General features: G+C 38.4%; 1 protein-coding gene across 1 annotated transcript; it reads left to right on the forward strand.

The window, feature by feature from the left end:
* The first annotated feature begins 12,413 nt into the window (after positions 1–12,413).
* LOC128736162 (uncharacterized) lies at positions 12,414–59,164 on the forward strand. Its single transcript, XM_053830642.1, has 22 exons — positions 12,414–12,730; positions 27,377–27,600; positions 27,704–27,897; positions 37,614–37,859; positions 37,920–38,091; positions 38,153–38,812; positions 38,880–39,716; positions 39,780–40,492; positions 40,554–40,716; positions 40,777–40,971; positions 41,046–41,591; positions 42,311–42,314; positions 51,028–51,239; positions 51,350–51,543; positions 55,202–55,447; positions 55,508–55,679; positions 55,740–56,399; positions 56,463–57,302; positions 57,367–58,079; positions 58,139–58,301; positions 58,363–58,557; positions 58,622–59,164. Exons 2-22 carry the CDS (start codon positions 27,406–27,408, stop codon positions 59,162–59,164), a joined length of 7,863 nt encoding a protein of 2,620 aa, XP_053686617.1. The 5' UTR covers positions 12,414–12,730; positions 27,377–27,405.
* The last annotated feature ends 5,492 nt before the right edge of the window (positions 59,165–64,656 follow it).

Raw genomic sequence — 64,656 nt, forward strand, 5'->3', positions numbered from 1 at the left:
TTTTTTTATAAAATCAATTATCTGTGGGCTCTACAGCCTGAAAAACTCGAAAATTGAGTGTACGAGTTGAGTTAACGCTTCTAGCACGAAATAGAAATGGAAGTTCAAACAGTGCAATTTCCGAAGCTCGGCCAAAAAAAAATTCTTTCGTTTTTGTCTTTTTGTTCGTAGTTTTTTGCATGAAAAATAACAACGTAAAAGCAAGAATAGATTTGGTTTTCACGTTTAAACTTTAAGTAAAAATACCCAAAATCTACATTTTTTTGCTCGATTAAAAAAATTCTCTTTGTTTTCAACCCCCCCCCCTTTTTGTGGCCCAACACCGGAGGGACAAAAACTTTTTTAAATATTTGTAATGGCCTTAGATGAATAAAATGTTCAGCAAAGTAAAAGAACATTCATAAATTTTGAGTAGTTTTGCTACAGAAATAAAAATCCTATTTCTGATGGTTGATAGGTTGGAGCAATTTAGAATTTTTTGGTCGGGGTGACCCTAAAAAATCCGTTTTTTCTTAATATCTCCTTTCGTGTTTATTTCTCACAAATCATGCCTTCTAAGCACTTTTACATCCATTGAAAACGTATATTTTGTTTAAAGGAATCAAGTCGCTATCTTCTACAGTTCTGAAGCAAAATATGCTGTTTACAAATGTCTAAAACAATATGCTTTTTTCAAAGGCAATAACATAGAAACTGCTCAAAAGCAGCAAATCAAATTTTGTAAAGCTGTTTTAGTAATATATTGGCCATCGAAATTAATTAAGATCGCATCGGTTCAGGTCGGCCCTTTGCTAGACCGTATTGAATAATAAAGTAAAAATTACCGTCTTAACAGTTACAGTGCGACATATGCTTCTTGATCGGCGCGTCTTGCGGAGGGAAAACCAGGCTCGATTTCCAGCATGAATGCGTCTTTGGACCTCTTTAATCATATTATTGTCGGCGGTAATCTTCTTCTTCTTTCTTTAGTGGCAACGGTCCATTGCCGATCCTACGCCGAACGAATTATGGTCCTCCAGTACCGTCGGTCCTGGGCTGCCGTTCTCCAATCCCCACGAACACCAGCTGAACGAGCATCGTCTTCGACAGCACACACCCACCGGGTGCGGAGTCTGCCTCGGAGTCTACGGCCTCTTCTGGTTCTCTGCTGAAAATAGTTTTGGCTACTCTTTCATCGGGCATTCTGGCCACGTGTCCAGCCCACCGCAGCCTGCCACATTGCACTACCTTCACTATATCAGCATATTTGTATACTTGGTACAGCTCGTGATTCATGCGTCTGCGCCACACTCCATTTTCCATTTTGCCACCAAGTATAGATCGCAGAATTTTACGCTCAAAACCCCCAAGCACTCGCCGATCAGCTTCTTTTAGCGTCCATGATTCGTGTCCGTAAAGGGCCACCGGGAGGATTAGTGTTCTGTAGAGCGCCAGTTTTGTGCGAATTTGCAAACTACGGGACTTCAGCTGGCTACGTAATTCGTAGAAAGCCCGATTCGCGGCTGCAACTCGTCGTTTCACTTCGCGGCTTACATCGTTATCACATGTCACGAGTGTACCAAGGCATATAAATTCCTCCACTACTTCATATCGTTCCCTATCTAACTCCACCTCACTTACCACTTGAGCTCCCACGTTCCCTACCAGCAACCATGTACTTCGTTTTGGCGGTATTAATGGTAAGTCCCAATCTCGCAGCTTCCCTTTTAAAGGGCCTGAAGGCCTCTTCCACTGCTCTGCGGTTGATTCCGATGATATCGACGTCATCCGCAAAACCAAGAAGCATGTGAGATTTCGTGATGATAGTTCCATTCCTTTCCACGTTTGCTCTTCGTAATGCACCTTCCAAGGCAATGTTGAATAGCAGGTTAGAGAGTGCGTCCCCTTGCTTCAGTCCATCCAACGTCACGAAAGCAGCTGAGGTCTCACCCGCTATTCTAACGCATGATTTGGATCCATCCAGCGTCGCACGAATCAGCGAAACTAGTTTCGTCGGAAAACCATGTTCTAGCATTATCTGCCACAGCTCATTTCGTTTAACTGAATCGTACGCCGCTTTAAAGTCTACAAACAGATGGTGTGTCTGCAAGTTGTACTCCCGGAACTTGTCTAGCAACTGACGTGGGGTAAATATCTGATCCGTCGTGGAGCGACCCTCACGAAAACCAGCTTGGTACTCGCCGACGAAGGACTCCGCTAACGGTCTCAGTCTGCAGAACAGGATACGGGAAAGCACTCCATTCGATGTCCCTTTTTGAAAATTGGGCAAATGAGGCCATCCAACCACTCCTCCGGCATCGGCGGTAATCACAGATCCCAAATATACGAACTCATCAACCACTTCCAGTTCATCGCCGTCAATAGTCACTATCCGTGAAAGGTAAACGTTGCTTTCTCTGAAGCCTCTTTCTACCATATGCTTGGTTTTCGATGCATTGATTTGTAACCCTATCCTCCTAGCCTCCATTTTTAGTCTGGCGTAGATTGCCTCCACCATTCCAAGGTTTCTGGTAATGATGTTGAGGTCCTCTGCGAAGGTTTCTATGCCCGCTCGTTGGATCACACAAGGACTCGAGAGTGTCCCGGAAACGCGCACGTAGCGCATCACTCGCTCCAGGGTAGCTTTGATCAGCCGCGTCAGTTTGCCTCGTCAGTTTGTACTCGTGCATTATCTGTCAAAGCTGTTCGCGTTTAATTGTATCGTATGCTGCTCTGAAATCCACGAAAATTTGATGCGTGGGCACATTGTACTCTCGACATTTGGGAGGATTTGCTGGAGAGTAAAAATTTGATCCGCAGGAGCACGGGCTCCTATAAAGTCCGCCTGATACTGTCTTACGAATTCTCTTGCTATTGGGGATAGACAAAGTAACAAAATCTAGGGAAGCACCTTGTAGGGGGCGTTGACCAGCGTGGTGCCGCGATAATTACACCATTCTAGTCGATCGCCGTTTTTGTAGATGGGATAGACCACACCTCTGGTAGTTTCTCCTGAAATTATCCAGTGAAGTGCCATTGCAACGGTTCTTGGCTATTTTTAAAGAGTTCTACCAGAAGTTGGTCCTTTCCGGCGGCTCTATTATTCTTCAGCTGATTGGTTTCTCGCCGGATCTCTTCGAGATCGGGAGGCGGCACATATTTGTAGGCACTCCCAGGTTAACATCCGTTGCGTATTTACTTACTTACTTATGACTCCATGTCCGCTGGTCAGGCAGAACAAAGGGATGAAATCAGAGATCTCCACTGCTGACGGTTACCCGCTATGGCTTTTGCCTGTCTCCAGGACAGGTTCTCGTCTACAGCCCGAATGTCGTTGCCTAAGCTGCGTCGTCATGAGCCTCTGCGTCTGCCTCTTCTACACTGTCCTTGTCCAGAGTGTTTCTCTGCAGACCTCGTTCGCTCCTTTTCTCAAGGTGTGTCCGACCTACTTGCACCTACGTTCACAAATTTCTCTGACTATCGGCCGTTGATGACATCGAAGATGGAGTTCCTCATTGGATATCCAGTTGGCAGGCCACCATGCACGATATGTCGCAGGCACCGGTTAATGAATACCTGCAGTTTTTGCGTTGTGTACGCTGAGACGCACCTCGGCATTCGCAGGAATACAGCAGTACGGATTTAACGTTTGAATTAAAGATTCAGGTTTTCGTACGTAGAGTGGTCTGGTTTGAGCGCCAACTGTTTTGCAGACCTGCAAAGGCACCCCTGGCCTTCTTGATCCGTGTGGCTATATCAGTCTTGGTACCGTCATCGGGCATTGTCTGGCTACCAATATATTGAAAGGCGTCTACCTGCTCAACTTGTTGTCCCGCTACTGTGAAGTTGGTGGAATTGTCAGTGCTTACTACCATAGACTTAGTTTTTGCAACATTGACTGTCAGACCTGCTGCCTGGGAGCTTTCGGAGAGGTCATCTAACTTGCTCTGCATATCACGTCATAGTGCGAGCAAGACAATGGGCCGTATGAATAAAACAGTTTACTTTGCTTTTCTCGTGTAAATCTTATGGGAGAGTTTGCTATAACTCTTATTCATACGGCCTAATGTCGTCGGCTAGGTCGAAGTCATTTAGCTGCTCCATCGTTAGATAATTCCAAGGCATTCCTCGATTTGGTCTACTGTCAATTGCTCCAACTCCAAAACGATGAGAAACCGAAACGGTGATAGAATGCAGCCCTGTCTCACGCCAGCAGAAACCCTTATGGGGTCGGACTAGACGCCGTCGTGCAAAACCTTGCTCGAGAACGCCTCGTACTGAGCCTCAATGAGATGGACTAGCTTATCTGGAACTTCTCTACGCCTAAGTGCACCCCAGATATGTTCGTGGTTGAGTCGGTCGAACGCCTTTTCGAAGTCAACAAACACCAGCAGAAGAGAGGCCTGGTATTCGTTAATCTGCTCCAATATAATGCGGAGCGTTGTGATATGATCTACACATGATCGGCCAGCACGGAATCCAGCTTGCTTGGTTGAGGATTACCTGCCGATGTTTCTGATTTGCCAGGCTCCACATACGTTTTATTTCACTTCAAGTTGTGTATCCATTTTTGATTCCCTGTAATAATATGGTACAAAACTTCATGTTGTCGGTTGTTTCAATGCTATTTGAATGTTTTACAACCATATATAATCATTATTGGAACCGGATGAAAATCGCAGCATCGTTTAGAATCCAGGCTAGAGTTACGTCAATGGTTGGAAAAACAATTGGAAAAAGGTTGCTTGCAAAATATAAGCTAAAACATGGGGAATCTAAACAAAAACTATAATAAATCATTAATAATTATTATCATTGTTTTCAATTATATTCAAATTTAAATTTAAAAATCACAGTAAAATGATTTATTTACGATTTATAACTGTGCACTGCAACACAATTGTTTAGCGTAGTACTTTTATGAAATTAAAAGTAATTGAATGTGTAGCAACAAATAATTGCAAATCGCGGCAAGCACTTCTTATCAGATCAAAGTCACTGTGATTGTCTTTCTGCTTATGAACCTCTACACTCACTTTCGATCATCAGTGCTGCTGCTGGTGATGCTGTTCCGCGCGCCTGCGCCTAGTGTGAGCTGTGTTGATACGTCCTATACATGCAAACTGACCGGTTTCTGATTAGTCTAGCGATGCTCGAAGATCGTCATCACTTTTGCATTGTTTACACCTCACCGATCTGATATTTGTATATAAAGCAAAATTATTAAGTAACTATTTCCCATCATTATAAAGCCGAAGCTCTCCACCGCGTACCACCGCACCACGACCAGTCGGTCGTAAGTTCTGATCAATAAGGCGTTTAGTGTTCAGTCAGTCAATCCATTGCCTGCTCTTATTTAGCTATCCGCTTGTGGCACCCTCCGCTCAATCGCTGGCACAATCTGAAAGGATGATTCAAATTACACTTGTCGATTAAATCTGAGCTTTTTTTTCTCCCAATTGAACCAAATTTAGAGCAAGTGAAGGTAATATTTTTTCAACGTTGTTCGCAGGCACTTATCGGTACTTTCGGAATAAATTCACCACTCAAATTGTTGATTGTTGGTAAAATATATATTACCAACACAAATTACAGAGATTACTACGCCTAAACTAGTTTTCTATACTTGGTGCACCACCTCTGAGTACACCAATGAGTACAAAATGTATTCAGATACGAGACCCAAAGGTACCAAAATCATTTATTTTGGGTTGCGCAACCAGAAGTACCGAAAAATGCTAGGAGCTTACAAGACAACAATGAGAACTCTCTAGATACAGTGGGATTTCGAATTTGGCACATCTCGATTTTGGCAACAAAAGTATCCATTTTTGGCAACACAAAATATTTTACTTCCAAAAATATGCTTAAATATCAGTCAGTTTCCGCATACATACTTTAAATAACGAAAAAATATTACCCAAAGTGTGTTCATGAAAAAAAGTTTGCGGTTATATAATGTTTCGAACAATAATATTTTTATTGCCGTAGGGCTACGTCTTACCGCAGGTCGCCAAAAACTTACTTGCACCGCACGGATAGCTCTTGGCGGATATTGTAAACATAAAATGGTTGCAATCGTTGATTAATAACATTTAATCAATTTCTAACGCACCTACATTCAATTTTTTCTTATCAAAAAAGGGTCTCGATTTTGGCACGGTTTCGATTTTGGCAACATAGGCGACGCGCATTGTTGCCAAATTCGAAATCCTACTGTATTTGCTACTATATTGGAAAAAATATGATTTTTTACCTTTTTAAGTACAGCACAATTGATAAAACCCTTGTTGACTAAAAAACTAATCTAATGTAATAATGTTGTTTCCAAATCCTGATCTATGGTATGGTTAGGAGCTACAAACAAACCGTTACCGGAAATTCCTACTTGTCATCGCACAACCTCAAGTTAATTTCCATCCAAGTGTGACAGTGAAGTTTCCACTATCACTCGGCCAAGGAAATTCCATTAATTAATCGAACTGTTTATTACTATATAGAAGGGCACGCTTTGTCATAGAGATTAATGTTTTGCTATTAACAGGTCTGAAACAAAGTTGAAGTTTCCAAGATATACCGTTGACTCTACTCAACGGTAACATGTGTCATATGAGTAATTCTTGTGCTGTGGTAATGTTTTTTTAACCGCAAAATGCCGTTGGTGGTGGAAATCAATAACTGAAAAACAGATTAGTTGTCCAGTGAATTGATATACAACTTATATAATGCGTTAACTGCTATACCGCACTGCTATACGATTCTGTGCTGAATATCGCATGTATGTCAGCTATAATCATTATATACGACTGAAAATCAACTCGGGTGGACTTTATAAACCTTTAGTTACGATTCCGAATTTGTACGATACGATAATTTTCGGCGGTTAATGTACGATTAGGTGCTAGTTGGGTCGTAAGACACATAGTAGGATATTTTCTGCCATTCTGTGAGTTTTAAGGCCTCTTTCACACACCCACGGCACTACGGTTAATCCTTTCTACAGCACAGTGGTCTTCGTTCATCACGGAACCGGGATTGCTCATGCTGTATCAATCAGTCATCTCCATTCAACTCGGTTTTGGAACTCTCGTTGCCATTTTGCCAATGTCTTAGAAGCCGCAAGTCATCTTCAACCTGGTCAAGATGCCTCAAACCGTTCATCGTATCAGTGGGGTTATTGAAGAGGATGATTTTTACTCCCCAGGTAACCAATAAGTCATAATATAAGCAGCATCACTGCACAGTGTTCCAAAAGGACGAAAAGCGGAACTTTTTTCCTAGTTTCTTTTGCTTTCATTTTATCATTTATGGTCTTCATCTTCAGCACTTTTGTTCGTATGAATATTCCCCTTAATCTAAAACTGTCAAAAGTTAGTCATTGCTTACTATTACGAAAATAAAAAAAAAAAACTTTTTAGTGTTAGGAAATATAAACCTAGTTTCTTCGGAAATATTGTAAATAATGTAAAAACAAGCAACTTTGCTGAAAAAATAAAATTTCTATCTCTATCGAGTGCTGAACTATAGAGCATATTCTTTAAAACTTCTTTAAAAATTGGTTTTTCATACTTAGCTATTATTAGTTGTATTTTACAAGAATGCAATGTTCTAGCTAATTATCGAAGCACTCAAAATACACGTTTTTGCAGAAGATCGCGAATCTCTTAGACCTTTACTTGCTAAGTTATCGCATATTCAAGCTATAAATTTCTTTAACTTCACGAGCCCATGGGGTAAAACGAGGCAACCGGATTTATGAAATCAGCGCTTCATGTTAAAGCTTAAGTCGAGTACCATAAACTTGTATGAGTTCCATTTATCCCCAACCATCCAAATGAGAGTACGGCAAGCATACGTTTTATGTGCTTTGCATTCGCTATAGGCTCGACACTCGTCCATTCTTTTGTGTTAGTAGATAGACACATGGTTTTTTCGGCAAAGTTATAGAAAATATAAAGGCAAACAACTTTGTTAAAGAAATTACATTTCTATCTCTATCGAGTGCAGAGCTATAGAGTATTTTCCTTAGAAATTTTTTAAAAATTAGTTTTTCATAGCTTATGTTGGATGCATTTTACAAGCATACATGGTTCAAAGCGATTATTGAAGGACTCAAAATACACGTTTTTTCAGAAGACTGCAAATCTTTAGAACCTTTCCTTATAAAGTTATCGCTTTTGGCTCGTGAAGTTAAGGAAAAATACAGTTTAAATAAGCGATAACTTGGTAAGGAAAGATCTTAGAGATTTGCAACCTTCTGCAAAAACAACACTCGATAAAGACAGAAATTTTATTTCTTCAGCAAAGTTGCTTGTTTTTACATTATTTACAACTTTGTCGAAGAAACTATATCTATATTTCCTAATACAATTTTTTTTTTCATATAGTAAGCGATGACTAGCTTCTGACAGTGTTAGATTAAAGGGGATATTTATATGAACAAAGGTGCTGAAGATCATAAATGATAAAATGAAAAAAAAGACATTAGGAAAAAAGTTCCACTGTTCGCCCTTTTGGACTACTGTGCACTGGCGTTTTATACTGCACTTTGCTGTATATAGCATAGCATAGCATAGCATAGCCAACCATACACATCAAGGGTGGCTGATATGATGTACCCGTAAGTACACCATACACCTGGCCATGTCCTTACGATTGTAAAAATGGGTACGTTAGTTGACCACCTACTTTAAGAGGATGCGCAAAAACTCACGCAATCTTCATAGGTGTTCTTGTACCCAGTAATATACGATATGAATAAAATATTAAAAATAAAATGAAATGGAGCATATATGGGAAAAATAGAACAATCTCACCATCAATACTTCGAATGAAAAATAATTACGTCAGTTTCCATCATCTAATATCCAATAATTAATTTAGTTTTTCTTTACGATATCCATGTGCATTATTTAAGCTTGTTACGGTTAGAGTCTTAATTGTACAATAGGAGATGCTTGATGAACTAAAACGAAACAAATAATTAAAATAACATATTACACTTACCTACTACCAAAACCAAGGCCGTGTGGCTCAGCCGTCTGCATCTGGGAACCACGTGACATCGCACCTCCTAGCTTAGCTACTCAATAGAGTATTACCGGGTATGGCCACGTGGAGGCGCTAGGTAGGAGCTTGGGCTGGCAAAAGTTATGTTGGTCGCTTTCTCGTTTGCCTTCCCCATTTCATACCCTTATACTGCACTTTGCTGTATATCAGCCTTTTTACTACTGTCATAGCTGTTGTAAACTGGCATCCACAATCCTATTCAAATTCTTCTTGTCGGCAACCAGCTGCAAATAAGCATTGCCAGCACTTTAAGAGGGTTAGCAGTAAAGTAGCCGCATATTTTGCCTAAATAGTTTTTAAGATGCATTAAAGGCGACTTAAATGCTTATAAGATAAGGTGACTTAAATGCTTATAAGATTGCATTTAAATCACATCTACCACTTCTCATTCGCCGCCGTCAGCGATTACCGTCCGGTGGACACGCGTATTCGTCTCGTTCGAGTATTTACTTTTTATGTGTTTGGTCTCCCAGCCATTTAGTTTTAGCTCAGTCAGCTTTTAATCCAGTGTAGATTTGTCCGCCATTAAAAAGTTTGTGGCTAAAATGTTGATGACATTTTAAGAGTTGCGTACTCTTGTTAAAAATCGTGCTTTTCGTTTCTCTTCAAGTTCGAAAGACTTCGCAGCTAACTATTAGTGTACTGTACAATTGCGATTCCATTGACAATAACAGTTCATCCCAGTCGAGAGTCGAACATATAATGACTGGCTTATTGGACCAGTGTTGTACCTCAAAGCCAAAGCCAGTATTTCCAAATCCAATACAATATGAATATCAGATTTCTACTTAAGATTTAATATGGCTCAAGCTCCAATGAAGCTCACTTAGTACTTCACTACGAATCATTGGGCTGCGTGACAAGATCTAGGAGACAACTGCAGTCAGTTCCCCTTTTTGTAAATGGAGAATTGTGATCAAGGTTCCCTTCTCGTCTTTGTACAAGTTTTTAGAGCTCTGCAGATAGTTCGTCTTTGCCGGCGGCTCTCTTAGTTCTAACAACTTTGTTTATCATTAAAGCACCAAAGGATTACAAGCTGGAGTAATGTCAGGAATATCTGCTGGCGATTCCTAATCCAATTGCCATTCCGCTTCCTTCTATTCTATTCTGGCAACGATTAAAGTGCCCATCGTCAACCGCAGAACTGCATTAATATTCTCTTTTGCGGTAACAAATTGACAATGTATAATTGGTCGCCGATACTAAAGTAATTTTTCGTTCCAGGCAAATATAAAATCGGAAAATTACCCAAGATTTGCTCGAACTCCTTTTTCTTTCCTTCTCCTTTTCCTTCTTTTTCGGATGCTGGTATTCTTCGTAATAACCGGGCACTCTGATTCTTACTTTTTTTCTTACGCGAGCTTAGCATCGTTTGCCTTCGTGCCTCACTGGTTGCAAAATTCTTTTTAAATAGTCTTGCATTCGACGGCATTTTTGGATTTGAGGGTTACGTCGAAGTTTTTTAGTCGCGATTATTAATAGCAGTGTAATTCACCTTGACCAGTACCCGTTTAAAAGCCTTCTAACTTAGAACTGTCATAAACGAACTATTTCCTTTTCGTATACTCGTTCAAATGTGGTTTTTATGTGGACGCTTAAATGCTTCTACATTTCAATTATTTTTAGAGGGCAGAATGTATTGTAATAGTAGAATTAAATAGAGATGTCCCTCCTTTATTTATATTCAAGATTATACAAAGACGGTCCGAGTTGGCTTCGAGGTACGACACTGGTCTAACAAATCAGTCGTCCGTCGTATGTTCTAATCTCGGTAGGAAGAGACTTTTAGAGTTAATAGGAACGTAGCATTAGCCCCGCAGTTGTTCTGTACTCTAACAGCTGGCTGCGAAGTCTGTTGAACAAACACAGAAGGTCAAGTTTCGAAAAAGCAATGTGCTTACAAAATCGCGCAAGGATACTCTTCAAATTATTTAATCTTGATCAATCGCGGGTAACACACGGAGGTCAAACCATGCTATGTTCTGCTACACCATTTTCTGATGTTCTCCATCAATCCCATAATGTCTGATATTTAAAATTTCATCGCCTAGGGTTTTGGTTTCCATCTTCGAAAGTTAAACTATTCAAAAGAACAGCAACATCTTGGCTTGGGTATGAACGTCTTTAAGACTTCATCCATCTTTATCGACAAAGACTTCGCTGCCGGTTATTAGAGTACAGGACAATTACCGGGATAGTGTAACGATTTTATTAACTCTACCAGCAGCACTGGCCCAACCGAGATTCGAACATACAACGCTGGCTTGTTAGACCAACATCGTAACTCAAAGCACTAAAGGCAATCTTACGTAATTCTCGACAACATGAACAAAGCATCTCTCCAACTGTCCCAAAGTGAGCAGGAATCTTTTGCAGTATAGCATCGGTTTTCATTCATGTGAATGGTCTTCATTTTCGATGTAGTTATCAGGTTCGTGCTTAGCCTCGATATTTGTGCAATTTAATTGTAACGAGTGAATTCTCATGTGATTCTGGGATTCATATCATCAGTATTATCAGCATCTCGATCTGGAGTCGAGGTAAGGTGCTGGCCGTCATTGCAAACCGCAATTATCTATTATTAATAAACTTATAAATATATATGGGATAACACCACTACTGTATTATTTGCTTTTATTTTAAACATAGAAATGTTTCCTGTGCTGTTTCACACTCTTAATTGCTGTTATCTTGTTACTAGTAAAACCGGCAGCTGAGATAAGCCGGTACCGAAAAAACAAGGTTAGTGAACTTATTTACTAGCAGTACAAGATCAGGAAAACTACAATTAGTGAATCATGGTGGTTGGTAAACTGTAACGGCGCTTTTCTGCTAGTAGCTTAGTAACCCCCGGGCGGTGAATCCCCGCTCTTCTGCAGAAACTCACCGCAAAATCGGTAGTTTCCAGTGTGGTACTCATTTGGAATTATAAATTGTCTTCTCTTCCATGCATAAGTTTACGTTTCCTCGAGTGGGCGAAAGGTGCGATGGGAATTCCACCGTTTGAACAAACCCAGGTGAGGTAGTCTTCTTGTTCGCTTGCTTGCGAGAAAATCACGCACGGGAAGTGAGTGAGAAGTGCGTCCGACGACTCTGGCGCGAAACTTGATCAGCTTGTAGCAGGTTCGTTTGTTTCGCGCCATGTTCTGTGCTAGCCGTTTCAAGTAAATCATTTCTCGCGTGCTGTTGAATGAAAACTGATACTACTGCTGGCTGGCTGCCGTGCGGCGATGATGATGGTGATGATGATGCTGCGCGGGAATAACAAACGCCTGGAGCTGTAGAGTGCGAGAATTCTCGTTCGGAGCGTTAGTCAATCGGGGATCGTCGCGCGAAACGGATGCAGAATTGAGAGTCACTGCTAGAAGGCGAAGCTATTTGAACAAAAAAACGTGTTGGTACCGAAGTGCTGTAAAGATTAAACTGCTTAAATCCAGATAAGTTATAGTGCTACAACATCCAGTGATATATCATCATAAGAACAGTGACCTTATGAACATGCAGTTAAGATGTAATTGAAAGAAACTGCAACGCAGAAAAAATAAGTATATTCAAACTGTGATTATCATAGCAGAAGCTGTCGGTGGCAATAACCAAAAAATATACTGACGTTTCAAGAGCATACCTCTGTTGTGAACCTTAAAAATCGAAGAGGAAATCTCGTTATCGGATCGTTAATAAGGTACCTAAAATGTACTAATATTAAATGGCATATCTATTGCAAAGACAATCATAGTAAAACTCTGACGCAGAGGAAAACACATATTTAAAAAGGTGTGTAATTTATGAATAGAATGATGTTTACTTGCACCATCTAGTTAAAGAGAAAAAAGTAAACTCTGAACGGTATGAGCAAATAGCAACAGGTGGAGCATCGTAAAAATTTTGGAGCACAGATTGAAGAACTAAAACGAAAGTGAAAAACAATGTGGATTCAAATTCAAATTCCTTTTGACTTTTATTAGGACAGATGGATGTGTTGAAAGTAATTTCAAGATGACACTCTGATTGACCTTCAAGTGTCTACATTTGAAAAATAATCTTCTCATAGAGTTTTGCAATATTACTGATGATTATGTTTAACGGGAAATTTCGTCGAAAAGCCCAATTTTGGAAGCAGTTTTTAGGCCCAAATCAGGGGTTCTTTTTTAAAAATGTATTTTCATGAACAGAATTTTTGTTTTAAACTAAAAAAACAGTATTAGTCAGGACTTAACCCTCTAACGGGTAAGACCGTCTGTAGACGGCCTTCGCTTTTGGAGCTCCAGAGCCACATACGAAATTTGCCTAGAATTGACAATATGAAAAATATGTTCAGAAAAGATTTCCTGACATTTTGATATTAGTATCACAACATTCTGACTATGCGTTCAAAAGTTATCATCTTCCAAAAACAAGAATTCTGAAAAATTCCGAAAAAATTATGGTGCGAATATTCCCTTTTTTACTTTTGTGTTGTTAGCAATTTGCTAAGAAAATAACTTCCAATAAAATGAAGTGTAAAGCGCACTTGAAGTGATTTTCCTATTTAAAATCCCGAAAATCAATTTGAACTAAAGGTGTTTATCGTTCTACAGCTTAATTTCATTCATTATGGCATTGAAATAATATTTATTCATCATAATTAGTACTGTACGGATTTTGATTCAGTTTTACTAGTTGAATCTAAATCCGTACACCTGTGCAGTATCCTTAGTGATCCAACTCTATTCTATGTTTTGCCAAACAAAATGGAAATAACTAAAACTAAATATATGTCGATAAACTGGAAGATGGCAATTACGATAATACATGGTGGATAATCCCTTAATAAAAGCATCGAGATTAGAGTGTCCCAAAATAGCACTATGTCAGAAAACCCGGGGGCTCACCCCTCAAATGATAGCTTAGGGTGTCACAACAAAACTTTTATATGACGTCAACATTGGTTGCCGCGATTTAGGGGTCGCACATTTGAGTTTTATGGAAAAATGGCATTTTTCAGGAGTAAATTCAAAAAAATATTTTTAGAAATGTTATAATAGATGAAACAAGGTACCTAACTATTTTTTTCACAATCATTGGGACCTAATACATCCATAAAAAAGTTATGGTGGCATGTCTGGAGTCATATTTGGTTACAAAAATTTATTGAATTTGGCAAAAATTTAAAATTTTCGAAATTTCATTTAATTAAACATCAAAACAGGGTATCAAACAGTGTCTTAGAGCAACGTAGCTATACTGTAAAGATGGGAAATTTTATGACGAACAACTTTACCGAAGAAAGTAAGGATGTATCTTTAAATCTCGCTGAGATATTCACCGTTTTCTGAAGGCGGAACAAATCACATTTCTGTAATTTTCAAATTTTAGCAGTTTCAGGTGCAAGAGGTAAATGAAAAAACTTGAACTGTTTACTCTAAACGTCACTTACGTTTTTGATAAGAGGAAACATGCACCTTCCAAAAAATTTGGCACCATTTAGGCTCAAGTATCACTTCTAAAAAGGGCGTATTTATTTTAATAGGTGCTATGTTTGAGAAATTGTATCTCCTGAAACTAGGTTTGCTCCATAATGAAGCCTAAGCGTGAGTTTTTGAAAAATGAATTTTAAACATGAAAAAATAAAGACTGAAAAAAAATTCACTATGCTCCAAAGTCAGGAAAAATGTAAAATTAAAATATTCAGGAAATGGTAACCTCGATTTATTTTTGGAAAAATAGTGGTGATTTGATACATTTTGAGACTTTTTCTGAAATGGAGCAACATTTATCAAAGGATTTTGTAGAACAACGACTTTTATGAATATTTTGTTACCTAAGATTTTTATTATATTTCTTATTACTATTCTTATATTTCTCGTTATACATATATGTAATTTGAATTTTAGAACAACTTCATATGTGCTTGACAACACGTGTTGTCGTAATTAGCTTCTAAACGTTCACGTTCACTTGTGTTGTAATTAGCTTCTAAATGCAGCCGTATTTAGGATATTTAAAAAAAAGTTTAAAATATTTTATATTTTTATTATAAACGTGCCGTTTTCATATGTTATCCGCGTTATATTACCATGTTAGCAACTAGAATTAATATTTGCCTGAATACACCTTGCTGATTCTACCATCTACTGATAGTACAAAAAGGGTCAAAAAAAATTTCAGTGTTTATTTTTTCAGTTTGAAAAATCAATTTTCTACAACTCACGCTTAGGAATCATTTTGCAGCAACCCTAGTTTCGAGAGATACAATTTTTCAAACATAGTACCTATTAAAATAAATACGCCCTTTTTTAAAGTGATTCTTGAGCCTAAATGGTGCCAAATTCTGTGGAAGGTGCATATTTCTTCCTATCCAACACGTAAGTAACGTTTGAAAGACATACTTCAAGTTTTATCATTCTCCTTTTTGACGTGGAACTACTAAAATTTGAAAATTACGAAAATATGTTTGGTCCCGCCTTCAGAAAAACGTGAATACCTCAGCGAGATTTGAAGATACGTCCATACTTTCTTCGGCAAAGTTGTTCGTCATAAAATTTCCCATCTATACAGTATAGATACGTTACTCTGAGATAGTGTTCGATACCCTGTTTTGACGTTTATTTAAATGAAATTTCGAAAATTTTAAATTTTTGACAAATTCCATAAATTTTTGCAACCAAATATGACTCCAGACATGCCACCATAATTTTTTTATGAATGTATGAGATCCCAATGATTGTGAAAAAAATAGTTAGGTACCTTGTTTCATCTATTATAACATTTCTAAAAATATTATTTTGAATTTACTCCTGAAAAATGCCATTTTTTCATAAAACTCAAATGTGCGACCCCTAAATCGCGGCAACCAATGTTGACGTCATATAAAAGTTTTATTGTGACACCCAAAGCTATCATTTGAGGGGTGAGCCCCCGGATTTTCTGACATAGTGCTATTTTGGGACACTCTAATCGAGATAGTTTAAGTTCCAGTCACTACGATAAGAGCTACTATATTGTATTGGTACTCTCGAAATACCGGAGTCTTTTCTGCAATTTTTCAGCTTTCCGTATAATTTGCAACAAAAATCAAGAAAAAATGTTATATATTGTTTATAAGTGAAGTTAATTTACTCTAAAATGTCAAAAAAGTTTGTTTCTAAGCCTAATATTTCCTGAGGCATAAGGAAAAGAATGTAAGAACATTTAACACAAACGAGGTTTTGTTACAAGTGGGATGGATTTGGATAGAGGCAATATTTAATCAGTACCAAACCTGATATTTTAACTTTCCGACCGAAAATGAACAATTACCCATAATTTGGCTTAAAAACAAAAAGATTGATTCCTTGTAGTGTTCCTACTGTGCGTGTGAACGACTCTTAGATGAGCAGCACTAAAATACAATGCGTCAACTATCGAGAAAAGTATATTTTTTGAAGCAATCAGTCAAATAAAGAAAAACAAATTAGCCACAAACTTTAAACTCATTTCGATCAAGCTTACACGGATTTAGATTCAAAATTATGCGGACCTTGATTGATTTTTAACATGGTGTACGGATTTTGAGTCACAGGTGTACGGATTTTGAATCAGGCATAAAAAAGTGTATGGATTTTGAATCAAGAGATGCACATTTTGATCTCGTTTTTTATAACTAGGATTATTTTAGCTTCCTGTTATTCCAAATAACGTTAAAATGAGCATTATACTGTCAAAAGAAAACATGACGAATTGCTTATTACAATATCATAATTTTATATTGACCATTTAAAATTGTCTAGCTCTTAGGTGTACGGATTTCGATACGGCACGGTATATCAGAATTCAACAATATGGACAAAATGCCAACACTCAAAGTAAACGGTGGATATCTTAATTATGGGATATCTCCTTTACATTGTTGGATAGGCTGCTTCGAATGTATGGTCCATATTGCATATTGACCAGATTTTAGAGGCTGGAGGAAATCTCGAGGATACAGCGATAGTAATGACGGAAATTCAGCTCGAAGATCTTATGCCAATCCTGGTATTAGTTCTGAAATCACGGGTATTGATATGAAATTAATTAAAAGGTTGAAAAATTTTCTTATAGCAAGTTCTTGAACACATTATTTTAGAAAAATTTGAAACTTTTTGTTTGTATACCAAAAACTTTTACGTCAGGGTATAGTCCTCATATAATACGACCACTGCAATGCAAAGAATTTGAATTCGCGGTCATAAATGAATCTAGACAACTATATTGCTGATAGGACGAATGACAGAAGAAGCACAAAAATAAGTTTTTTTGTTTAATTATAGTCACTTTAACAACCCGGGTCATTCGTGACTTCTGCGGGGTTGAGCATTGAACCACTGTCGTCGGTGTGCGAGGCGTGAATGCTAGCCACTGCACCGGTATTGACCCTCACGAAAATAAGGTTATTGCCTTATAAAACAATATTTTACATGCAAAAATAAGTGTGAAAATACAAATCGTGATAGAATTATTCGTCTTCTTATTTCTCCGGATAAACCTTATAGCTTCTTCGAAACGGAAAAATGTAATTAGAAAAATCTTTCTGAGAACGCTATATTACTATTGAAGACGAAACGTGAAACTAGTGATTCTGCAGAAGGAGAAGAAGAAGAAGAAAAAAAGAAGATGGAGATAAAATAGATTAAGAAAACTAATAAGGGGAAAGGTTTTAATTTTTGATTAATATTAACTTATATGGATTTTGTGTTGATTATTAAAGCTCATACTTGCTTTGAATTGTTTTATATAATGTTTTATCCTATCCTGTCCTGGCGACAGGTAAAAGCCATGGCGGGTAACCGTCAGCAGTGGAGATCTCTAATTTCATCCCTTTGTTCTGCCGGACCGGCGGACATGGACACATAAGTAAGTTTATCCTATAAAAATCCATCTGCAATAGTTTTCCAAATGACCCTCATTTCTTCTACGTCATTATACTTAAAAAATACTTGAAAATAGTTGAAAATTCTCCCTAACACAAAATATATACGTTCTAATGCAAAATAAACCTGAAAATCGGGCTCAGCACCCCCAAATTACTTAAGAACCACATATTATCCTTGATTTAAAGAGATTTTTTTGCTTGGCCAGCGTTTGTATGGAGTCGCCCCACTGTGTTGCGGTTCACAGCTGTTTTATTGTTATTTAGGTAACATTTATTATAACCTTTTCATTAATTTAGACATAGTTATGGTTACATGACACAAATTGGAATTATTTTCAGTTAGTGTCCTCAGAATGAGATGAATTTTTTGCCTTGAGCAGGTGATCTGGTTCCGCCATTGGCGAATTTCATTGGACCGTTCTAAGTACACCATGGGAATCAGTGATGAGGTTGTTTCTCAACGGATTTCCATTCTCTTTTCAGTATTCAACTGAAAATTGATTCTACTATTTGAAAAAAAAACTTAAATTTTTAGACCATAACAAGATGCAAACGATGTTTCTGGGGGTGGCGAAAACTGCAGCACAGGGGCGACAAAAGTTGGATCGGGGATCGAAAACTGGTGCCTCAACACGCATCACAAATTTAACGTATGCAACGACTTTGTTCTTAATATTTATACTGAAAACAGACCAAATTTTTTTTATTGTATTGTATACTGAACACTACTAGATTATAGAAATTTCCATTTCAAGAATCTCCGCTTCCGAACCTGCCACATACAAATTATAAAAGCTTTTGCCAAGCTACTACCAACAAAACAAAAAAAAGTTTGGTCCAATACGTTGTGTAGTTTCCGAGAAAAAGCTACATAAAGTTTGAAAATCGTGGTGTTCCAGGAGCGGCGTTTTATTCCGCCGACGTTGTTCCACGCTGCACTGGAATGCCTATGTGTATGATCGTTTTTCGACCACTTCCCGTGGTCGGATCATTACAAAATTAGTATCAAAATAAGCGGAAAAGATTGCAAAATTAAAATCTGAAATAAAAAAATTATGATTTTTTCAAAAATTTTAGTCGTTCATGTCCCCTTAACATTCTCAGGGCATTATTTTTTCGTCATTCAAAGCATGTACGCGGAAACTGATTGATATTTAAGCATATTTTTAGAAGTGAAATATCTTGTGTTGACAAAAACGAATACTTTTGTTGCCAAAATCGAGGCATGCTAAAATCGAACCTTGCCAGAATTGAACCATGCCAAATTCGAAACCCAACTGTATTGTTTTTTGACGGCTAAATTCCATTGAATAACAATTCTTAAGATATGGTTTATGATTATAGTTCTTCAGATGTTCTTCATCGGATTTAAATCCGGGCTGCAGGATGATCACTGAAATAGTTCTATTTTCCCGGTACCAAACTATGAGTTTATAGCCAAATTAGTGTGAATACTAGTGTTGTCTTGCTGGAGCCTAGAACACCATTTTTTTAGATCGGTATTTCGCTTAGAATGCAACTAATGCAACAAGATCTTGCAAGATGTCACTGTTTTGCATGCTTCAAAACTCGGTCCAAATCGTTAATAATTTTTCTCCCATATTGCGAGTGAGTGAAGAAGTACTCTGGATCCTTTTGTAAATATTCCGTAAATCTATCGGTGTCGTCGAAATTGAACTTGTTTCCATCACACAAAATGGAAAAATAAACATCAAAATAATTCAAAAATTGAAAGGTACAATTTCAAAAATAAAATGAAATTCAAAGATGCAAAGACATTACCGTGTCCCACTTCCATGTCATGTTGAGTTAGTTTGCTTGTGCAATCTTACGGACTATTTCCTTGAATATGATATATTCAATATAGTCTTGGTCTTTGTTAGTGATAAAGGGTGTTCCACATCAAATTGCATAACGGAAAAAGCGCTGTAGAAAATTACCTAGTTGACCGATCCTTTTCAAACTTACATACAATAAAATATAACCCATTAGTAAGCTTTTGGCATACTTATTTCATTCAGCTTCAATGCCATAACCGTATGCTCGCACCTTACGCTTAACTTCAGTCATAAGGTGCTGTACAACATCTGGCTGCTGCTTCTTCTGTATGGAAATCCACTTTTTCTTCATGTCTTCCACAGCTTAGTTCTCCTCGGGATGCTTCCGTAGTGCTTGCTTCATAATAGCCCAGTATTTTTCGATGGGCCTTAGTTCCCGTGCGTTGGGGGGTTCATGTGGGTTGTCTTCGTACGTTGGCTTCGTACCACTCCAGACCATCCTTCGAATAGTGCCACGAAGTTTGATCCAGTCAAGCGATCGTGTTGCTTCAACAGAGGAAGCAGACGCTTCTGTAGACACTCCTTGAGGTAGATCTACCCGTTTACAGTCCCGGTAGTCACGAACGGTGCACTCCGTTTGCCACATGAGCATGGCGCTTGCCAAATCATGTATTTCATGGCAAACTTTGAAAGTTTCTACTTCCTTACTTCTTCCAGAACATCAAACTTGTGCTGATGGGCGGTGAAGAACAGTAACCCCGGAAGCTGAACGAAAGACTTGGACAGATTCAACTTTTTGGCCACATCCCTGACCGAAACATTGGGATCCCACTTAAACGCTTTCACGACACGCTTGTGAATGTGATCCTAATCACTAATGGAACATCCATTCTGACCGTATTTCTCCTTCTATTCGATGCTCAGAGTTTCGTAGTAACGTTTAATCACATGACTCACCGTTGATTGCACGATTCCGAGTTGTATTCCGATGTCCAGATGAGAGAGTTGAGGATTTTCCAGGTGCTTGCGCAAAATCAATTCTCGACGTTCGTTATTTTTTCCAATTTCCGAAAAACTGACTACGATAAAAATACAGTGTTAACAATCTCTAGACTACTTCTATTCAAATTTTCAAGAGAAGCTACCCAATGGGTAATTTTCTACAGCGCTTTTCCCGTGATGCAATTTCATGTGGGACACCCTTTATTCTTATTATTTTACACGGAAATTTAAAATTATGCAATTTCGTTCAAGTCATGCATGAATGACTCTCACAACAAGATGCAGTGTCTTAATTATCGGTTCGCAGCAGAGGGTTATGTTGCTGTCAAATTCGTTACATGTGTGCGTTAGCGCAGATGGTGCTTACTGTTTGGTCCATGACGTTTGTACTGTCACGGACCAAACGGTTTATGATTGAGTTCGAGCCAGGGAACTGACAACTCTATTCCTTTCTACAGAAACTCAATTTCAAACATGCAGCGCAGTTGTGGTTTGCGTTGCTTTAATCCCAGTAATGCATTTATCTCCTTTCTAGTATAAAATAAACAAACTTATTGGAAGCTACATGTATTGGCAGGAGTATCAGATCGATAAGAAAAAAATTGCATGAGCTGCACTTGAAATCATGGTTACCTGCCACAGTGACAGTTCTTGCTCGGTTCGCGCTGACAGTTTGATGCACAAAAACAAATACAGCTGTCTCCTCTCTCTCAGGCACATTTGTATCACACTGTGCAAATAAACCTAAGTAAACCCCGATAGACAGGTTCCAGATGTTTTTCATAGTACTAACATGGTGTTTACTTTAAATGGTGTTTCTTTTTGGGCAAACCTGTCAATTGCAAGAAAAATTATACTGTTCCAAAGTGCACAATCGGTCATAATAGTTCCGCTATTTTAGCCTAAATTCTTTCGGCATCTTATTGCTTAGTATATAACGTAAAAGTGCGCCGAAGTTACTGAAACGATTCAATCTGAAATTAAATTTTTATGAGCACTTGCGCAGTTTTGAATGTAAAGTTTTTCTTGCAATCAGCACAAAGTTGACATTGCTTAGGTCAATATTGTGTATAAAGTTGTCTCCTGCAGTGTAGTGATCAGCATTCACTCCTCTCACGCCGAGGACCTGGGTTCAAATCCCAACCCCGCAAAAGTTACGAATGATCCAAGCTGTTAAAATCACTATATTCAAAACTCCGGGGGGGGGGGGCTCCGTAGCCGCAAGGTTATCGAATCTGCTTTGACAAGCGAGTGGTCGTGGGTTCGAATCTTAGTAGAATCAAACCATTCCTTGTCAAGTGACTTTAGCATGGGTTAATTCTCAGGCCCCTCATTTACCCTACCTTCATGCTGAATGCTATATTTACCCTCTGAAGCCTCTTGACAGTGCAAATGTCCCTCCTATAGTTAAGTGTACTGGTCAGAGGTACGAATGAGTCCTCGCCAGGGACGGCTATAATATGGGATAGTACTGGCAGCGAGTAATAAGGGGGTAAAGTAGATCAAGTTTTGAAGGAAGGGTAAACCCTAATACACACAAGCACGCATAAATTTTAATAAGCATATCGCTCATTCAATAGCGATTATAGCAAAAAGAAATGCCGTGCAGGTTATACAGCAAACACCCATTCGGTATCACTATAGATCAACTATGCTGGTCGCAGTGAAGAGTCCACACATGGGAAAAAAAATATTCAAAACAAAACAAAAAATCATGCTCAATCATCTTAAAAACCAATTGTGGTCCGCGAAGGCGTGATTAAAATGGACCGTCATCAGCCACATCAAAACCATATTTCGGATTGTAATTTGTTGAAAAGTTTCGGTGCCGCCCGCAGTGCAATACGAAAAATTCGCCTTCGGCAAGGTTTCACGTCCTACCGAGTCAGTAAGCAAACAAATGTGTGCCACTGTGGTCATTATCCGTATTCGAAAGCTTTCCGATCAAGTGCTGACCAATTTTGACGGAAGCATTCTTAAGGATGAGGAGACGCACGTGAAGGCGGACGGCGAGCAAATACCATGGCTTAAAAATCCGGCACTTATCATTGCCGGAGATGTTCCTGAAAAAACTATTGACACGCAAACTAATGATCAGGCGGGGCACGTGCAGTTGTGGTCAGAAAACTTAGGTGTTCCTCAAGTATAAGATGAAGAAATCGGGTCTTTATGAAAAGGAGTACCTCCAGAAGTGAATTTTGCCATTCATTCAATTCAATGATCATCCCATTATGTTTTGGCTAGATCATGCAAGCTGTCACTGCGGTAAGAATTTACAGTAATGATATAAAGCGAAGTTTTGAACCAAAAGACCTTTAGACCTATAACCTGCCTATAGAGTTCTGATGAAAATAAAATAAAATACAACCAAAATAGAACTCTAAAAGTCTAGCTCTACCCCACCAGCGAATAATCACGAAACGAATCAAAAGCAATGCTTATTCCAGATTATGACGAATGTAGAACCAATAAGTTCAGGCACTGAAATCAGCTTCGATTCCCGGATCTGTCTAAGCAAGTCAACCGCTTCTTTTTCCATCTAATTATCTCGGTTAATGTGGAAAGAAGCGTAAGCTGTAAATATAACCATGGTAGATTATTGACTTAGCGTCAAAAATAAATCGAATATAATATAACGCTTCACGTGACTGTAGCACATGTTCCGAGATAATACTATGACAACGCTCTTTGTCTTTGTTTTTCTCTGTTTTTATTGATACCCTCAAATAAAACTAATTTTTGTTTGCAAGTCATTTAAATCTAAATATGCTTTGGTTTTCGATGCGTGTTGTGCCATTTTCAGTGCCTGATTCGGTCAATTGGCAGATTTTGAGAGTTGCAAGTTTTTCTCAAATTTACTATCACATCACAGATCACATTCACGCTACTTCCGTATCGGAGAAGGTTACTCTTGACGATGACATATCTGTAACACAAGAAAATCGAAAATTCCGCCAAACAGGCTTAACTTCGTGTTAAATATTATTGCAGGTATATTATTATTATCTATAAAAACCATGGCCAATGAATTTATCAAAGTTCACGCGACGTGTGCCGGCACGTGTTTTTTGTTTTTGCATTCGTCATGTGTTAAGCATCCTAGTTCCAAGTTACACAGCATTCGTCATGCCGCCGTAGAGCAAGGTAGGTATTATACTATGAAACGTCGCTCGGTTTGAGGAACAGAATTTCCGTACCGTTCTGTTGTTCTCAGCTGATTAAAACATTGTTTATTTATCATTCAACTATGCAAAGTAGGTCTCTTCTCAGTTGGGTTGTTATCATATTTATTGATTCTGCTATCTATTAGGTTAATAACCGTAAAAATCTCTAAACACACACTAGATGATACTGAATAGAAGATTTGAAGATATATATTTTGTCAATACATATTTTGCGCAATTTTTCCTGAAAGCAACACAGTCTCCATTTTCATTACTGAAATCGTTAGATAACACTAATAGTCTTATCTATCTTAGATTCATAGACTGACATGGATCAAAACGGACGTTTCAATATCATTACACAGATATGGATCGAAACGGACTTTTCAATATCATTACACAACTTCAGAGTTTCAATTATGATTCTGATAGAAATTTAAATTTTAACAAGTAATAGTCCACAAGAAATTGTAGCTCGAGCGGCACGTTTCTCACAATTGTGTGGAGAATCGCAAACGTGGACAGTGGTCAAAATCGACCTTTTATGAACTTTTTGTCGTCGCTTTTTTTAAGGCGTAAAGTGTGACTTTTCTTATGTAAAAAATCACGAGAAATCGATTGGCGGCCATTTGCCCCAATTTTCCAAATTTGATGGGGATAAGCAATTTTGCCCCATTCACCACTATTTTCTAATAGTTTTAGAAGAATCATGTACAAACTCTATCTAATTTGGAATTCTATGGTAAGGAAAGAAGGTATATGAACAGTTTTATTTTAATGCAACATAATCTAGAAGTCTATTTTGTCCCATTTTACTCAAGGTTTTTGTACTACAGGCAAAACTACTTTTCCCAGAGATTGAGATTTTCAAGAAGGCATGCTTGTTGTGCAGGTTGAAAAAATCTGAAGATCGGACGACGTTCAAGTTTTTCACAAAAATGTCGTGTTATCTTTTAAGAGCGTTATAAACATTGACGGAACAAGCGCTTATTTCTAGGGGGGCTATAGCCCACAGCATTTTTTTCGACCATTCTATTCGGTCGGCCAGCTCCATTTTTCTAGGGGGGCTAAATCTCTCCCAGGGAGGTCTTAGCCCCCCTGTTCCACCAATGGTTATAAATAGTTTTAGCCTGTAGAATACGAAGAGTATTTGGCTGGGATCAAAAAAGAAACTTCTAGATAGAGTCAGTAGGATTGTTGCACTAGCCCTGTAACTGTCCTGTACTCTAATAGCCGGCTGTGAAGTCTGTCGATAAAGAAGGGTTAAGTCATAGAAAAGACGTTTAAGCCCAAGGCTTTGCTTTGCAGAGAAGAAACTTCAATGAGAAACATAATTTAATAGATTCCAAATCACAAAAACACGATTCTTATTCGAACTTGGTTACTATTACTAGCTGATAATTGGTAGTGAATTTCTTATACGATAGAATGAGGAACTAAAACTACAGTTTTTTGGTGTATTAAATAAGCTGAGCTTCAACCTTTCAAGAGATCAATTTTATAGAATGCGAATCTTCGAAACATTTGCTCTGCAATCATAAAGTAATAATAGAGCGTAAAATGAGGTAATAGAGACTTCCGTGATTAATCTGCTCTGCGCCACGAATTGAAATAATTGGTTATGTAAACCACAGTATGGCTGATTGATATCTATCACACTATAGTTAACCACTTCCTGATGAAGTGGATGCCAAGATTAAAACGTAGTATATCATACTAGAATGGAATAAATCACAACAACTTTAACTCAATGTACGGCCAGAGTCAGGTAATAGACTTTAAAAGTTAAAAAAAGGCTTTAAAAAAGTTATAAAATATTCGGAGAATAGCGGCTAAGGAGTTATACTCCACCCGCCATATTCGCCCGATTTGTTGCCGTTTGACTAGCTACTAGCATAGATTTCGATCGATGCAAGCATGCGATGCGAAGCATTTTTTCCAACGCGGAATACTTTTATTACAAAGAAGTTGAAAAAAATAGCACCAGAATAAAATTTTACTTCACTAATCCAAAAAAATTTAAAAAAATCCTTTGTTAATTTATGCTTACTTAAATTAGTGTTACTAAGAGACATCTACCTGCAACAGGTAGATGAATTATCCCATTACCGATCAGCTGGTTAGCAGGATTTTCCATCATTTGCCAATGAAACAGCACTCGACAGGCACATTGAATTGATATTTTGTACAGCATGTCGGTTCCACCTTCACAACTACGGAGAGTACCTACACGTGGTTAAGGGTTCATATGCATGTCACTATAAACCGCAAGCGCCGTCGGTATGAGCATCGACAATTGTCGCGGCATTTCCTGCTCTGATGATTGTGCGGATAACATCTGATAACTTGCAATTGATTTATCTACTTCGCTTGTTCCCGCATCTCTTAGATTGATTTGCATTTTAAACTTGGTAAAGGGTGCCGGTTGGGCGACTGGAAAAATTACTTGACTACCTATTGTTTGATCACCGAAGTGAATCGAATCTAATTAGAAGACTTCCCTCGGTTGGAGGGTCAGTAGCATGTTGCCGTTAGTAAACAATTAAGCCAATATGACGCGCTAATCATATCAGGTGTTAATTGCGTTGAATTTTCACTTGAAGTGTAGTTACTATAGGCTTAGAGTAATCAATTTGAACGCCATTTAAATTTTATTTTAATTGGAAATTCGATTAGTGGAAATGAATTAGGGTAAGGAACCGATTAATCAGGGGTCGTTTGTTTTAATCAGTTGTAAATAAATGAGTTTAAAGTACAGTATTTTGTTCATATTTTCAGCAGAATTTTTTGATTAAAACATCATCTTGAATAACTTAACCATAGAAGTAAGGCATACAAACTGTGTTTTGGACAGTTGCGTCATTTGACGTTGTGGTCGCAAACTTATAACAGTGATAATTTAAGTGAAAAAAGTTAACAATATATAAGTAAAATTCAGGATTGCTTAAGATAGCACCTACGTGCTTAAAATGCGTTCCGGCGGATTAAAAATAGTTTCAGCGCCTCAATTTTTCTTGTAAAAATCAGCAATTTAGCTTAATAATAGTGATTTTTAGTGGTAGCCGCTTGAAGAACTAAAGTTAACAAGAAGATTGGCATGCTGATATCCCCAACTTAGTCAACCTATCGTTTATAATGAGGTAAAACAATCAATGATCCGCTTAGATTGCTTAAAATATGTACCCTTTTCTAACAGTTTGTGCCCTACTGAGTAATACTTTAAAGCAAGAGCGTAAAATAAAGAACGAAAAATAATAAAATAAGGCATATAGAAACAGTTTGATTCACTATCCTTACTTATTGATCACTGAATCACCCAGTCACAGTAGTCAAATGAAATTTATCATAGAATATGTGAGTCTTGTCACAAATTGAATCTAATACCTATCACGTTACATTAGTATCTAGTTATAACCATTTTTCCTATCATAAATTATTCTGCTTTAGTAAACCACAACGGTTTCGTAACTGCTTTAACAATTATTCTTTTGCACATTACTATACACTTCCAGTTGATTGATCCTGAACGGCAGCACTCAAAATGACAAACAAAAACTATCCTCAATGCAATGGGTCGCAGCAATCGGTGAATCTCAAGAATGGCATCAGCAACGATGCGATGTCCCTGTCCAGCTACAAAGGCTCCAAGGACATTCTGAACGTAAAGTTCAGTAAAGCACCAGAGAAAGCTCTCGGTGCCCGCAGCGACTACAAATCCGTTTCGTACTGCAAACTGGTAAGATCGTTATCCTAGATGGAATATACACCATCTGCTGCATAGTAGCGGCAGTAACGGAGATGCCCGAATGCATGCATGTTTCTTTGTATCCATTTTGCAGTTTCGATTTGCAACGTGGGGCGAAGTATGTGCTACCATTGTTGGAATCCTGTTGGCCTCGGTCGCGTCGCTTGGACTGCCGTACGGTGTCATTCTGTACGGAGAGTACACAACGCTGCTGGTGGATCGGACCATCGGAATAGGGAAATCTACCGACACGTCCATTCTGTCGTTATTTGGCGGGGGAAGACTACTGTAAGTAAAATTATCATGGCGTTTTAGTAGTGATAGAAAGTGATGATGGCATGTGTGTTAGATTCTGGAAGGGAAATCGTTATTATTATGTAAACACTAGCGTGCCAAGCCAGAAACAATAAAGGTGAGCAACGCGACCTTTCAAAAGATTTTTTGGCCTATAGAAACGGATTTATATATTTTCGACATGCGTTACGCGTACGCTATTTTGAACTTTTACGGCAAAATCAAATGGAAAATGTCCAAAATAAATTAGGCGTCGTAACGCTTCACAGGCGTTGTACAGTATAAAACGACCCAAGTGAAGGATGGTTAAAACAGTTTTACTTGAAATTGAGATTGAATCCCGATCAGACAAACATAACAAAATTATAACAAATCATGATATTCTGTTATGACGGTATTTCTAACATAATTTGATATAATTTTGGTCTCGTTAGTAGTTAAAATAACAAAAATTCTATCAGAACTTCTTAGCAGCAGTAGCAGAAATGTAACAAAATTTGTTATGTTTTGAACAAAATTATATCAAAATTTGTTATGATATTTGTAACAGGTTTTGTTATAATTTTGTTAAAATATAACAAAAACTTCTTTGCCTTTATCTGCTATATCGACATTTTATTTCGGCTAAATTGCCAAAAATAGTACAACTATTTATCAGGAACATTCACAAATAGCACAGAAAAAACTTTCATACATTTGAAAAATCGTTCCGGTCGCGGCCGGGATTGAACTCACGACACATCGCACAGAATGCAACAGTCTTAACCTCTGTGTTAGAACTACTCTTGAATGAAGGTAGATTAAATGCTTATATGATTTGGCCGATAGCTCATTCGGGGTTGTCAGTTTTTGCTTCGAGCTGTCTATAAATAGAAAATAAGCGTTCAATCCAAAGCCAATCAAGAAGACAAAGAAATTGAATCATGATATGTTGCGCCACTTTAACCGTTATGTGTGCGACAAAAAAAAAGCACCTTTAGCAGGGCGAGAAGGGTACGCGGGTACCCAAAATTGATATTGTTATAACATCAACAATTTTAAACCGATTTTGATGAAATAGGTGTCATTTGATTCGTTAATTTATCTAGTTTTGAATTATCTGGCCGTTTGGCCGTTAAAAGACATACGGGGCCCGAAAATCCGGAATTCCGACAGAGTGTCCGCTGTGAGGTAGAGAACTGTTTGTATTGCAGGAAAATCTGTCATGCGGATATAAAAACGCTAAAAATTCATACAATGAACTATTTCATATAATGAGATGAATCAGGTTGGCCATTCCGGAGTAGGTTCCTGTGGGGTCATGGGTGGCCAGTCTAGGATTGGAGGTAAAACCTAGCAGTATGGGTTTCAAAGTTCTTGGAATTAATTCGGTAGGTGATATTTTTTACATTTCGATGTATTTTGATTGGTTATTTCGAAAATGGTTTCTACGGGGTCACAGATGATACCGCATGATTTAAGATAATCAGAACAGTTCAAAACGTAGAACCATCCGTTATACATTTGGAACCAGTTCCGAAATTATTAATCAGTACTAAACTGGCCATATCAGTTCAAAACATTTAAAAGATCCGCTAAACCAATTCTAATATGGGATTAGGCACCCAACTGGTCATCTGTAACCCTACAGGAACCAAATTCTGGAATGGCCAATGCGAAGTCACCAATTTATATAAGATAAAAAAAGGATCCAAAATGTCAAGTTCAAAACTAATGGCTTTGCTGAAAGCTGATATTCTTCCAAAACAAGCGGCTTCCCACGTTTTACCGGACGTTGCTCCGGAATTACCGATTCCCAGGAACTACATGTCAAATGATGGCCAAATGCTTAAACTAATCAAAACTAGATAAATGTACGAATCAAATGCCACTGGTTTCATCCAAATCGGTTCAAGATAGTCAAAGTTATGAACATAGCAAATCATGGGTACCCGGGTACCCTTGTCGCCCTCCTACGTAATAAAAAAATTCAAGTGCCTCCCATTGCTAATCCCCTTTATGGATATGCACCAAAAAACCCTTAATTAATTAAGATCAACGAGTTTTACGGTGTCGAAAAATTTCAATGACGTATGTTTTAAATTGAATGAGTTATAACTATTTTAAAACTGAAAAGGTACCCGGGTACCCTGTTGCACACATAACGGTTAAGAATGTTGCACGAATTGCCATTAAATATGGCCGGTGTTAGATCAGACTGGACCAAGTCGCAAATTCAAAAAATGAGTTAATGATAGCTAGCGATCAACAATTTTCTAAGCTGCATTTTACTTTAATCAGACTATCATAAATATTGCAAACAGCCATAGTTATCAGATGATTTCGAACGATTGATAGGTATTAAACATACAGAGCAACAAACTTTGATCACGTTTTTCTAGAAGAGTTTTGTCGCTTGGTTCGGTTTGACTTAACGACGACCATATATGATCGGTGTTAAGTCAAACCGAACCAACTGAGTGATTTCGAGAAAAACACGTTCAAAGTTTGCTGCTGCTGTGTAGTTTAAGTTGCTGCTGTTAGCTATCAATCATTCGAAATCATTTAATATCTTTGGCTGTTTGCAACATTTATGTAATCTGATTAGAGTAAAATATAGCTTAGGAAATTATCAATCGTTTGCTGTCATTAACTTATTTTTTTAAATTTTGCGACTTGGTCCGGTCTGATTTAACACCTACCATATAAGAAAATAATGCCAGGCTTCATTCTTGGTTTTTTGCTCAGTAGATGCTCAATTGACTACAGCGCCTCAACTAAAAAGAATTCGAAAAAGTAGTGTAAAGGGCGTTTGTAGAGCTTATTATTATCTATATTATTGTTGAAGAAAGTATAGTTCTATCTTTTTTATTTACGGCGCTATGCGATTGCTACCCCGATTGCTACAAATGAGTACTCTTTTTGCTACCAACGGGGTAGCAGCCACATAGCGCCATCAATACAAACGATAGAACTATACTTTCTTCAACAATAATGTAGATAATAATTAGCTCCACAATCGCCCTTTACACTAGTTTTTCGAATTCGGTTTAGTTGAGGCGTTGTAGTCAAATGAGCATCTACTGAGCAAAAAACCGAGAATAAAGCCTGAATAATGCAATGACTCCTATGTTTCAGTTTTCGAGTCTGTAAACTTTTCTGTTCATTTTAGCAAGATTCAGCCGCAGAAAAGATTAAAAACAACCATGAAATTAATTATTTAAATGATGTGAACGGTTGAAAGCCTAATTAAAAAGTAAATAAATAAATAAATAAATAAATGATATGTAGAAGAATCTATTCCTCAGTAATTATGCGAACTATTTAGATAATTCTTTTGTTTTGTTGGTAAAGGTTTGAGAAAATTTTAACTACTTTTAAACTTTGTAAACATACATAAACCAAGAATATGATAAGATTTTATTTTATCTCAGTTATGTTCAGTCCAAGCATATAGCATATAGCATTAACTAAAAAAACTGGTTCTCTCATATATGAAATTCTACAATGACATTCAAAAATAACTCTTTAGGTTATTTAAACCAAGACGTCAATACGTTCTTTAATTTCTAGTAATAAACTGCATGAGGTTCCTCAAGCGCGACTTGCCAGGAGCGGTGTGTTACTGCATCGAGTATGTTTCTTAAGGTGCATTTAGATTAGGCAATTTTTTAGCAACATGTAGAATGCGACATGTTGCTAGTTCTTGCTCGCATTAATCGTGGGGAGGACCAACCAGCACCAAATTTAGGATTTTTACATTCTGACCTAAAACAAACAATCTGACAAAATTTGGTTCAAATCCGTCAAGGTCGATTACATCTCGGATACTTCGCGTAGAATTACCCTAATACGCGACTTTTAGATTTTAAATTTGCAATAATTTGAGAACGACCTAAGAAAAAAGTTTATATGATATAATGCGTAGAACTTGATTTTATTTTAGTTTTACAAAAACTTGTCAATTTTCAAAGATTATAAAAATTCCGAAAGAGCTCTTTACCAGATTTTAGAGCATTATTTACGCTAAAAAAATCTTTAAAAAAAGACATGTTTTGAGATAATTCACAATTTATGATTTTTATCGCGTATTTGCAAAGCTTTTTCTTTCAGTGTAATTGTTTACTGAAAATACACTTGATTTACTACGAATTTTGCTTTGACGTCATTTTCATAAAATAAATAGTTTTCGAGATAGAATTTTTTGAAAAAAATATTCTAATTTCTAAATACGCTCTTTTTAAAAGTTACTCTTGACAAAAAAAAATATTTCATGGAAAATCATTCGGTGCGGGATTGTAATTAGCAAAACTTCATTGCAATCAAAACTAGTCGAGACAAACCGTTTGCAAGCTGGAACAAGCTGAAATTGCTCAGTAACAAAATTATAACAAATTTTGATATAAGAGCAAAACTTGTAATAATTCTGTTAGCCTCATTATTTTGTCTGATCAAAAATATAACAAGTTCTGTTATTTCTATCTAATTGAGATATTTTTTTGTTATATGTTTGTTATAATCATTTACTCGGGATTTTATTACAAATTGGAATTAAATTAGTCTTGGAATTAGATTTGAAATTAAACTTGACTTCAAATTGGACTTGAAATTAAAATTTATTCTGCTTGAAATTGGACACAAATTGGATTTAAATTGGACTTTAATTTAATATTTAATATTTAATATTTAATTCAAATATTAAATTTGACTTAAATTTGAACCTAAAATTGGAATTAAATTAGACATGAAATTCGGCATAAGATCAGACATATAATTGAATTTGAAATTGGACTTGACATTGAACACTAAATTAGAATTTGATTTGGACTAATTTGAACTTGGAAATTTTACTTCAAACCGAGCATTGAAATTAAAATTGACATTTTTCACATGTTTCTGTTTCGTTTGTTCTCTTTTCCATTCTCGTTTTTGTCACTTTGTTTCGTTTTTTGTCTTTTTTCCTGTATTGTTTTCTTGGTTTTTGCTCTCATTTTCTATCTATTTTTCTTCTTTTTCTGACGTTTTCTTTTTCTGTCCGTGTTTTTAGTTTCGTTTCACTTCCTTTCCTATTCCATTTTTTTCTTATCTGTGGTCCTGTCTTTTCTCATTCTTCTCACACTTTTTTTTTTGTTATTTACTTTCTCGTTTTCAATTTTTTTCTCTTTTACCTTTCTCTTTTCGTTTTCAGTTTTCGTATTTTTCTAACCCTTTTTATCTTTTTTCCTTCTCGTTTTTCATCTTCATCTCTGCCATGTTTTTTTTAAGCCCCGTTTTTGACGGGTTTTGACTTCTTTTTTCCATTTCCTCTATGGTTTTCGATTTTTTTTTCTCATTTTTGGTTTCTTCTCTTCTGTTCTACTTTTTCTTTCCGTTTCACCTGTTTTTCTTTTCCTCTTTGTATGTCCCATTGTCCAGTTTCTTGTCCCACATTTCGCTTTTTATATCCCATTTGACCTCTTTATCGGGTTTCTTTTTCTACCGTTATTCTTCTTTTCAATTCTAGTTTCTGTTGTTTCCTGTTCCATGGGCCCTGTTCTCACAGTCACCTCACCTAACTGGGTGACTGTATAAATCAAATGGGGCCTGTAAGGTGAGGTGACAGGAAAGTAAAAGAAGTGTGGTGAGGTGAAGTGACTGTGAGAATAGGGCCCCATATTCCTTTTCTTGTCTCGTTTCTCTTCTTCTTCATTTTCGTATTTCCTTTTTTTGTCCGCTGTTTCTCTCTGTTATCTCTGTTCCGTTTTCCGGTTCGTTTCTCCTCGTTTTCTGTCGCGATCTTTGTCATTTTCTATTCCGTTTCGACTTTTTTCTTTTTTTGTCTTCTTGCGATTTCTAACACTTTTTATATCCAGTTTTTCGTTCGTCTGTTACGTTCTTCCTTTTATTAAGTTCTGATTTTCGTCCTTTTCTGTCACGTTGTGATTATCTTTTCAGTTTCATTTTTACCTTTTGTCTTGTTTTTTTCTCTCCATTTTATTTTCTTTTCTGGCCAGTTTTCCCACTTTATCTGTTCTATTTTCTACATTCTCCTGATTCAGTATTTTCTCCACTTCTTTTTCACCTGCTATCCCGTTTCTTTCCTTTTTTAAACCGCTTATTCTCTATTTCTGTTCAATTTTACTTCATTTTCTTACTTGTTTTGGACATTTTTTGGTATTCTTCCTTCTTTTTTCTTCCGTTCTTAATCTTTTTCTGTCCTGTCTTCTCATTTGTTATTGCTTTTTTTCGGTTTTTCTTCTAGACTCCATTCATTCTGGCGTAGATTGTCTCCGCCGTCGCAAAGTTCCTGGTTATGATATTAAAGTTGGTTACTCTTGGTGAAAATCATGCCTCTCGTTACGATGATCGCTCATCGGATCACCCCCTCAAGAGCGATGGTGAACTGCCTGCAGCTGCTACAGGATAAGCCTTCACCTTGTTTCAACCCTTGCCGAGTCTCAAAAGGCATTCGAGGGTGTCCCCAAGATGCGCCCGAAACACATTCTTCGATCTCTGATCTTAGCTCTGATCAGCCGTGTCAGTTTCTCCGGATTATTTGCCATAGCTGCTCTCAACAGTATCGTATGCTGCTTTCAAACCAATAAAAATGTAAAAAAAAACCAAAAATAAATGTAATGCGTGGGCGCATTGTACTCCCGTCTTTTCTGCAAGATCTATCGGATGGTAATTTGGTATTTGGATGGTAGTTACGCAAGCTCCCATGAAAGCCCCTGGCAATTCCATAGGAAACCTTGTGCTATCGGTGACAGCCAGCATAACAGGATCTGGAAGAACAGAACCTTGTGGGCGGCGTTTTGCCGGTTGCAGCAACCGAGTCGATCACCCTTTTTGTAGATGGGATAAAACACTCCCTGCTTCCATCCATTTCTCCGGTAACTCCTCCTCCTTCCTTCTCCGGTCCGGTTGGGTCTTCTCCAGTCTAGTGACTTTATAGGTCTTATGCAACCCGATTTCTCTTTTGGAATCTAGAATAGAATCTTCCTTCTTCCCTACATATCAGGATTCGGTGTAATTTTCTATCCTTTTTCCTCTTTTTTCTGTCCCGTGTTTTCTGTTACATTGTTCTGTTTTTCTTCATTTCTTGTTCCATTTTTTTTATCTTCATGCCTATTTTTCCTCATGCATGTGATTTTCGCCTTTGTATTCGGCTTTTGGTTCCCTGGTTTTTTCAATTCCTCTCTAGTTTTCCCTTTATATCTCCCATTTTTTGTTTTATTCTCTTCTGTTTCATCTTTATCTTCAGTCCGTTTACCCTGTTTCTCTTTTCTTTTTTTCCTTTCCCTGTTTTTTATTAAATATTTCTCCTTTCTGTCCCGTGTTTCCTGTATTTCTTGAATTATCTCGGTTCTATTTTCCCTCGTTTTAAAGCCCGTTCTCTTCTTTTCCTGTCTCTATCATTTTATATCCCTTTTTGATTTCTTTCTTCTTTTTTTTCTTCTTTTTTGTCTTTCTAACTCTTTTACCATGTATTATCTTTTTAATTTTCCATTTCTGTTCAGTTTACCCTCATTTTCTTTCTTGTTTTCTACGTTGTTTAATGTTCTTTCTCCTTTTTTCTTCCGTTCGTCATCTTTTCTATCCTCTATTCTCGTGTTTCTCTTGTTTTTTCTTCTTCCGTGTTCTTCTTTTCCATTTTTTCTCTTTGTATCTCCCGTTTTTCCTCCCATCCTGTTACGTTTATCTTTAGTTTTTGTTTTTCTCATGCCATGTTTTAATACTTTTCTCTCTCGCGTTTACCCTCTTTTTGTAACCTATTTCGACAGCTTTTGAGATGTTTTCTTTCGTGCTCTTTTCTGTTTTGTCTCTTTCTGTCTCATTTTTCCTCTTTTGCTTCTTTTCTGGAGAGCAGTAGCATTCTGGAGATGGGCTACCATCGGTAAACGGCCTGTGAAAATGCTTAGAAAATTTTCATAAGAAACTGTTTGCTTTACGTTGTTTGATTCATGAGACATACATTTTTGAATTAGATAAATATTCTGAAAAATCTAGTTTTTCAGTTATAACTCAGGAAAGCGATGTCTTTGTGTAAAGTTCATGTTACAGAACTTAATTTTCCAACTTTTCTTTGCAGTTTACCACTATCACTTATAACTTAAAATTGGACTTAAAAAGGAACTGAATTTGTTTGAAATTGAACTTGAACTTGGAACTTGGATTTAAAATCGAAGTTGAAATTAGACTTGAAAGTACACTCGACAATGAACATGAAATTTTTACGCAATCAATTTACCTAGTAGTAGTAGTAGTAGTAGTAGGGGAAAGCCACCATCATTTCAAGGACTTGCCAATGTATGTAGGTAGAATTACAGTAGATCCAAATATGATTATCAAATTAATTTTACACTAATGCTGTTACAGAAGGGCCAAAAGGGATTGGGCGGACCCATAAGCAGAGGCACTTGTGCGCATTCCGGGGTTATAAGAGTCGCCTTCCAGCATTAGGATCCTTCCATGTAATAATCAATTTCGCTGTACCAACTTTAACCCACATGATGATTTGTTTGTTTTGAGTTGAGAAGTGCTATATTTGCTTCAGATCTTAAGGATTCAGGTTGGCAGTTCACTCCATCATCCAGCCTTCTACTTTTATGATATCAATAATAATACTATTAATAATATGATATTAAGAGGAAATGTGGTATATATGGGTATATAATGAAGTGTGGTATATAATAGAACAATCTCACCAGCAGTCCATCGTAGAATAGCGAAATAGAATAGCGTCCTTTGAAGTTCCATAAGTGATTCTAATAGTTAATTTAATTTTTTCATTCTGGTATCAATGTGCAGTATTAAAACTCGTTTTGGCCAAAGTTTTTACTACATAGCAAGAGATGCTTCATAAGCTAAAACGAAAAAAAAAAATTCAAATAACTAAATTAGGCTTACCTATTAGTAAGGCCGTGTGGCTCCGCCGTCCACCCAGCATCGCATCTCCTAGCTTGGCTACTCAAAAGAGCATTACCAGGTATGGCCACGTGGAGGCGCTAGGTAGGGGCTTGGAATGGTTAGAGCTATATTGGACGCTCCTCATTTGCCTTCCCCATTTCATACCCCATTTTACGCAATCAATTTACCTATCGCAAAAAATAGTGACCGATAAAATAGAAAACTGCGGACTGTAACTTCTAGGTTACAGAAATTATGTTGTTTTACAATAAATTTTATAAAGAATGTGGACGCCCCAGCCTAGGCAGCCCAGTGTACGTAAATAAAAATAAAACTCACCTACAGATACCAATGCTTGTAATATCAGAAAGACTAAAATTACCGAGACCGAACTTCAAGTGTAATAAATTTATTTCACGAATCGGAATTGCTTTGTTACAACTAGTCAAGAACGTTTACTATTACAGTTTCACAGAGTACAATCTCATAGACCGTTAATAATAATTTTGACTAGCTTGAGCGCTTTCCGTCGGCCATGTGCTGTGACGATTCACCGAAAGCAATTTAAATCAATTGGCATTAATCATACTCGCTTCTTCAAGTGACAGCTAGTGGCACAGACGCCAACCGATTAATCGTGATACTTTCGCGTGTCGTATTTAATAAAACTAGCGTGGTTCGGTGAAACGATTTCCTCTCCGAGAGTGGTGGTAGCACGTGTGATGAAGAGATGTGAGATTTTTATGCATGTATACGATGACGATGATGTAAAACGTAACTCGTGATTGCGACCAATAAAATACTACATTGTAATTATGTTTTGTTACCTTCTATCTCAATAGAGTTAACGCCAGTATAGAGGAGAATCAGGCGGCCATTCTGGAGGATGCCAAAGCCTTCGGTTTGGGCGCATTATTTGTGTCGGCGGTACAGTTCCTAGCTGGTGCACTGAGTGTTGATATAATCAACCGGTCGGCCAACCGGCAAATCAGTAGAATTCGGCAGCTGTTTCTGAAGGCCGTGCTTCGACAGGACATGACCTGGTACGATTTGAACAGCGATGACAATTTTGCGGTGCGAATTACTGAGTAGGTATTGCATAAACTAAGACGGGAATTTTGTTGCTGATATCTAAATCTTATTCGCAGTGATCTGGATAAACTGAGGGAAGGCATTGGAGAGAAGCTTTCTATTTTTACGTATTTAGTAATGTCCTTCGTCATATCTGTGATATTTTCGTTTTTCTATGGTTGGAAACTGACTTTAGTAATATTAAGCTGTGCACCCATTATCATTCTGGCAACTGCCATAGTAGCCAAGGTATGGCACACTTCTTTCAAACTGTAAAACAAAAATCTTCAGATCTTTAATATTTTTCTAGATGCAAAGCACACTAACGGAAAAAGAGTTAAAAGCATATTCATCAGCCGGTGCAGTTGCTGAAGAAGTACTTGGCAGCATCCGCACAGTAGTTGCTTTCGGAGGCGAACGGAAAGAATTGGATCGGTACAAAAGTCGTCTCTCATCTGCAGAGGATAATGGTCGCAAAAAGGGCCTTTTCTCCGGTATAGGAGGAGGTATCATGTGGTTCATCATTTATTGCTGTTACGCACTGGCTTTCTGGTACGGAATCAGCTTGATTTTGGAAGACCGCGGAAAAGATGTAAAGGATTACACACCAGCCGTGCTAATTATTGTGCTATTTGGTGTGCTGGCCGGAGCTCAGAATCTCGGATTGTCATCTCCTCATCTGGAAGCTTTCTCAACGGCAAAGGGCTCTGCAGCGTCTATATTTTCAATTATTGATAAAATACCGACCATAGATCCATTTGGTGACAGTGGTCTACGACCGCTCGCTTTTAGTGGAAATATTAAATTTACGGATGTAAGATTTCGGTATCCCGCACGAAGTGACGTGCAAGTTCTGCAAGGTTTGGATTTGACCATAGAGGCAGGAAAAACTGTTGCATTGGTTGGTCCATCAGGATGTGGAAAGTCCACTTGCCTGCAGCTAATTCAAAGGCTCTATGATCCCCTACATGTAAGTATTGAATTTTTTACGGTTTGTCTTGCTGAATGGACTTGAACTATTTTTCATAATATAATAGGGATGCGTAACAATTGACGGAGTCAAGATCAACGAATTGAACATTAACTGGTTGCGCTCCTTTATCGGAGTAGTTGGACAGGAACCCGTCCTATTTGGTACCAGTATAGCGGAAAATATCCGTTATGGTAATCCAGAAGCGAGCCAGAGTGACATTGAAGCGGCTGCCAGAATAGCGAATTGCCATAGTTTCATTACTAAACTGCCTAACGGCTACCACACGATGATTGGGGAGCGTGGAGCTCAAATGTCCGGTGGTCAGAAGCAACGAATTGCCATAGCACGGGCCTTGGTTCGTAACCCGAAGATACTCCTGCTGGATGAAGCAACCTCTGCGCTAGATCCAAACTCGGAAAAACGTGTTCAGGATGCGCTAGAGAAGGCCAGCCTTGGCCGTACAACTCTAGTGGTGTCCCATCGACTGTCGACAATAACCAACGCTGATAAGATTGTATATATTGACAAAGGTGTAGTGGCTGAGCAGGGAACACATGAACAGCTTATGGCCAGGCGTAGCCTGTATTATAACTTAGTAATTGCCAGTGGATCACTTAAGCAGGAAGATGAAAACGCCCCTACTGGTAATGAATCCAACGACCTTGCAGGACCGAAAAGTGAATCTGCTGATGAAGATGCTTGCTCAGATGATGAGTCCGATGGAAGCAAATCGGGAGAAGTAGTCGAAGACAATACCGAAGATGCATATCCGGTATCCGTAATGCGATTGCTGAAACTAAATGCCGCCGAATGGCCGTACATATTGTTTGGGTGTGGTGCCGCAATGGTTGTGGGAGCTTCATTTCCACTGTTTGCTGTTCTATTCGGTGAAATGTATGGTGTAAGTACTAGTGCCTTTAGATTTACCGTATTGAAATTCTGAATGTTATTTATATTTTTACAGATCTTATCAGTTGCCGATCAGGAGTATGTCAAATCCGAATGCAATTTCTATTCGTTGCTTTTCTTGTTGCTCGGAGTCATTACAGGCATTGGCACTTTCTTTCAAACATTCCTGTTCAACATTGCCGGTGCACGTTTAACAACACGTCTCCGACAGAAATCCTTCAAGGCCATAATCAGCCAAGAGATGGCATGGTTCGACGAATCAAATAACGCTGTTGGAGCTCTTTGTGCGCGTCTCTCGGGTGATTGCGCTAGTGTTCAGGGTGCTACAGGAACCAGAATTGGCTCTCTTTTGCAGGCCGCTTCTACGATTTGTATCGGTGTAGCGATTGCTTTTTACTATTCGTGGAATTTGACGCTGGTTTCGGTTGTCGCAATCCCTATTGTGTTGGGCTCAATCATGCTAGAATCTCGCTATATGGAATCTAGTGCATTGAAGGAGAAGCAGTCGCTTGAAAGTGCCATCAAAATGGCCTCTGAAGCTATCTCCAATATTCGAACGGTAGCCAGCTTGGGTCAGGAACCTCACATACTTGAGCGGTATGAAAAGGAAATCGTTAAAGTTGATATTGCTTGTAAGAAAAAGACCAGGCTTCGAGGTACGGTGTTTGCTCTCGGTCAAATTATGCCTTTCATGGGCTATGGTTTGGCACTTTCCTACGGTGGAACGCTGGTATCGGCAGGAGAACTTCTGTATAAAGATGTGATAAAGTAATGCTGACTTAATTCATTTCTGGTAGAAATATGTTTTAATATTGTTAATCATTTGTAGAGTATCCGAGGCTCTAATTTTCGGTGCTTGGATGTTGGGTCAAGCTTTAGCCTATGCACCCAATGTCAACTCGGCTATGCTTTCGGCCGGTCGTTTGATGAAACTACTTGATCGTACCCCGAAAATGTATAACCCATCCAGTTCCTATCGTCCAATAAGTCAGGTAAGTTTTTAGGAAACGATGAAGCTACGTAACTCTAACGCTTTTTTACCGAACTTAAAGAAACATGAAGGAAACATCAAGTACTCTGACGTTGAATTCCGTTATCCAACGAGACCAACAGTTCCCATTTTGCAAGGCCTTAATTTAGAAATCAAAAAAGGAACTACAGTTGCCCTCGTTGGCCCATCCGGATGCGGTAAATCAACCTGCATCCAAATGTTGCTTCGATATTACGATCCGGACAATGGCAAAGTTGTAAGTATTCCACTGACATTATTTTCGGTTGTTTTAAAATTGTAATAATATAATAATAATGATGAATCCCTCAGGACATCGATGGTATCTCCACAACTGATTTTCAGCTGAGCCGTATTCGAGCGCAGATGGGTCTGGTATCGCAAGAACCGGTCCTGTTCGACCGAACGATAGCGGAAAACATCGCGTACGGTGACAACAGTCGTGACATTCCGATGCCGGAGATCATTGATGCTGCCAGGATGGCCAATATTCACGAGTTCATAGTGAACCTACCGAAAGGATACGAGACCAGCTTGGGTACAAAGGGGGCTCAGCTGTCCGGTGGTCAGAAGCAGCGAATTGCCATAGCACGAGCACTGGTTAGAAATCCGCGCATTTTGCTGCTAGACGAGGCAACGTCGGCTCTGGATAATCAGAGTGAAAAAATTGTGCAAAATGCTCTGGATCATGCTCGTAAGGGAAGAACTTGCATCATTATAGCCCATCGTTTGACAACGATTCAGAATGCGGATGTGATCTGTGTGATCCAAAACGGTGTCGTCGTGGAAAGCGGTACCCACGACGAATTAATGGTGCTGAATAGAATTTACGCAAAGCTATACACCATGCAGCAGGTGGTATAAAGTGCTCTTACACGCTCACGTACTTTGTGTTAAACATATCATTTCGATTAATCGATGAAATCCGAAGACTTAATGTGCCGTAAGGAATGTACGTTTCAGTACATTCAGTAACTTGTTATGTCAGATTTTTAGAGCGTCTCAGTGATAGGAGAATCGAGTGGAACTCTGCTTAGGTTTAGTTTAGAAATGATAAAAAAGCCTCGTTACTGCTAGCCTTAAGTACCTATTCATTTAATTTTTGTACATAATCGATTACAAAGCTTGAAACCATGAATCTTACTATTGCCCGTTTTACTATTAACAATGTTAGCCAACCGCGAAGCTTATAATCTTCACACTATTACTATTGGAACTGCACTGTGAAATATGAAAACTCGCTGAATACTTAAACAAATCAACTTTTAATTATTGTTGAATGTTGAAGCTTGTTTTGATGGTGAATCGGATAGTAAATTAAATAGTTTTTGCTGATGTTTACACGAATTCAAAGCTCAATTTTTTAAGGTCTTCATTTTTGTTTTCTGAAAGAAATATCCTTTAAGCGTGTTATCAGGCCATTTTTTCGAGAGCAATATTAACTTCAGGCGCATGTACAATTGTGTATGAATTTTGCAACAATCAAACTTATCCTTTTTTTTCTTTGAAGAGCATAACAACTGTTATGGATACATTACATAAATTATAGATAACAGCTTTATTCTGTATTCCAACAGATCGGTTTGTCGAACGAAAGTTGATGGTTTTCTCCTTTCCGCTAGCAAAATTAAATAAACGAAGTAAGTCGAACGAACCAAAGATTCGTCGAATACAGAATTAGGGTGTAAATTTCCCAGTTGAGGTACGACACGGGTCTAACAAACCAGTTTCTTCGAATCTGAACTAGAAGAAGCTATTAGGGTCAATTGGTTCGTAGCACTATCCCGGCAGTTGTCCTGTACTTTTAATAGTCTGTCGAATAAAAAACAGAAGGTCAAGTTCCGAAAACGGAATGTAGCACCTAGGCTTTGCTTTGGTTTCGAAAAATCACACATTAGCTATAGTTTTGAAAAAAAAGATCTATCAAATGTAAAAATTTAATTCCAAAAAACAAGAAGCAATTGCAAAATTACCCTATATTGTCCCAGGCATAGAATAAGTAGATACAAAATTTTGAGCAAAATCAAAGTAATTTTAAATTTCGATTGTATTTTTTTCATAGAATTGTTGTATCCAAAAGTTGTTTTCGTATCTTAAGTGCCTATGGAAATTAACTGTTATCATACATCATATATACATATATTTCTTTGGGTACGAATATTCAATCAATTAAATTGAGAAACGATAATTTTGAAAATAGCAACATTGGTCGATATAGCCAGTCTATTCCGGAATTCAATCAGAGTCACCAAATCAAAACTAGAGGCAAAATCAGCGCAAGTACAAAGAAAAAATGTCTGGTTATTCAAAACTATTTTGAGTTTAAATATCCCGTTTATCCCGTTTCAAATTTTAAGTTCCACGCATTCTTTACTTCGACTTCCTAATGGAGCTAACTCGCAAGAAGACGACCACACATATAAGGATTTGCTCATTTTTCGACGCGAATTTCTAGCTTTTCTTCGAAGCAAATAGTAAAACCATCCGTTTCAGTTATTTCTACCCAGTCATCGTGCAGGCATAAATTGATTTCAATCAAAGTGCGACAGTAAAGTTTTCGTTGTCGATCGTCCAATTACTTGAACAAAGTGTCGTTAGTATATAAAAGCAGACGTTTTGTCAAATCGTTTAGTTTGGTGTTGTTTCTAAAGCTAGGTTGAGGTGTTCTAAATTCCGTCGCATCGTAAGTTTCGTGAAAATCGGAATATTTGTTGGGGGGAAATTAGTTTGATACGGATAAAGTGGAGATGAACGCTTGAAAAGATTCAACTCATAGTTTCTTAAGAAGTAGTAAGTGCCTCAGGGCAGTTTGTTGAAACCTTTTGTATCGACTCGGTACATATCTCGCTGATTGATCCTACTTTTATTGTGAACAACAAATAAACAGTGAGAAAATCATTTGAAATAGCAGAGCACAAAGATTTCCCTTCAGAAACTAAGTGAATTGCAGATTACCACGTGTAGTGTTTGCGAAAACAAGCGACCGCAATAAAGTCCAATTGTTCCAAGACGTCTGGTAGTTGTAAAGATAAAACAACTGAAAACGAGATAACTTTTAATGCCTTAATATCTAGTGATATCTGGTAAAAAGAGCTTGCGACTAAAAAGGAAATAAAAAAATTGCAATGCTGAAAATGTGTCAACACAGTGGATGCTGCTATAATCGTACTCTTCGCTCATGGTAATCAAAAAGTGCGAGAACACCTTTCCAGAGCGATAGTAGTTCGGAGATCGTCGTGTAAGGTGGATGAAGAATCAAGTGCCAAATATTGAATGATGAGAATGCTTTAAGAAGCGTGTCAGTAACAAACAGCTGTAAAGATAAAACAGCTGAGCTTCAGATAAATTTTAGTGTTACAGTGTTGAGTGGTACCTCATAAGAAAAGTTACTTCATCAACTAAAGAACTGTATTGCTGATATGTTGGCATATCGAAAGTACTCAACTGTTGTTAAGTTACAAATCGTCAAAAAACTAGACTGGTGAGAATTTTTATTCCGGAATCTATCCGGATTGTATGGCAATACTAAGTAACTTATGTGCACCTACTGTAACTATTGTCTATAGCCGCACAAATATTTCAGGTTTAACTCGAGAGACAGTTAAAAAATCGTAAATACTGTTACGGTGCAATTTATTTTAGGTCATGGAATAGATCATAATATGCTAAAAACCAACAATTTGCGACTTTTCATGAAATTCTTAGATTTTGAATTCATATTTGATATTATATTCAGGGTTTTGAATATTTTCCGCAGACTTTCTCCTCCGGATTTAGATCCAGCCTGCGGAGCACCAGAATAGTTCAATTTTCTGGTTCAACCAAGATTTTAAAGCCGACCTTGTGTACGTATCAGTGTGCAGTGTTGTCTTGTTGGAATACGATTTGTATGCGTCGGTATTTCGCTTTGAACGGAACCAAGCAGCTGTTTAAAGCTTTAGTATAATCTGATTTGTTTATTTTACAAGATATATGAATGCCAGGTTATGATTCCCAGTCACACAAGGCAAAAAACCACACTAGGTTTTTTCAGAAGAAACACGTATATTTTCATCTAAATATTTCTGGCTCTAGTTTTCAAAAGGTCACATAATACATGTAAAAGAGATGATTATGCGACCTTCTGAAAACAGAAGCTAGAATTGAGGTTTTCTAAGCCCAGACGTGTTTTGTAGAATTGGTGCCTCACCTCTGGAAACACCAGCGAAAGGTCTCTTTTGCACTACTTGGAGTTTACGTTCGCTCCTCTCTTTACAAGATATATATCTGATTCACGTCCATATACTCTCCTGAATTTCGGTAGCTGTCGACGATCGACGATATAGTACCTTGTTGGAGATTCAAGTTCGAGGTCACCAAGACTGAATGAAGTATTCCAGGCAATGGTAAAAGAAGACCTGCAGTTTTTGCATTGTTTCCGCCGACACGCACCACGTCTCCCAAACGTACAGTTGAAGCGTTGTGTTGAATTGAAAATTTACGTTTTGATCGGTAATGTGAGCTGATTTGAGCGTCGAAGGCCATACTCCGAAACTACAATAACGACTAGCAACAATAGAGGTAAAAATATACAGCCCTGTCTCAGTCTAACTTCAAGTAGCTATTGTAGAGTTTGACAAGACGCTGTCCTGCAGCATTTTTCATGAAAACGCCTCATACCTAGCCTCAATGAGATGGACCAGCCTTTCTAAGAGTAGCGTCGATTTACTCCTAGAATAGCGCCGATGTTCTCCTGAATCCGACGATTCGGTGCAAAATTATGCCACCCCAGTTCTCGCATTCAGATAGCTTTCTTGGGAACTTTGACCAAGATGCCCTGCATTCAGTTCAACAGAAGGCAATTTCCCGAATCCTAGCCAGGGCTTCTAACTCCCCTTTTTTCAGCAGTTAGCACAACTCATTCAATAACGTTCGTTTTGTGCTGGAATTCGAACGATATGCATAGTACCATAGCACTTCGTGCAGTCATATCCCCGATTGCCCAATAGAACAAATGAGCTTTGACCTTTTTTAACATTTTTGCTTCAATCAAACTTCTTTGGTAGTTTGGCACAGCAAGTAACTGCTAAACGTTCAATTGATCGGCACTACCAACGGAAACCAACCACTTCATTATAGAAGGACTAAGTTCTTTGAGGTTTGAGGCTCCAATACAACCCTCAGTTGTGTGGAAAAGTTCTTCCAATGAGACAATAAACTTTATTCATTATTTAATACCTTATTGGGACCATGGTTTTTTCGTTTTTTAAGAAGTCCGTAGGGTAGTACGGGCTACCCTCAAATGTACCCAACAAGGGAGAAAAAAAGGAAACCCACTGCACCGTCAGATGATTTAATACCATGAAAATACAATTACAGTGGACCTCCGTTCGTTTGAACGATTCCTCATGCAAACTAACGGAATTAGTTTTTAATTTGAACAACTGGTAACCCTAAATAAGCTGGAACTTGTGTGAACTGGGTGCCCTGTTCTTTGTTATTGTTTTGGTGGTTTGATCCAGTTGGCAGTTGCAAGCAGCAAATATTTCATTCTATAATTGGATTTCTACACTAATCGTTGGGAAAACGCAATGTGAAACAGATTAAACACGCTAGATCAGTACAAACAAACTTGTTTATGTGCATTGTCTGCATAAGTAAATGATGTCATGTTGAGAATGACATTTGAACCATTTTTAATTTGCACGTCGTGCAAACCAACGGGGTTCATATAAAAAGTGTTCAGAATAAAAACGGTCAAACGAACGGGGGTCCTCGGTACTACATGTACATGAGAACCAAGTCGGACGTGTCCCGTTACGACGAAGACCCGACTTTTATAGACCAAATCATCATACCGTCAACTGACAGATACTGGCGCCCTTGTTTACATTTTGGAAAATTTTCCTTTTCGTTTATAGCGAATGTAGCGTGTGTTTTACCATTTTACAGGCATAATGGCTTTTTAAATTTAGTCCTAATGCTGTTTAAACTCGGTTTAAACAACAAACTTGCCGATTAAACAACTGAAACTTTTTTGGACTCTGCGGTCTGTTTGTAAACAAGGGCGCCAGTATCTGCCAGATGACGTCACCTTGATTTGGTCTATTGACATTTTGCTCCCGCTAGCAAAAAATACGTTTTCGACTAAGTTATTAAACAAGTTTTAAATTATGTCTGTTAAATGTACTTTCTAACGTAGTATTTACTTTTTGATTTTGATTGTTATTTAGGTAGGTATAACAAGTTACATTTCGTAACGGGACATCGCAGAAATACCGCTTTTTCCACCATGTTTTAATATGTGTACACTTCAATGTGCTAATAATTAAACCCGAATTAATCCACCTAGCGGCGTGACCTAGCCTTTCTACTGCCACAATAATCATTATTTAATTTCTCAGGAACATCTATAATTAACTTGACTATATTTTTAAATATCCGTTCCGTATTCCTCAAAATCCTTATTTGCCAGTAAAATACACAACGTATTGCGTAGAATAATTATATTTTCTTTCCTTGGGTGCGTAAATACTTGTAAGCGTCATTTATGTTATTTGATGAACACCTTATTTAGTTTTATAATCGGTCGGCCTTAACTTTTGGGTTTCAGAGCCACATACGAAACTTGTTTTGAACTGACAATATGAAATATGCGTTCATAGCATATTTTTTGATATTTTTTTTGAGTGGTTTTAGCCCAAAGGGTAGATTTTTTTTTTGATATTTTGATATTAATACCATTCGTTCAAAAGTTAGCATCTTTGAAAAACAAGAGTTCAGAAAAATTATTATTATACTTCGTTTTTGAAGAAAAAGGATATCTACAACAAAATGATTAATCTCAAAATTTTACTATTAGTTTGCTTGGCTTCAATTTTGCAATATATCTTAATTAGAAAAAATAACTGAATAGAGCATTAGATATGAAAAAGAGAAATTGAACTTTTTCTTAGCTGGCGCTCCTTCAGATAATTATTTTTGCATGAAAATCAAAACTTGAGCTTCTTTTGAATGTACTTTCATGAAAAGATAGTCATTAGCTTGATCGCATCGTTTTTACAATGTTAGAGGGTTAGGAAAACAAGATGAGGTCGAAAAATAGTGCAAAAACTGCACCATAAACATGCTTGAGAATGAGAAATATGATCGATATGATTTCCAGTGCTGGTCATTTTTGATTTATTTATTAAAACATGATACATGACATAAGACATCTGTCCTTTAAAATGTCACTAACGAAAACAAATCGTACAAAGTTACTACCGTGCAACGTTTACTTCCTATTTTTTCATATAACATTTCTAAGCTCTAGTATCTATGGAGCATTTATTAATGCGCAAAATTTGTATGAAATTTGTATAAATTTATTTGGAAAAATCAACTCACTAGTATTTTGATCCTATACAACACTATACTTATATACTTAAATTAACTGCTTTTCTCCGCTTTTAGCTTTGCGTGCAATTGTGAGTAACAGCAAGTGAAGAAAATGACAATTGAAATCTAAAATCAAAGAAAAAAAACTTTGCAATTGAATCCCGCTATTTAATATTTATTTGCGATAGATACGTAGTTCGCCTACAACATGCAGGCTTCATCAGTGTCTTTTTTCAAAGCGTATAGTTATCTGTCGCGAATAAATATTAAATAGTGGAATTTAGTCGGTAAAAGTTTTTTTCTTTTCTTTTATTTCAGAGTTCGTATTCCACTAAGAGGCTTCAAAAACTTCTGACTTTTGACATGTTTCTCACTTTTCTTGAAATTCATTGCAAATTGTCATCACATACACATACATACATACATATATACATACATACATACATACATACATATATACATACATACATACATACATACATACATATATACATACATACATACATACATACATACATACATACATACATACATACATACATACATATATACATACATACATACATACATACATACATACATACATACATACATACATACATACATACATACATACATACATATATACATACATCGCACACATTGAATACAATCAACATTTGATTGATATGTTTTGATTTCACACGTTTTAACGGTTTAATATACGGTGCTTAAGTGTTAAAGTTTGAATAACTTTTGAATGAACCGTCCGATTTTAAATAACTCGGTTTCGTTTGATAGATCTCAGCAGTAATTTTCAAATAATAATAAAATGTGTGATGTTTTTTATTGAATTAATTCTTAAATGTTACAAAAATATGTTTTAAATACTATTTTTTCACATTTCTTTATGTAACTTTCAAACTACAAGTTCAATCATCATGAAATTTGGAAGTTAAGGGTTTGTAAGGCTCCTCTTTCATATGCAATCAATTTTGTTCAAATTGGTTAAGGGATCTATGAGATAATGAAGTCCCATATTTTTCGTATTTTTATACATAACTTTTAAACTAAAAGTCCGATCAAAATGAAATTCAATAGCGACCAATGGGACACCTAGACCTTTCATTTGACACTAAGAACATTAAAATCGGTCCAGCCATCTCCGAGAAAAGTGAGTGAGATTAAAAGCGTTACATACACACACACACACACACACACACACACACACACACACACACACACACACATACATACACACACACAGAAAATGCTCAGTTTTCGAAACTGAGTCGAATGGTATATAACATTCGGCCCGCAGGACCTTCTTTCCATTTCCGGTTTTCCAAGTGATTTCTATACCTTTATACTATATATTTATATAGTAGAAAGGCAAAACGTTCAACACAATCAACACAATCACAATCACAATCAACATACAGGATTGTGTTGAGAACTACGTTTTCTTTGTAGTTCAATAATTACTGGTTCATATCCAGTATAATATGAGCTGAAATATGCAGTTTTAAATACCGATTTCTTGCTGTGCAAGTGCGTCGAATGTGGCGTACCCAGGCTTCAATTCAAGGTGGGGCGAAGTATATTTTTGCCTGATCATCAAGTAATTGTAACATGGTGGATCTTTCTTGCGCGATCAATTTACTTATCGAGCAACGGGGCTGCTACCTTCTGCCGGGGCCACCCGTGGATTTCAAATTGAATTCGATATTAACCCAAAAATTGAACCTGACATTAGATTAGAATTTGGCTTTAAGTTTTAATTCAAACTAGAATTGGGCTCAAAATCGCAAAATTAAAAAAAAAATAATTTGTGTTGGATAGGACGGAAATAGGCAATTACGACGAAGCAGCAACATACCCTATAAACCATACAGAGAAACAAAGTTTGAACGCGTTTTTCTCGAAATCAGAGTTTTGTTACTTGGTTCGTTCTGATTTAACACCGACCAATTGGACTCCAAACTGGACTTGAACTTTTAATTGTACCTTGCAAAATTAGAATTAAAATAGAACTTTATATCAGAAATAAATTGAAATTAAATTAAACTAAAAGTGGACTTAAAATAAGACATGAAATTGAACCTGATTTTGAATTTAAATTGGACTTGAAATTGCACTTGAAATCAGATATCAAAGGGAAATTGGACTTTAATTTGCACTTAAAATTGCATTTGAAATCCTACTCAAGGTTAGACACTAAATTAGCCGTTTGAAAATCGTGTTGTTACAGGAGCGGTGTTTTATTCTTTCAAGGTTGTTCCACGCTGCACTGAAATGCTTATGTTTATATTGCCCCTTTTATGACTACTTAGACTACTGTGATAATCATTTAATGCAACGTACCGCATTTTGCACTGTTAATCTGACATTAAAGTGGTTTTTAGTTTGATCTACTGATGAGTTTGACTTCTTTTTCCTTCTTGCCCCTCTTTTTCACTTCATTTTCTTTGAGCGAAATCGTGTGCGAGATTCGACTGTGATAATCGTGTAAATCGGGGTAGTGAGTCTAAATAATTTTTCGAACATTTTCCGTGCTCGGGTCATGAGACATTAGATGGTCGCCAATCGCTATTTTGTGAAGTGCTGATGTTTTTTGATATGCGACATGACATATTTTACTGATGCTGAAATGTTCCTCTATTGGAACCGGTTCCGGATTCCCAGTGTCCCCCCGAATCCACATGGCGCCCACCATGGCTTGTAACTGAAATTTTTGGCAATTAGCTGGAACGATATGTAACTAGAACTGACTTATTTTTCATCTGAATCACAGTTATTGGGTGAAGTAGTTACCGATTTGCTAACTGGGGCTGTTGTCCCGTAACATTGTCCCGTAACGTTATAAGACTTTTATACATCTGAGTGGTCTCACGATTTTGAAATTATTTTTTCTCGCATGTTATCCTTTCAGTTGATTGATCCCTTAGCTTTACAGAAGCAGTATACGAAAAAATGACGAATAAAAGCAATCTCCAATGCAATGGGTCGAGGCGGCAATCAGCGAATCTCATAAATGGCATCAACGGTGAAGCGACGTTCCAAGGTACCAATAGTTCCAAGGATATTCTGAACGTAAAGTTTAGTAAAGCACCGGAGGAAGCTCTCGGTGCCTCTGGCAACAGTAAACCAGTCTCGTATTTTCAATTGGTAAAATCGTTTTCCTAGATAGAATCCTAGTACATAACTGCTACAATGTATGGCGGTTCCTAACGATGCTGTGTATTTCTTTTTCTTTGATTATGTGTTTTTTTTTGTAGTTTCGATTTGCAACGTGGGGCGAAATAAGTGCCACCGTTATCGGAATAGTGTTGGCTTCGGTCGCATCGCTCGGACTGCCATACGGTGTCATTCTGTATGGAGAATTTACTACGCTGCTGGTAGATCGGACCATGAGGATAGGGAAATCCACTGACACGGCCATTTTATCATTATTTGGGGGTGGAAAAATACTGTAAGTAATATTGTTAATGCGTTATACATTGCGGTTTTAAGCTGGGTCATTTTAAATTAGTATACATTCTAGTTAACATGTATTATATGACAATGGCATGCACTGCTTTTCCATGTTTTTTTGGCTGATTCAGTTGTTCAAAATTAAATAACATGAAGCAATAAAAATAGGAATATATTTTAGGGAAAACCAACTTGAACAATATTTTTAAAATACTGATATTTAGACATTTTCTAATAAACATTAGGCTACCGTAAAAGGTACATAAATATCAGTTTTCAAAAGTATTCTAAATGTACCAAAAGTAAAAATAAACCAAATATTTTAATATTGTCCTAATTATTAAAACACTATACAATGAAGTTATTCTATTTAGGAATTACGATGAATGGATTCATCCTTTAACAATAGTTTTTTTGGAGACTTTTCTAGATTTTTACGAAGACAATTTTATTTTACAGTCCATCTTTTAATGCACCGTCAATAAATGATAATTAAATCAGAATCCTCTGTACGTCATCTGCTGGCGCTACACTGTAGCGGTTCACCGGAAGCAATTTGAGTCAATTGAAATTTATCACACTTCTTTAAGTGACAGCTAGTAACAACAGCGCCAACCAGCAAGCAATTTGATTTCGCCATGCAATAGAGTACCTTCTCATTCATTGACTGCATACGCCAATCTATTCTAATAAAAAAAATCCAAAATTCCATTTCAGCCAAAATTCTAATGGGAACCGAGCGCATGTTTTGTATTCAAAATAAACCTAGTTGTTGGTATTGGCTTGAATTTACAATTTGATGCTCAAAATGTAAATATTGCACCGTGGCTGATAGGCTTTGTCGACAACATATAAACCAATCTGATAATTTCATCAAGATTTAGCACAGACAAGGAAGGTACCTTGTTCAAATAAGGAAAATAGGATTCGTTTCTCTTCCAGATAATTCTCCGCACCTTTCCTTTGAAAACTTCAGGATTGTGGTCATCTCAATCTTATAGAATACAGCCTGTCTAAACCTAATTGTCTTTCGAAGTGAAAAATAGACACGATATGCAGATTAAATGCGTCTCTGTATCCGTTTGGTTCCGTTTCTAGCAGCACAGAACGTGGGTGGCTTTTGCTGTATCCAGAATTCCTCTCCACCGTAGTCTGTCTTTTCGCCCATTCCTTCAGCGACCCGACATATACAAGTTCACTTCAATCTGTTCGAGCCATCCGGCACGTTCGAACCTTCAGTTCCTGGTGCCGGTGGGATTCTTGAAGAGAACGGATTTCATTACACAGTCGTCTGGCACCCTTGCGACGTGGTATGCCAATAGTAGTCTCCCAACTTTCGCCAGGTTTACGATGGGAATCTCTTCAAGCAGTGCCCGCAGCTCGTGGTTCGTACACCTAGGTCACTCTCCACTTTTCGTTTGAACTTCGCCGAAAATAGTCCGCAGCAGCTTTCGTTCAAATACGGTATGTGTACGTGTGCATATGCCTTCCGTAAGCAAAGTCACAGTCCCAAGTCAGTAGAGGACTACCGATCTGATGGGCATTTTGTACATCGTCAGCTTTATTCGGCGACGTGTGCTCGTGGATCTTGCGGAGGAGACGGTACATCTCCTTACTCGTATTATTGTCGGCGGTGACGAGAGATTCCAAATATACATCGACCGCTTGCAGTTCATTGCCGTCAATAGTCACTGTCCGTGGGAGACGAACGTTGTTTTCTCTGGAACTTTTTCCTACCATATATTTGGTTTTCGACGCATTGATATGTAACCCAATAATCACGACTGAAAATCTTGAAAATAATGAGAGAGAAAAATGTAACCCAATCCTACTAGCTTCCGTTTTATGTCTGGTGTAAATTTCCTCCGCCGTCTCAATGTTTCTAGTGATGATGTTGAGGTCGTCTGCGAAGTTTAGGAGTTGGCTACTTTTGCTAAAGATCGTTCCTCTCATTTTGATGTCCACTTACCAGATCACAGATTCAGTAGCTATGTTGAATAATACACAGGACTTCCATCCCCTTGCCGCAACCCTCTGCGCGATTCGAAAAGGGCTCGAGAGTGTCCCCAAAACGCACACGTAACACATCACTCGCTCCAGGATAGCTTTGATCAGCCGCGTTAGTTTGTCCGGAAAACCGTACTCGTGCATTATCTGCCACAGCTGTCCGCGAACAACTGAATCATATCCTGCTCTGCAATCCACGAAAATACGATGCGTGAGCACGTTATACTCTCGGCATTTTTAGAGGATTTGTCTGAGAGTAAAAATTTGATCCGTAGTAGCACGGGCCCCCATTAAGCTCGCCTGATACTGGCCTACGAATTCTCTTGCTATATGCTATTGGGATAGACGACACATCAAAAGCTAGGAGAGCACCTTGTAGGCTTATCCAGTGAAGTATCAGTGCCAGCGGTTCTTGGCCATTTTTGTAGAGTTCTGCCGGGAGTCGGTCCTTTCCGGCGGCTCTATTATTCTTCAGCTGACCGATTTCTCGCCGAATCTCTTCAAGATCTGGAGCCGGCACACTGTTGTCGTTTGAAGCACTCCTAGGTTTGTTGCGCCTCCTTCTGTTATATCACCGTTGAGATCCTCATCGAATAACTGCTTCCACCTGTAGACCACCTCGAGCTCGTTTGTGATTAGATCCCCTCCCTCGTTGCTACATATATCAGGTTTAGGTTCACCTTCTCGTAAAACTTGCGCGTGTCATTAGTCCGAAATAGTTGTTTCAGCTTGTCACGATCTCAGTCCTACATCTGGCGCTTTTTCCTTCTTAGGATCGTGGTCAAATCATTCCGCGCTCGTCGATACTTGGCCAAATTCTCTCTCGTGGATATGCTTAGATAGTTTTTCCAAGCATTTTTTTCCTCTCTATTGCTTGTTGACCTTCCCCGTCAAACCAATCATTTCATGCACTCGAGGTTTCCACTCCTAGTACCGCGGTTGCGGCCTCGTTGACGGCCGAGCGTATCATACTCCATCCGTTTTTGGATGGTCGAAGCATCTAGCTCTACAGAGGAAGGCAGAGCTTCATCAAGTACGCGCGCGTAGTTTTCGGCGACTGGCGGGTTATTTAATTGCCGAATGCGAGGAGGGCGGCTTTGTCGCAAAGTATAAATCGTCAATCGTTTTAACCGCACATGTACTGCTAAAAGGAAATGGTCCGAGTCACCAAGCTTCGGGAAGCTGCAAAGCTGATGCATCACTGGCCGTTATCGTTCATGTCGGTATGAGGGCTATGGGCCCCACCAATCACCGGCTATACATTGCTTCCCTGCCGACCTGGGCTTTCATATCCCCGATGACGATCTTGATGGCCAGTGATGAGCAGCTGGCGTACGTTACCTCAAGCTGTGCTAAGAACGCTTCCTTCTTGCGTTCCATCATGCATATGTTAGATTGCAGTATGTAGTCCCTGTGAAATTGGTTAACTTTCTCGTAGACCGTTCACCTATTATTGACAGCTCTTCCAAATGATTCTTCTTGATCCCTGATCGAAACTTCTTCCGTCTCCACATCATGGCACTTCAATTCCCGGCATACCGTCATGCGTTTCTCGACAATTGGACAAAACTCGTAGATTGTGACAGTTCCCAACAGTAAATTTGGGTAGATATTATAACAGCGCTTTATTTCGTATCTTTTTCTTCTAGAGTTAACGCCACCCGGGAGGAGAATCAGGAGGCAATTCTGGAGGATGCCATAGCGTACGGTTTGGGTACCTTATGTGTGTCGACAGTTCAGTTTATAACTGGTGCACTTAGTGTTGATATAATCAATCGGACAGCCAACCGGCAAATCAGTCGAATACGGAAACTATTTTTTAAGGCTATCCTACGGCAGGATATGACTTGGTACGATTTGAACAGCAACGACAGTTTTGCGGTACGAATCACGGAGTGAGTGATGAAATGAGTCTGTCAAAGAGTTTATTTCTAAAACTTTTATTAAATTTACAGTGATCTGGATAAACTAAAGGAGGGTATTGGAGAGAAACTTTCCATTTTTACGTTCTTAGTAATGTCCTTCGTTATCTCTGCGATATTTTCATTTTTCTATGGTTGGAAACTGACATTAGTGATGCTGAGCTGCACACCCATCATCATTTTAGCAACTGCGATAGTAGCCAATGTATTGTAAATAGCTTTTAAAATCCAGAAAAGAAAATTTCTATATCTTTTTTTCTTGCAGATGCAAAGTACGCTAACCGAGAAGGAGCTAAAGGCTTATTCGTCGGCAGGCGCAGTAGCAGAAGAAGTGCTTGGAAGTATCCGCACGGTGGTTGCTTTCGGAGGTGAACAAAAAGAATTGAATCGGTACAAAAGTCGTCTCTCCTCTGCAGAAAAAAATGGTCGTAAAAAGGGACTTTTCTCTGGCGCAGGAGGAGGTGTAATGTGGTTCATCGTTTATTCTTGCTACGCTCTTGCATTTTGGTATGGAATCAGCTTGATTTTGGAAGATCGTGGAAAGGATGTGAAAGAATACACACCAGCCGTGCTAATTATTGTGCTGTTTGGAGTATTAGCTGGAGCTTACAATCTCGGACTGTCGTCTCCTCACCTAGAGGCTTTCTCTGCGGCGAAAGGATCTGCGGCATCAGTATTTTCTGTAATTGATAGGATACCGACCGTAGATCCGTTTGGTGACAGCGGTCTGCGACCGCTCTCTTTTACTGGAAATATTAAATTCAACGACGTACGTTTTCAGTATCCGTCACGGAGTGACGTGCAAGTATTGCAAGGCTTAGACTTGACTATCGAGACTGGAAAGACTGTTGCGTTGGTTGGTCCATCAGGATGTGGAAAGTCCACTTGTCTACAGCTAATACAGAGACTCTACGATCCCTTGCATGTAAGTATCATTTTCATTATCATGTCTCTTGAATCAAATTAAACTTTTGTTCCAATATAATAGGGATCTATTACCATCGATGGGATTAGGATTAATGAGTTAAATATTAACTGGTTGCGCTCCTTTATCGGAGTGGTCGGGCAGGAGCCCGTCCTATTTGGTACCAGTATAGCGGAGAACATCCGCTACGGTAATCCAGAAGCTTGTCAAAGTGACATTGAAGCTGCTGCCAAAATAGCAAATTGCCATAGTTTTATTACTAAACTACCTAATGGGTACCATACTACGATTGGAGAGCGAGGAGCTCAAATTTCCGGTGGTCAAAAGCAACGAATTGCCATAGCACGAGCATTGGTTCGTAACCCGAAGATACTCCTGCTGGATGAAGCAACCTCTGCGCTAGATCCAAACTCGGAAAAACGTGTTCAGGATGCTCTAGAGAAGGCTAGTCGTGGTCGTACAACCATAGTTGTGTCCCATCGAATGTCGACAATAACCAACGTTGATAGGATTGTATATATTGATAAAGGTGTAGTAGCTGAAGAGGGAACACACGACCAACTCATGGCTAAACGGGGCCTGTATTACAATTTGGTACTTTCCAGTGGAACTTTTAAGGAGGAAAACAAAGCAAAAGATTCTGCTGGTAACGACGAATCAACTCCAACAGGACCAAAGAATGTATCTGCTGGTGAAGATGGTTGCTCAGATGATGAGTCCGAAGGAAATCAGTCAGAAGAAGTAACCAAGGATGAAACTGAAGATAAATATTCGGTATCCGTGACGCGATTACTGAAATTAAATGCCGCCGAATGGCCATACATCTTGTTCGGATGTGCCGCCGCAATGGTTGTGGGAGCTTCATGTCCATTATTTGCTGTTCTTTTCGGTGAAATGTATGGAGTAAGTACTAATTACTTAGTTAGCTGCGTAATTAGCATGTTTAATAGTTATCATCTTTTCACAGATCTTATCGGTCGCCGATCCGGAGTATGTAAAATCGGAAGGCAATTTCTACTCATTACTTTTCTTGTCACTGGGAATTGTTACAGGCATTGGCACGTTCTTCCAAACCTTTCTATTTAACGTTGCCGGTGCGCGTTTAACAACACGTCTCCGACAGAAATCCTTCAAGGCCATGATCAGCCAAGAGATGGCATGGTTCGACGAATCCAATAACGCTGTTGGAGCTCTCTGTGCGCGTCTTTCCGGTGATTGCGCTAGTGTTCAGGGTGCTACAGGAACCAGAATTGGTTCCATTCTACAGTCCGCTTCGTCGATTTGTATCGGTGTCGGAATATCTTTCTATTATTCTTGGAATTTGACATTAGTTTCGATGATCGCAATTCTAATAGCATTAATCTCGATTATGGTAGAATCACGGTATGTGGAACCTAGTGCATTGCAAGAGAAGAAGTGTCTTGAAGACGCCATAAAATTGGCCACTGAAGCCATCACCAATATCCGAACAGTGGCCAGCTTGGGTCAAGAGCCTCATATGCTTGAACGATATGAAAAGGAAATCGCCAAAGTTGACGTTGCTTGCAAGAAAAAGATCAGACTTCGTGGTATGGTGTTTGCTCTTGGTCAGGTCATGCCATTCATGAGCTATGGATTGGCACTTTGCTACGGTGGAAAATTGATATCAGATGGAGAAGTTTTATATAAAGATGTGATTAAGTAATGTTGATATGCTTTGCTACGGTGTAAAGTGTATAAATAATTTTAAATATTTGTAGAGTATCCGAAGCTTTAATTTTCGCGGCTTGGATGTTGAGTCAAGCTTTGGCTTATGCTCCTAACGTCAGCTCGGCTATGCTGTCGGCTGGTCGTTTGATGAAATTACTTGATCGTACTCCGAAAATTCAGAACTCGTCGCGTGCCTACCGTCCATTTAGCCAGGTAAGCTATCTAAAAAAATAAAACAACGTAACCTTAATTCTTTATTTTACTAAAATTAAAGAAACAAGAAGGAAATATCAATTACAGCGACGTTGAATTCCGTTATCCAACGAGACCCACGGTCCCCATTTTACAAGGACTCAGTTTAGAAATCAAAAAAGGCAGCACAGTCGCTTTAGTTGGTCCCTCTGGCTGTGGTAAATCAACGTGCATTCAAATGTTGCTTCGCTATTACGACCCGGATGGTGGAAGCGTAGTAAGTATTTCAATTGTATCGTTTACTCTATGAATCGTTGATGTAATAAAAATTCATTTCTCAGGACATCGATGGTATCTCCACGATTGAATTTCAGCTCAGTCGTATTCGAGCGCAGATGGGTCTGGTATCGCAGGAACCGGTCCTGTTCGATCGAACGATAGCGGAAAACATTGCGTACGGCGACAACAGTCGTGACATTCCGATGCCGGATATTATTGAAGCTGCCAAAATGGCTAACATTCACGAGTTCATAGTGAACCTACCAAAAGGTTACGAAACCAGCTTGGGTTCGAAGGGAGCACAGCTATCCGGTGGTCAAAAGCAGCGGATTGCCATCGCAAGAGCATTAGTTCGAAATCCACGCATTCTATTGCTAGATGAAGCGACGTCGGCTCTGGATAATCAGAACGAAAAAATCGTTCAAAATGCTCTGGATCATGCGCGGAGAGGAAGAACCTGCATTATTATAGCTCATCGTTTGACGACGATTCAGAATGCGGACGTGATCTGTGTAATCCAAAACGGCGTCATCGTGGAGTGTGGTACTCACGACAAATTGATGGCGCTGAATGGAATATACGCAAAACTGTACACCAAGTCCTAAGTGCTCTTATAAACTTAGGTAATTTGGAAAAGTTTGTTCAATTTATCCGAACCCAAGCCATTATTAAGCTGTGAGTTTCCCCTTTTCTTGCTAACTGATAAAAGCATCTCATTCACTGTAATTTCCACCGTGTTTATGTTCTTTGGAATTAATCGAGGCGTTCGTATTGCTAGAATAATTTTTAAATGATCCATGGACATAAAAAGTGGACGCTTACACTCGTTAACGTTATTATCAAAACGCTTACATCCGCAATCATGGTTAATGAGGCGATCTTTATTTCCTCAAACAACTCAAGAACGCCTTCTTCACAACGTGCGATGGATCTCCGGAGGAGTGTGACGTTGCCGGAAGGAATGGCTTTCAGACAAAGGCCGAATGATGATCGATGAACGGAAAGCCGCTAAAGCTAGCATTGAACGGCCGCGAAACAGAGCAGCTAAGACGGCTTTCCGTCAAGGATACGCTAAGTTGGAAAAGGCTGTTCAAAAGTCTTAGACAAGGAACAAGCGAGCCTACGCTGCAATTTTTAGCTGAGGAGAAAGACAGGAAGGGATCCATGGAGACATCCATGAATTTTTTTCTCTGCTTTGATATCTTGATTAAAATCCCCAAGAACGAAGACCTATCTGAATGCAGCAAATGACACGGCATCACATTGCTCTATATCACGTACTCTGCAAAGTGATTACCGTTGATTGCCAGACAATACCAGCAACGCTCGACGTTTTGTTCATACTGCTGTTGTTCGTAGCACCACTCCGGAGCGAAGAAGTTGGATATCGTGAGGCACTTTGTGGCCGTCGGATGTAGCCCATCTGGTATTTGTAACATTCCCTCCCTTCTGGGGAAAGGTTTCAGCGACCTAACGGTGAAGCGCAGCAGAAACTAAACAGGAAGACCGAGAACAAGGTGGCTTAAACGTTCCGAGCCTTGGATCGGACATTTCCTTTGGACATCCTTTAGCAGCATAAGGCCGGGATGGCAAGTGGTGTAACTAGAGTTACTCTTCGCAGTATTGGGTCCTGGGCTATTTACCGCCAATTCGTTGAGCATCTCGACACAAGCAAATCGGCTTCACCCTGGTCGAGCCACCTACACTCAAAATATTCTGCACATAACTAATAGTAAATTTCCATAAGAAATTCCATATGATTATCATGAGCCGCATATAAACATAATCCTCCAAGAAATACACATAAAAATCATACGCGTATGAATAGTATGTGCAATTATAGAGATAAAAATTATACTCATATGAAAAGTATGTGCTAATTTATCGCTTGCACATAAATGATAACTGTTTGGCACATAAAGATCATTTACTGGGCACATTGCAAAAATCTATATGTGGGACACATAGAAACTATACGAAAAGTTTTCTCAGTGTAGTAAGTTGGATTTCTCTTTTTCTAAAGGCCCATACGCGTACGAACATGCTGGCCGAAAATATTGGTGAATTCATGTTTGGTCAACACTCACGTCTGTGTATGAGCGCCACGAACCAAGCAGGCAAAAGAAGATGTTGGGCTTGTCGCTCGACCTGAATGACCCGCCACCATTTTATTTGTTTCTTTTATACGACAGACTTCGCAGCCAGCTGTTTGAGTGCAGGACAATTGCAGGGCAAGTTTCTACGATCTTATTGATTCTAACAGCCTCTCCCAGTCGGGATTCGAACATGTGACGACTGGCTTATTAGCCCAGCATCATACCTCGAGGCCAACTGGGACGTGATAACTAAATACACTATGACAAAAACTTGTCGCAGTGCATGAGAATATCAGAAAAGAAATCCGAAAGAAATGCTCATATATGCGTGTGTTTGTTAGAAGAAAATCGTGAGAGAAAATTGGACCACACGAATGCAGGCTGCACAACACTACGTTTCAGTTTGCAAACTCTCATAATACAAAAAACTAAGTTTTTTTTCCTCATTTAGACATATCTACCCATCTCCCTGATTAGCTCACCTCGGTCAGCGGCCTTTTTGTCTAGAGCAACTTGTCCTACGTCTCTCCGAAGATAATGAAAGAGAAACAAAGCCTTCCTTATATTGTTCTACTCCCGGACTTGTGACCCTTCTGTCTTTTCACACGCTCTTCATCTCCCAGCCACTTTGCAACTTCGAACGGTCCAAATCCAAGATATTATTATTATTATTCTATATTTAAGAGGTGCCTGCGGCTGGTTCCCCTTAATGCAAGATAATCGCAGCCACTTTTACATATTTGGACCTCCCCCCCGTTTTAGCGACCACCCCGCTTTTGTCAACCCCCTGTGCTGCATCACTTATGTCAAGAATCATGCACGCCAAGTTTGATGAAGAACAGACAAGGTGTTCCGGAGTTATGGCGCAAGTCGTTTACTTTTATCTATACCTATAAAAAAGGATTTCTGTATGCCTGTCTGTCTGTCCCTATGTTCCTTATAGAATCGAAAACTACTGAACCGATCGGCGTGAAAATTTTCATATAGGGGTTTTCGGGACCAGAGAAGGTTCTTATGATAGGGGCCGTGCACTAATTACGTAAGGCATTATGGGGGGAGGGGGGGTTCCGCGAAATCTTACAAAATCTTATTTGGGGGGGAGGGGGGCTTAATCATTTCTTAAGTAAGATTTTCACACACGAAAAAATTATGAAAAAGTCACATTTTTAATAGCAACTTATATTATTTGTTACAAAATTTTTTAAATTGATGAGGTAAGTTGTGAAGTGTCGAAATCTTTCATGCTGCAAGGAAATGCATAGCAACCTGCTGAGTATTTTAGCCTTGTCCACTCAAGGAAACAGCAGTTGGCCTACTTGTTCCAGAGTCTCTGATGTCATCGGTTTATGCTATTATTTATAATTTATAATTTATTCGTATAATTCATAGGACAATTTGAGTCTAAATGAATACTTAAAAGTTACTTAATTGTTAGTATTTACATTGTCAAGTGCACGAATTCGTTAGCGGTAAATGCGTGATGGTTCGTCAAAAATAAAAAGGTCAGCAAAGCAGTTGAATTGTCTGATCATGGAAGCGATGGGAAAGTTGGCAGCATATTGCATTGTATAGGAGTCTGCCTGTAGAATCATTCTGTGTCGTAAGACTCTTGAAGGTGCGTAGAGTCCGATTTTCGATAGGATGTCCGGTGCATCATATTCGCCAGTTAAAAGCTTGCAGCCAAACAACGATTGCGAAACCTCTCTACGTCGACTTAGCGTGCTAAAACCCAACAGAGTGTGAGTGTCTTCGTACGGTGTTAAGTTTTGCTGATCCCTCCACGGAAGGTGACGAAGTGCATGTCGAACAAATTTTCGCTGTACGTTTTCCAGTCTGGCGGACCAGATAAACTCGTGCGGGTTCCAAACGATGCTCGCAAATTTCAGCGTTGACCGTACAATAGAGCAATAGAGAGCTTTGAAGCAGATCGGGTCATTGAATTCACCAGCAATCTTAAATATGAACCCAAGACTACGATTGGACTTGTCAACGATGGCAGAAATGTGGGACTTCATGGTGAGTTTCTCGTTAAGTAATACTCCAAGGTCCTTCACCTGTTCTACCCTATTCAATTTTGATCCGGAAATTTCGTAATCGAACTCTATTGCGCTTCTAGTGCGATGGAAACTGATGACGCAACATTTCTCCACACTCAGTAACAATTGATTCCTTACGCACCAGTCACTTAACAAGTCCAGAAGCTTCTGCAACATTCTGCAGTCCTCGAGTCTTCTGACTTCAAGATAGATTTTCAGATCATCAGCGAAGAAAAGCCTTCCATCTTCATTGAGTAGTAACGCTGCATCATTTATGTAGATACAGAATAGCAATGAGCCCAAATTGCTACCCTGTGGCACACCAGAACCATTTGTAAACGCGGCGGGCCGGCAGTTGCCAAGTTGAACGAAGAGTTGCCTATCCGTAAGGTAAGTTTCCAACCATCTGCACAATCTTGTGGTACACCCAAGTTTCTCCAACTTGCTTAAAAGAATAGTATGATTAACGGTATCAAAAGCGGCCTTCAAATCAGTATAAACTGCGCTTTGGCGCTCATACTATTTATGCAGAACGATGTGAAATTCACCAAATTTGTTTCTACAGATTGCCCGGGATCATTCCAACATATTTCGTTGCAATTTCCTATCTCAATCCCGCAAGGCAGCCGCAATCCATTATGATATCACGAGAAATATTTTTGTTTAAAAGTAGCTTACACAATTAATGTATAGCTGTACCAATGGAACAAGTGCAGGATAAGCTACTATACAACAAAAATGTTTCTTGGGATATATTGTTCTTCTGTTCCCAAATATCTTGCCTGCCGTATGTGGCCAAAGTGGGGTCAGTATTTTGCTTCAAAGGAAACCGCGGTCATTACAGATCTGTACATTAGACGCAACGCAGTGCCAATTCCAACATAAGACCATGTCGCGTTTCATCTAGAAGAGGCAAAGAAGTTCTTTGTATACTACTTGGCGAGGACACGTTTTCAGACGATTTAGATTGGATCAATGCGAATTAAGTGAACGCTAGTGAGTTTCTGAGCATACACCAACATTTATTGACAACCTCAATGCTGAAATACGTTCTGTTCGTGAGGGGATTAAGGGATTTACAATAGATAATTGATATTATTTGTTTTTTTTTATAAATTTGTTTGAACTTTGTTGACTGTTTCAATATTCTTTCAATGTCTATCTTTTTAAATAAAACTTGAGTTTTGATGTTTCAAAAAATCTTACTAAGAATTTGTACGGGGGGAGGGGGGATTGGCCAAAATCTTACAAAATCTTATATAGGGGGGAGGGGGGGTTCAAAAATGAGGAAAAAGGCCTTACGTAATTATTGCACGGTCCCATAGTTAGAGACCCCTCCCCTCACTAAGGGGGGGGGGGCTCCCATACAAATGAAACACAAATTTATGCATAACTTGAGAACTAGTCAAGCAAATGGAACAAAATTTTACATGTGTCTGTTTTGGTTGTGTGTTCGATTTAGCGGATATAGGATGCCCGGGGACACCGGAAAGTATCCAAAATAATATTACCACGAAAGGGGAATAGTTTAAAGTAGTGTTAGTGGCTTTACAAGCAGCAGAAGGCGTTATTTTGCACTTTTGCGTTGCACACGATATTCGTATATTCAGCGTGAATGTATGCGACTCATTTTTATTTGCGAATTGAACCACTCGCGTCGCTGTTTTCTCATGATAAAACCGTTTGCCGATGCTCGGCGTATCTATTTATTTTGCGAGTTTTCCAACCTCTGGTTACAATAAAAACCCGACTTTTATGTCTGAGTTTTTTCAGGTTCATTCTTTATTCTTTTCTATTAGAAAAGCGAAGTGAAGGGACACATTTTTGGATAAACTTAGTACACTCAAGTCTTTTTTACACGGGGGATACGTGGCGTGTAAAATAAAACCGTTTAAAAAAAACCCCGTTAATTCAAAAATCGTAAAAATAAAATAAAATGTAAAAAACGACTTGAGTGTAAAATAT

The sequence above is a fragment of the Sabethes cyaneus genome, chromosome 2 (genome assembly GCF_943734655.1).
Source record: "Sabethes cyaneus chromosome 2, idSabCyanKW18_F2, whole genome shotgun sequence".
In the NCBI taxonomy this organism is placed as follows: Eukaryota; Metazoa; Arthropoda; class Insecta; order Diptera; family Culicidae; genus Sabethes; species Sabethes cyaneus.

Coding starts and splice junctions, on each gene's coding strand:
- LOC128736162 (XM_053830642.1), top strand. CDS start 27,406: ATGACAAACAAAAACTATCCTCAATGCAATGGGTCGCAGCAATCGGTG. Junction 37,860..37,919: donor TTTGCGGTGCGAATTACTGA/GTAGGTATTGCA, acceptor TCTTATTCGCAG/TGATCTGGATAAACTGAGGG. Junction 56,400..56,462: donor GACTCTACGATCCCTTGCAT/GTAAGTATCATT, acceptor CCAATATAATAG/GGATCTATTACCATCGATGG.